This window comes from Suricata suricatta, chromosome 5 (genome assembly GCF_006229205.1).
Source record: "Suricata suricatta isolate VVHF042 chromosome 5, meerkat_22Aug2017_6uvM2_HiC, whole genome shotgun sequence".
Taxonomy (NCBI): domain Eukaryota; kingdom Metazoa; phylum Chordata; class Mammalia; order Carnivora; family Herpestidae; genus Suricata; species Suricata suricatta.
Window position 1 is genome coordinate 20,337,468 of NC_043704.1, and position 72,089 is coordinate 20,409,556.

The following is a 72,089-nucleotide window of genomic DNA, read 5'->3' on the forward strand; positions in this document are numbered from 1 at the left end:
AGTGCCATTAAGTATATTCACATGTTGTACAACCTTTACCACTCTACAGTTTTTGTGCATGTGTGGAAGTTTTAGGGTTAAAAAAATTTTTTTTAATGTTTATTCTTGAAAGAGAGAGAGAGAGAGACAGAGCATGAGTGGGAGAGCAGTATAGAGAGAGAGGGAGACACAAAATCTGAAATAGACTCCGAGCTCTGAGCTGTCAACACAGAGTCTGACGCAGGGCTCAAACTCCAGAATGGTGAGATTGTGACCTAGGCCGGGTGCTCAATTGACTGAGCCACCCAGATGTCCCTAGTTTTAGGGTTTCTAACCTCTAAAATCATATAATCTGTGACTAGAGATAAATTTACTTCTTCCTCTCCGATTTGGATGCGTTTTGTTTGTTTTTCTTGCCTACTTGCTCAGGCTAGAACTTCTAATGCTATATTGAATAAAACCCAGAAATAAAAGAACAAATATAATATGATTTCACTTATTTGAAGACATAGAATGGTCAAATTCATAGAAACGGTCAGTAGAAGAGTGTCTTCCAGGGACTCTGGGGAGGGAGCAATGAAGGTTTATTATTGTTTAATGGATATGGAGTACAGTTATGGATGGTGTAAAAGATTTGGACATGGTGTATGAGCTTTTGGCTAAGATTCTACCTTGAGAGGAAAACATTCAATATGTGATGTTCTTTTGTTATGATTATAAACCAGGAGTCTGGCAACCAAGGAGTAGAAGTAAGATTGGCTCATTTAACTATCATTCCCAGATATTCACTTGGGGAGCAGATTTGTCCTCACAATCTTAGGCTTTTCCAGAATATAACCCCATAAGGCTTCTTCCGGATGAAGCCATACTTCCCCTGGTCACTCCTGGGTCCTCATGTCAGTGGGCCAGCAGGCAAAGACAAGAATTACTAGAACTTGAGTCTGATTATCAGGAGGATGTAGAGCTGTTGCTACATACTGGGACCAGAGAGGAGCAGGTCTGGAATTTGGGAATTCACTGAGTTGTCTTTGGTGCTTCCCTGTTCAGTGACAGCTGTGAACAGGAAATTGAGTAACGTTGGCTCAAGTAAGTCAAGAGAAACAAAGGCTCAGATTTCTAAAGGATAAAGGTCTAGATTATCCAACCAGAAAAGCAACCAGGAGCTGCCCAAATGCTGCCCAAGGTTGAGGGACCTTGAAAACTGATGATGTGGATTGATGGTGGAGATCAGTCATGGCTTCAGGCTAACTGCAGTCGCCAGGACTGTTATAAAAATCCATTGCATTAGGTCTTTGCTGACACTGTGGCCGGTCTTAGCTTGAAGGGGACTCTGTAACATTTTGGACTCAAAAGAAGGCACTCCAGGAACTGTGTAATGCTCCAGGAAGACTCTACTGTACATCATATCATCTTTTAGTCCATCTTCTTCTGTGGCCTCCAGTTCTATGCAGGACTTGACTGGAGCTGCACAAATGCCACCTGACAGAGGTTCCCCCTGTGTCTTCACTACGTTCTTCTAACTTCCTCTAACTCTCGCGCCCTGATGGACATTTCAGAGAACCTGCTCAGAGTCCTTAGAAGGTCCTGGGAGACTGAGCATCAAGCACCAACTTGATAAAGTATTCTTTTATTGAATTTCTCTCATTCCTTGTTTTATTACCTTCATCCTTCCTTCCTGCTCCCTAGGAGAATCACTTCCCAAAGAAGGTACTGCACCCAAGACTTTGTCTCAGGATCTCCTTCCAGGAGAACACAGGCTAAGACATAGTTGAAATATCCTATGAGTTAATAGATGGGGAAAAACTCACTGGGGACAGAATAGCAGAGATAATGACCATCATGGTGGGCTTGATCAGTTAAGTGAAATAGGAAAATTAAAAGGTTCTTCTCAGGACATAGGTGAATTTCCTTTCAGTATTCCCTAACAAACTCCCATCACACACTTAGTTTCCTTCATTTGGAGAGTGTATCATTAGCTCAGTGATTGCTCAGTAGTGTCTTCTTGGAGCATTACACAGATTAAGTACAAAAATTATGCCACAAAATGTGGTGTATATTTTGAAGTTATTCATTGGCATCCCAAGAATGAGGGAATACACTTCTGCCTTCTAGAACTTTTTCCTGCTGGATGCCTGATAAGGAGAATGATAAACTCAAGGATTAACATCCAAAGGAGAAGTAGAGTACCATTTCATCAATAGTGAAATGTGGATTATTAAATCTCTCTCAATACAGGCTCATCAGCTCAACCAAAGCAAGATTCCTTTTCCCCCAAATCTAATACTGTTCAATTACATGCTCATAGAGAAAGAAAGGAGATAAAGAGGGAGGGAGGAGTGGGAGAGAGAGAGAGATCCTGGAGAAGAGTCAGGCTTTGCCTGGGTATGCTTACTCTGCAAATCTGGAAGACCAGCTGCGTGACTTTGGTTAACTTATACAGAGAGCTTTCAGCAGTACTCTTTAAGGACATGTTAATATTTAAAGTACCTAATGCAATGTGCCCATCAACATCTCCATTACTGAGGATTTGCTACTCCTCTCTTGTGAAGAGATAATAAGGGTGGGTGGAGGAGCAGAAGTGGGTGCGGAGGGAGATTGGAAGTCTGAGGACCACAATCACACCCTGCACCCCAGGGCACAGGTGGTGGGGGAGGAGAGGAGGAGGAGGTGTTTCCTTTGCTCCAAATGTTAGCATTAGCTGTGTTCCCCCTTGTGTTTGGGGGATTTCACCTCCATCCCACAAGGCTTGATCTCCTGCTCAAGCTCTTAGTACCTGGTGCGTTAAGCAATTTCCTGAGCCTGGAAGATGTATGTAAGGCAGTTAATCAAACATTCAATAAGGGATTCTTACCTGAGAGCAGAGAAATCTGTCGTTCATTTATATAAGGACTTTTCTGGACCATAAGAAAACAAGGTAAAGAAGATCCTCTGAGATTAACCTGAGAATGCAGAACACGTAACTCTTCACCTGAACCTGTTCCCGCATTAGTCACAGAAGTGCAGCTTACATGAACTGAAGATAAAAATGAATCTACTTTAGCTGCTGCTGCTGCTTCTTCTTCTTCTTCTTCTTTAAGGAAGGGGGGAGAGCTATATCTGTGGGCATTTTATCTGTACAATCCTTTGAACTGGAGATTATTTATAATTACTCAGAAAAAATAAAGTCTCAGTAAATTATATTATTTATAAATTTAAATATATAAATATTTATAAATATTATAAATTATTTATAATTACTCAGAAAAAGTAAAGTCTAAGTAAAATCTCAATTGTGTGTGACAACACATAGGTCCAAGGCAACTCAACCAAATAGGACTACCTCACGGCCAGATCAGCCCACGATCCTACTGAACTGTTTGCCTTGGCAGCTGGTCGGTGTCTGTGTCTAAACTAAAGCGAGAAGGTAATGGTGACTATCTGAAAAAGAGAATCTCCTGTAGTTAGGGACTGGAAATTAACTGATAAACTTACATCTGCAGAATGCCTTTGAGCAGAATATGATGTGGGAAGTTTATTTGAATTAGACTATGCAGGTTGACTCTGGAAGACTGAATTTGCCTTGAACATGTCTCTTTTTCCCCCTTTAAGGAAGGACTCTGCTAACCCTAGAGTCACATCTGATTATGGAGAAATATTGTTAATTTGGAAGGAATCTGGGATTTGGAACTAGAAAAATGCTATGGTCTGAATGTTTCTGTCACCTCCAAAATTCTTATGTTAAAATCCTTAAAGCCCAATGTGATGGAATTAGATGGGCCTCTGAGAGGTGTGTTAAGTCATGAGAATGGAATCCTCAGGGATGAGATTAATGCCCTTATCAAAGTGTCTCAGAAGAGCTAGTTTGTCTCTTCCCCCATGTGAGGACACAGTGAGAGGGTACCAACCATGAATCAGGAAGAGAACTGTCACCAGAAACCAACCATGCTGGTGCTTTGATCTTGGTCTCCAGACTTAAGAAATGAGAGAAACAAATTTCTGTTGTTAATACACCAGGCTGTGTATCATGTTATAACAGCTCAACTGGACTAAGACAAAAAAAAAAAAAAAGAAAGAAAATGATATACAGCCCCTGCCATGCAGCTGGCCAGCTGTGTGACTTTGGGTAACTGATACAACCCTGTTGTGCTTCCATTTCTTCATCTTTAAAATAAGGATTATAGGGGCTCCTGTGTGGCTCAGTTTCTTAAACGTCTGACCTTGGCTCAGATCATGATCTCATGGTTCATGGGTTTGAGCCCTGAGTTGGGGTCTGTGCTGACCACTGGGAGCCTGGAGCCTGCTTTGGGTTTTGTGTCTTCCTCTCTCTCTGTCCCTTTCCTACTTGTGCTCTATCTCTCTCTCTCAAAAATAAATAAACATTAAAAAAATTAAAAAAAATATATAAGGATTTTAGGGGTGTCAGAGTTGGTTGGGTCAGTTGGTTGAGTGTTTGACTCTTGATTTTGGTTCAGGTCATGATCTTCTGGTTCAAGGGATTGAGCCCCTTGTGTTGACAGTGTGTAACCTGCTTGGGTTTCTCTCTCTTTTCTTGGTCTCTCCCCTGCTCACCCTCTCTCTGTTTCTCTCAAACTAAAAATAAACATTAAAGAAATAAACTAAGGATTCTAACAATATCTATGTTATAGTATAGAATATCAAGTGATGTGTATGAAGTTCTTTAAAAATAGAAAAGTGCTGTGGACCTCCAAGTCCTAGACTTTCTTTTCTTCATGGGAAAACTTGGGGATCCCCACAACATGAGATGGATGTCACAGATTGGAAGATTTACCTTTTCTTATGCCTGTCCTTTTGTCTGCCTTATTCTCTGACCCAATTTGAGGGCATGATGCTATCCAATTGTGCATGGTTGTACACCTCAGTAACAACTCTGTGGACATTCAACTTAATGTATGCCGGGATACGAGTCTGGAAATCAGTGAGCTGTGCGAAGGGAGATGCCGGCTCTGCCTCACTCCCAGTGGAATCAAGATGAAACAGCTGTGCCCACAAATGAGGCCATTTGAAGAGTTAACATGGAAGACAGCCCGACGTGATTGTGAACTTCTGGGGAACTACTCACAGACCATGCTCTAGAAATTAATAAAAGTACTGAGGACGATGGGAAGGGTATACAAAATGAAAGCCAGATGAATGAATTAGTTTTCCCGTCTGGTTCAGCAGCATTGGTTCCAAAGACTGCTCGGCTCTGCTGGTCTATGGCTTAAGTGGTCTTTTGAATGATTTACACCAAGGCTATGTAAAAACTCAAAGCCAAAGAAGGATAAACATAAAGGATAATTACACTTGTATTCCTGGTGGGTAAAAATGCACTGGAAAAAAGAAATAAACTGGTAATTAAAAATAAAGAATTCCTTATGTTTGTCAATAACTTGAAAGCTAGCACACCATGTCTGTCAACATTTCCAACATTCATTGAATTTCAGAAGAGCTTCTCATCTACTGTAATGTTTGTTTGTTCATTCACTCATTCATCTAAAAAAAATTACCGTTTCTTCTATGTACCAGATACCAGACCTAGCTAAATACACTCCTCATTTAATTCTTAAAACAACCATTCTCGATAGGCATTATTATTATTATTCCAAGTTTTTAGTCAAAGAAATTGAGATGCTGAGCTGTTAGTAACATGTTGTTGTGATCAATTTAAACAGAAATGGAATTGAGATTAAAATCCGGGTTTTTTTCCCCTTTCGTATCCAATACACCTTTTACTATAATACCTGTCAGGTGCGCAATTGGTATGTTTAAGTGAGTTAGAAGCTTTTGAATTAAAAAATGTAAAGTGCTTCTTGGGGTGTCTGGGTGGCTCAGTTGGTTAGGCATCCGACTTCGGCTCAGGTCATGGTCTCATGGCTCATGGGTTCAAGCCCCACATTGGGCTCTGTGCTGACAGCTCAGAGCCTGGAGTCTGCTTCAGATTCTGGGTCCCTCCCCATCTTTCTCTGTCCCTCCCCAGCTTGTGCTCTTCTCTCTCTCTCTTAAGAATAAATAAATATTAAAAATTAAAAAAAACGTAAAGTGGTTTTAGCAATTTCTTAATGGCCTCTGAAAATTCGAGGCAACATAACGGGGCACTTAAAATTACCTGTAGTGCAGCCAGCATGGGGGAGGGAGGTAACAGTCTTCCTACTTGTGCCATTGAGCTATATTTTACTGCATGAATATATCATGGTTAATTCTTCCAGGTAGAAGATAATGTCTTTATCTTACTCATTTCAGTTACCACATAGGCCATGATTCCTTATCAGAAACCTACATGGGACCCACCTGGCAAGTGTGATAAATGCCGATTCGTGTGTTTTATCCCTGCCTTGTTGAATCAGACTTTCTGGGCTCAGGCCAAGAAAGCAGACTGGGTTATTCTGACATATGGTTAAATTTGAGAACCAGTCTCCTAGATGATTCTCTACCCAGAGCCCACCCACAGCGGTTGGTGGCCACACTGCTGACCTTCTCAGAGTCTGAATCAGCTTGTAACTTCCAGGGTCCAACTGGGGCCGCCGCTGAGCCAGGCCTTCCACATATACCACATCACATCAAAGCCCACGTTCCACGATGCCTCCTAGTTCACCTAAGTCTGACTCGGAGTTCAGAGTTGGCCTCCATAGACACTAGGAGTTCTGGCACATTTCCTATCACAACCTCTGTCTGGGCTGTGGGCTCTGCTTCCCTACTGCCTTCAGTATCCTGTGCTACGAACCCAGTGTGACACCTGGATTCTTTTCTGGTCAGCATAGGCCTTTAATTCTACAGAAGAAAAGTCTCACCACCAAGTCAATAAAATAATTTTTGTCTGGCTGATTTAAGTATTGAAATTAAAGATGCAAAAATGTTTATTTACTCGGTTAATGATAAATTAGCATCTTGCAGGAGTCATGATCAATCATGTTCTACCTGGAAGCAAGTTCCAATGACTCTGCTAACAGAATCTATCAACGGTGGAAATAAATGCACCAAAGGCTGCTGTATTGTAAGTTCCTTAATTTTATATTCTAGTTGCATATTGACATCCCCGAATAAAAATTGTTTGGATTCCACTCTGAAACATTTGGGGCGAGTCTCAAGGAGGTAATTTGCATTAGCTAAACATTGAATCATAAAATGATTTCCACTACTCTGGCAAGGCAAAACATCTTTTAGTCTATGAGATTTAAGCACTCATTTAACATGAATATTTAAATAGCACTCAGTCATTAACTAAAACATTTATTTTATGCCTCTCATACATGAGTAGGTTAACATTTAGTGCAAGCAATGGCATAGCTGAGGTTAAGTGTAACCTTCCGGAAGTCTTCGCTATCAATGATTTTCTAGCTCAGAAACTATTTTTGCTGCCAACTCAACTAACCATTAGCAGTCAGAAAAGGCCTTCACAATTCTCTGTGTTACTGTTGGCAGTTGTTTCCTTGGATTTTATTTTGTTTCTGATGGGAGCAATAGGAACAAGGGAGGCATGACCTGTAGAATCAAAGTGGTGAGGGTTGGCTCTAGACACATCTGTGGCCAATGGAATACCATTTTCAGCTCTGAACTTAGGTGGAAGTGTACTAATGACAATCATTATAGTCCATACTGAGTCTGAATCCTGACTCTTCCTTTTACAAGGAATCTGAGAGTTTAACTTTGGGCTCTCCTCTGGTTTGTACGTGGAGTGCCTTGGCTTGAACTATTCTTGCCACATTTTATACTTGGCTAATCCCAGGTGAAGTCCTTAGGCTTCATGAGTCAGCTTAGATACTAATTCTTCTTGGAAACCTACTCTCAATTCTCAGGCCAGACAAGTGACCCTTCTCTCTATACTTCATATCACTCATCATATTTACTTCAATTGCGTGTGTACATATCTGCACCTTTCTTTTATCTTTGGAGGCGGGTAACTTTGTCGCACAGTATATTAGGATATGTGGATAAATATCTGTGGGAAATTTGATCTATAAAATATGTCTCTCCTGCAATTGGTGGGTCTGAAGAGGTCCTTGGTGGCCCTGCCTTGCTTGGTCATTGGCTGGGAGTGTCATGAGTAAAGCAGGACTGTGGCCACCATCACCTTCATAAATGGGCACTGCCACCACTCCTGAGAAGACTGTGACCTGGTCTCAGATGCCGAGGCAGCATGTGAAGCAGCTCACAGCCGGAGATGGTAGTTAACACACTCCTCACAGTTGGGCAGTGAGTCCGTTCTTGATGGGGGGTCTGGGTGGTGCATCTCTGTGTTTGCCACGGTGACAATTAAGGATTTAGAGTGTAAAGTAATTTTTTTTAGGGATGCTGCATGTTTATAGAATTCTTTTAAAGAGTAAGAAAACTTATGAGCCATAAGAGTGGCCTTTGTGGCATTGAGACACAGGCAAATGTTTGAACTGGAAACCTTTGTATATCTTTCAAAAGCTCACCTCACCTACTTGTTGCCAAGGTTCTAAGAATGTGTTTGTGTGTGTGTGTGTGTGCACGTGCACACATGTACTTTTCCTTCCTTCCTCTACCTTCCTCAGTCATGCCTCTTGACATAATGGATTTTGGGAGTCTAATTGAGTCATGTGGTCTAAATCTGTCCTATCAGAGCATCTGAGTGGCTCAGTTGGTTAAGTGTTTGACTTTGGCTTAGGTCACAATCTTGTGGCTTGTGGGTTTGAGCCATTGCATTGGGCTCTGTGCTGACAGCTCAGAGCCTGGAGCCTGCTTCAAAACCTCTGTCTTTCTGCACTTCCCATTGCCTCTCTCCTTTTTCTCTCTCAAAAACAAATAAACATTAAAAAATTAAAAAAATAAGTCTTTCTTATTAAAGAAGAGGTCATGTAGCCAAGCAAGCTTGTGGTTACAGGGACCTTTGTCCCTTGCATTGAGAGCAACCAAATGCCATGAATGTAACAAAGGAGAGTAGTATATTTTAAGAGGCATAGTGCATTTCATAAAAATTATGAATATGAGTAGATGTCACTCTCAATCTTATTTTAGTGTTCAATCAGAGATTAAAAGTGTGTTCCTTTCCCAGAAAATATATAGCTGGAGCATCTTTCTAGAAAGTTACAAATCACATGGTAGGAAGTGGAGACTATTAATAGAGTCAGAACACAGAATTGAGGTTATCTCCAGGGATGGGTTCAGTGTAGACAGATCAACAAGCAGGGCATTTGGGGAGTGTTGGAATTTGTCTGGCTGCGTGGGGTCTACCCTACCTCCTCCTTACTAGTCAGTTACTATTCAGAAGTTGTAAATGTGTGCAGTGTTTTGTAAAACGTGTGCAATGTTTTGCTAAATTAATTTGAGAAAGGACTCTGCTACATGTTTTAAAACTCAACTAATTTTCAGAAGATAAGAATACAATAAAATGTATGTAACATGTGAGTTTAATGGAATCAAGGAATACACTTTTATTCAAGATTTGAAAATTGATTGAGAATTTTGTAGTATTCCATAATTGTGTAATTGAGGCAGACAGTGCTTGTTAAGAAGACATTGCCGACCAGACAACAGAGTGCTGACAGTTGAGTCTGCCCTCGGGGTCTGGGTTTAGCCTTGGAATGGAAGACAGCTGTTGAGGGGAGAAACGTGTCAGATCCCTTAGGAGGTTTGTACAGCATATAAAAACCAAGTGAGTTGTTTTCCAAGTGAGCAGTTCTCTAACCAGACTTCGTAAGTCCGCCCGTTGGGTAGAAGGTCTGGTAATGAAACACCGTGATTGCCGAGATTAGTTTGGAGCTCTTATTTTGAGAGTGGAGCAACCTCCATTCATGATACCACCTCTTAGGGCTCAACCTGGATCTTCCCTGGGGATGCGAAGGGGGAGGTTTCTGTTTTACTGGATTCACTCTGACTTGTAGACATTTAGTGGAAGGGTTTCCATGTGTCTCAGACAATCTCTGAGCTCTTTCAAGAGGGAGAAACTAACGGTAGAAATAACCATAATAAGAAAATCTTTTTTACGTTTCACATTTTGTCAGATTAGTCATTTTGTGCTCATGAAAAACACCTACTAACAGAACTTAGAATAGATTTATCTTTTATTTGTCTGTATAGTTCACAAAATACTTTTTTCCCTTTGGTTTATAATACTCCCAGAAGGATTCCTAAAAATAACATAAGATGAAATGCAAGGATACTTGAGACAAAGAAGCTTGTTAAAAGATGATTTTCATTTATTTGAGAGACATGAACTGCATCTCAATTTTCAGTTTTTAAAAATAAAGTCGCTACATGTTTCAAATTACTAAAATAAATGCAAAATCTGAAGTGTCCTTAAACTCCCATTCCTAATTTATTCTTTTCCTCTTCCTTAAAGGACAACTTTATTATAAATCTAATGTATGTCCTTGCAGTCTGTTTTTAATTGTTTTACACAAATGAAGTATTCATGAGCAGTATAAAATATTATTTTGGTATTATCTAAATTTTTTCACAAATTATAGCATATTTTAATATATTCTAAAATATACTTTTTCCACATGTATTTTTGGGCTACATCTGTGTTGATGTAGCTCTTTTATTTTTTTTAAATTGCCCTGAAGAAGTCTATTGTATGGCATGCCACATTTTATTTATCCATTTCCTCACTAATGGGACATTTTAAAAAAGTATGTCACTTAATGACACTCATCAATCTAACATTTATTTAAGAGGAATTTCTGAACTAATACTATGTACAGGGTGTTCCAATAAAATGTTTGTTACTGAAGACTGGCCTGGGCTATATATAGAAATTACCAATTTCTAGAGGGTTTAAATACAGTAAAAAACATAACTTGAAATGCTTCCTGAATATATTTCTATTTTATAGTTTCAAACTATTCTTTTTTAAATTTTTATTTACTTTTTTAATTAAAAAATTTTATACTTATTTATTTTTGAGAGAGAGAGGGAGAATGAGATGAGAAAGGGAGGGCCAGTGGGTCTGAAACAGGATCCATGCTGGTAGCAGAGCCCTATGTGGGGGCTCTAACTTATGAACTGTGAGATCAAAACCTGAGCTGAAAGTTGGGTGCTTAACAAACTGAGCCCCCCGAGTGTCACCAATTCTTTTTTTTTAAGTTTATTTATTTACTTTTGAGAGACAGAGACAGAGAGAGGGAGAGAGACAAAGACAGAAACAGAGAGAGAGAGAGTACATGAGCAGGGGTGGGACAGAGAGGGAGAGAAGGACTCTTAAGCAGGCTATGCATTGCCAATGCAGAGCCCTACTCAGGGCTCAAACTCATAAACCTTGAGATCATGACTTGAGGCCAAGATCAAGAGTTGGAAGCTTAACCCACTGAGCCACCCAGATGGCCCTGTTTCAAATGATTCTTAAAGATAATGTCAAGTTTTATGTGCACATGTTGTTGTACTCGAGAATGGTGTTGGGGTTTAGGGAATGGTAATTCTAGTAAGTGACTTACACTTCCTTTTTCCTGTGATTCTAGCCTACTGGCACAATAGATGCCAGAATGACGTCAGACATTGTATTTTTCTTTTTAACTTCAAAATATAAGGTGGTTTGGTCTTCACAACCAAAATGAAGCTTAATACTCCTCTTCCATTGGTTCTTTACATCTATATCCTCCCCCCACCACCATAATTAAAATACTAGCAACAATGAAATTTATTTTCTTACTTTAGTTTTGAATTTTCACTTCTGGAGGCTTTTAGAGTTTGGGTTTGAGGAGCCATAGCTATGAAAATGTCTCTACAGAAGATCAGAATTGCGTTTAACAAACTACAGGACAAAGCCAGTTATGACTATTTTAAGTTGAGATACTGCAGGTGTAAGTATTTTGGAACGCACTAGACATTTTATACAATGATATAATTTATCATCATGACCTTCTGATCTATATATCATAGCTATATATGACATGTATATGTCAACTCTATGAATATTTAAAGTTAATTAGAATGCCTAGTGCCTTAACAAAGCAAAATATAATAGATAGAAATATCTCCCTCAAATCTGTAATTTTATAAAATTTGCTGTAATTATGAGTAGAGAGGCATTGAGTAATTATTTTAGTTTTAGAACTGTTCCCATTAGGAACTTATATGAAATATAATGTTAATATTCTTTCAGAATATAATGCATTTGCAAAGTATGGAAGCACTCTCTATTATCCTTATGCACAGGAGATCTAGGAAATGACATTATGTAGATTATTTTACCTCAACAGAAATAATACAACCATAGACAGACACCGATGATGAGAAGGGCTCAAGAGGAACTTCAGTTCATTAGCATGAAACAGTGCTGCATATCTTAAACTTCTTGTGTCTATCCTAATTTGTGTGCCTCTAATAATCCCACTTAAATTTCTGAGGAAAAGGTTTTGAATTTCGAACTGCGATATTTCTCATTTTACCTAAGGTAATAACCAGAGACTACATGATAAAAATTAGAAGCAATACAATCTTTAGATAGATGTTAGGTGGCAGGCTTTAAGCTTTTTGTTTGTTCTTCTAAACATTAGTCTAGCAATCATATTATCATATCACAAGAATATAACATGATCTAGTTGACTGGGCGATCCTTTGTGGATGCAATTATACTTCCCTGGTCGGTGTTGAAGAGCTAGAGACACATTTTTCATGTGTACCAAACTCTTAAAAGCTTCCTCTGGTCACACATGAAAACAGATTTGGTTTCTTCACAAATATTTTAACTGATCTTTCATGGAAAGTCCCTTATGCTTGCTCCTGTTTTTTTGTTTTTTGTTGTTTTTAGCTTTTAATTTTGAAATAATTACAAATTAACAGGAAGTTGCAAAGATAGTACATAGAGGTCTAAGGTACTCTTTATCTCATTTCCCCAAAGGATACGTCTTATGTAACTACAGTAGGATATCAAACCTAGGAATTTGACATTGTTACAGTGTGTGTCTATGGTGCGATGCCATTTTATTACATACGTAAATTTGTGTAAAAAACATTGTAATGAAGACACAGACTATTCCATCACTACAAAGATCCCCTATATGCTATCTCTTTATAATAGTCATTACCCTTGACACCATCTCTAACCCCTGAGAATCACTAATTTGTTTTCCATCTCTATAATTTCATCATTTCAAGAATGTTATATAAATGGAATTATAAACGATGTGACATTTTTATCTGATAGTTTCATGGAAAGTCCCCAGTTCCTGCTCCTTTGTTTTTAATTTCCCCCTGGTTGTCTTCTACATTTCACCCATGTATAGTTATTTTTAGCTTTGACATTTTATCATATTAGTCAAGAATCAAGTGCAAAAATGTGAAGTGACTTAATCACTTTGCTAATTGCTATGAACATCTGGTGGGTTTTTTTTTTTGGACAAAATATCTATTATAAATGTATAGTTACTGCTGAATTTCATTTATATGGAAGGGTGGAATATGTCTTGTTTTCAAGAACATGCCTTGCTTATGACCATGTCTTCAGTGTCTAGTATAGTCTTTGACATATAGCAGGTCTTTAATAAGTTTTGTGGGAAGGATACTTGAATAAGGACCTTCTTTTTATTTCTAGGAGGAGGAAGGTTGAAAGCTTATAATGTTCTGTATCTGTGTGAATTTGTGACAATTTGTGCTAACTGCCCTTCAAGAGGAGAATCAGATGATGAAAACGCTACTGATGACTATCACCTGCTTACTTTGTGATTGCTTCCTCTCTGTTCCGCAGGTGCATTGCAGGTGTCTCTCAGTTCAGGTAGACTCTCCCATTTGTAACTGAGGGGTTCTAACCTGATGGAGAATGGGCTGCTTCCCCTAGGGCTTGTCTCCAAGTTAGAATTTAGGATATCCTCCTGAGTACATCAGCCTGAGACATTGTCCACTTCTCTGAGTCATGGAGTGTCTGCCTCGCCCATGACCTCAGGAGTCCTGGTGCTCACCTTTTCTCTTCTTATTGGTCATTAGGTTAGTTCACGTTGGTTTCCAAATACAAAGTACAACCCCAATTGCCTTAGCTTAATAAGCTTTATAGGAATATTTATATTATGAGTATACTATGCACGGTAGAAATAAAGAACTTTCACATAGGTGTTGCTTGGTTTTCTGCTCTATGATCCCCTTTAATCAGATCCTCTGGGCATCTTCCAGGTCCCACTCATTGTAAATGTAGCCAGAACAAAAATGAGAAAAAGCCTTCAAAACAGAGAAATATTTATTAAGAAAACAAACGGTTGTGACACGAATCTCTGCAAGTCCCACCCAGTTAGCATGAGTGATTATCCCTACCTATTACATCAGTAAGTTTGTCAATCTCAAAATATATGTCAATGGGGGTATATTGTAGGAACATGGATTATTAGATTGAGGAATTTTTAACTCACTGTTAGGTCATGGTATGTCATTGAATGCTTTGCATTGGTGAATGATATGAGTGGAGTAGTGTCCTAGGGAAAGCTGATCAACTGGGGGTAACATCTGGGAGGGGAGACTATAGGTGGTCTGACAAGCCATAATAAAGCTTGAAATAGCTAGTAGATAAAAATGCAAATTGTTCACAACACAAGTGAAATCTTTTTTTAAAAGTGTTTTTTATTTATTTTTGAGACACAGAGATAGACAGTGCGAGCAGGGGAGGGTCAGAGAGAGAGGGAGACACAGAATCTGAAGCAGGCTCCAGACTCTGAGCTAGCTGTCAGTACAGAGCCCAACCTGGAGCTCGAACCCATGAACCGTGAGATCATGACCTGAGCCAAAGCCGGATGCTTAAGTGAAATTTTCTATTTGTAGAATACCTTTACTTTATAAAATTCTTATTGTATTCATACATTAAATATTCTTTTTTTTTAAAGTTTATTTATTTTGAGAGTGCAAGTGAGAGAGAGAGAGAGAGAGAGAGAGAGGAAATCCCAAGCAGGCTTGACTCAGCACAGAGCCTGATGCGGAGGTTGATCTTACAATCATGAGTTTATGACCTGAGCTGAAATTAAGAATCCAATACTTAATTGACTGACCCACCCAGGCACCCCAAAACATTAGATATTCTTAATGTCTGAGTGATCCAGGGTAGGTTTTATTTATTTATTTTTTTGTGTATTTATTTTTTTAAAGATTCCTTTTTTAAAGTAATTTTTTAATGTTTATTTATTTTTGAGAGAGAGAGCATGAGTGGGAGAGGGACAGAGAGAGAGAGAGAGAGAGAGAGAGAGAGAGAGAGAGAGAGAGAGAGAGAATCTGAAGCAGGCTCCGGACTCTGAGCTATCAGCCCAGAGCGTGACATGGGGCTTGAACTCACAGACTGTGAGATCATGACCAGAGTTGAAGTCAGACTCTTAACTGACTGAGCCACCCACGTGCCCCAGGTAAAGTTGAAAAAACAAGGGAGGAGAGGCCATGTGCCTTGCTCAAGGCCATACATCTAGGACAAATGTAAAGTTGGGGTTAGGGTCCAGGTGGGAACTGATCACCATTGATTAGTTTTATTTGTCTTATTAAAGCTTGGCCAGTGCACTAGTGTGTGAAGGGCATCCTGTGTTGGTCAGTGCAGAAGTGGGATTGGTTACCTTATAAGGGGCTGATCACACAGAATTAGATTATTCCTGAAGAGCTGAATAGAAGATTTTTAGTCAGAGATGCTTTGACTCAAAAAGTGTAGAGAACATTTCTTATATTCAGGTAAAATAATGTCAGATAATATTTCGGAAGTTGTCGCAAGCTTGCTGCTATGCCTAATTATGCACTGAACCAGGTAAACAAACAGGTCCTTAATTCTATGAAAATTGGCAAATGGCTCTGTGGACACAAGAATGAGGTATATTTTGAAAACCCAGCTGTCTTCTGCACAGATTTGTCCATTGAAAATCTACTCAGAGCATGTAATGCATAAAAACCTCATTTCAATTTGTGCCCTATCTCTGTTAATAACAGTATCTACTAGGACCCTCTTATAAAAGGCTACAATGTTAATATAACCAAATGATTCCAATTGACCCACAGGAGACATTTTTCTGTCTGTTACGTGAGTGCTGGCACCATAATAGACGTGTTAATTTAATGAGCAAATTATACTAATTGAAATAAAGACCTAGGGGTGTAGAAGTGGCAGAATGACATTTGCTAGTCATCACCAAAATATTAAATTCCTGACACAGAAGATCACCTTACTTATTATAGAATTAAAAGCAATCTATTCATGCAAATAGGAAAAAAACAGCAATATATGAAAGACCAATGGCAAACAAACAGAATTGGTAACAAAGTAATTTTATAATAATGCAGAAATGAAAAACTTAAAAAAATCAAACATGACTAAAACAAAAATACTAAGAAGTTAAGTAAAAGTGGATAAAAAAGTTAATTTAATTTAATTTTTTGTTTACTAAATTTTTAAATGTTTCTTTAGTTTTGAGAAAGAGAGAGAGAGAGAGAGAGAGAGAGAGAGAGAGAGAAAGAAAGACCCATGGAGGGACAGAGAGAGAGGGAGACACAGAATCTGAAGCAGGCTCCAGGCTCTGAGCTGTCAGCACAGAGCCTGATGTGGGGCTTGAACCCACGAAAGTGAGATAATGACCTGAGCCGAAATCAAATGCCTCATCTTCTCAGCCACCCAAGTGCCCCAAAAATTAATTTTAGAGAGAATAATAATCCAAATCTAAAAGCCTAATACATTTGTTAAATATGATAAATAATATTAAAATAAAAATCCATATGTTAGAGTCAGCAGTTTGGTGGGAATAGGGGACTTCGGCCATCATCTGGTTCTACCCTGTCTTGACAAATATTTATTTAAAAAGTCTTTTTTGAGGAACTACTCCTTGCCAGGGACTCTGCTGAGAAGTAGGACTACAATAGTAAGAAAAGAGGCCTGCTCTCAGGGAGTTTAGGTTTTAGCAAACATTAGTAAAGCCACCATACAATAGCAACTATAGGGGCGCCTGGTTGGCTCAGTTGGTAGGCATCCAACTCTTGATTTCAGCTCAGGTCATAATCTCACGGTTCATGAGATCAAGCCCCACAACAGGCTCTGTGCTGACAGTGCAGAGACTGCTTGGGATTCTCTATCTGTCTCTCTCTTCCTGTTCACACACATCTGTTTTCTCTCAAAATAAACTTAGAAATAGAAATCATTTAAAATAATAATAGATACAAAATATTTAATAAAATATAAACATAAAATTTTAAAACATGAAAAAGAAGGCATATGATAAAGGGAGCTGATCTGGTTTAAGTCAGAGAAGACTCTCAGCAACAATATTTAGACAGAAATTTGAAGGCTGAGGAGGGTCAGCTAGATAAGTTCGGAGGAGAATATTGAGAGAATTTCAGGAAAGAGAACCAGATCTATGGCAAAAAAGAGCTTACTGTTCTTTAGAGACCTGAGACAAATCCACTGTATTGGAACCTGGAGAATGAGAAGGCATGATGAGGACATGAACTTGAGCAATAAGAGGGGACTGGACAGTGTGAAAGCTCTTGGAAGACACTGTCTGGGCAGCAATGGCTACACATCAAAGGGTCTCATCATGGGTGTGGTCTTGTCAGACTTGTTTTGAAAAAAATTATGCTATCAGATAGAGAATGGGTAAGAAATGGAGCAAGAATGGATGTTTTCAGACAGGTTAGAAGACTCTTGTAGGACTAGGAAGGTGATGGCCCCTTAAACCAGGGAGATATTGGAGGAGATACAAAGAAGTGGACAGATCTGGAAAATCAATAGAACATATCTTATCTTATGGGATGCAGAAAAGGGACATATAAATTTGATATTTAGGGTGCTGTCTTGTACAAAGTTGGATGGACAATGGTAAGGACTACTGAGATAAGGAACACTGGAAGAGGAGATTTCAGAGGAGCTGGGAGCTTGGGAAGAGGATGGGAAGTTTCAGTTCAGTTTTGAAGTGTTGAATTTTAAGTGCTTTTGCCAAGGCCACCATATTGGATAATCCCAGAAGGTGCCATTCACCTACAATTCAATATACACGTTTCTTTGTAGTACTGCTATTTCAAGCATTCAAATGGAAATGGTGAGTAGATAAATATGGGTCTGGGTTTTCAAGGAAGGATGCAGCTAAAAATATTTCATTGAATCCAAGATGCCACTATTTAAAAAAATGCACCGTTATTGTATATGCCACTAAGAAAAATACAGCCACTAATATGGCATGCCATCAACTGCAAGACCCAGCTTTATTTGAAAGATGTTAAAACATGGAAAAGTAAGTGTCTCATAATTGATGAAATATAGCATCGTAGAAATAAATTTGGGTGACATAAGCCTATGGTGAGTGATTTTATTTGTACTCATGGATGAAATGCCTAGGGAGAAAGTGTGGAGGCAGAAGAAGAGTTGGCCTAGTACGCAATGTGAAGGAAATATATTAACGGACAGGGCAGAAGAAGATGATTCAAGAAAGTCAAAAGAGAAAGGTCACTGGGGAGACACAGAAACCCAGGGAGGAAAAAATTATATTTAAAACGGAGATACATAAATTGTGCTTAATGCTACCAAAAACACCCATGGAACTTATTAAAATGGAAACATTGGTGATTTTGGAGGGTGCTATTTTGTTGATGAGAGGGGACAGAAGTTACACTGGAGGGGGTGGAGAATGGCAGGGAGGTGAGAAAAAGAAATCCGTGTGTGAAGACAAATTTTTTAAAAAGTTTGGCTGTGAAGGGCAGGGGAGAGACAGGGGAGTTGTTGGGGGAAGCGAGCCTGAGTGAAACTTTCTTTGTAATGTGAGAGAGATGTGGGCATACTTGAAAGTTAATGGGAGGGGCACCTGGGTGGCTGAGTCAACTGAGTGTCCCACCCTATTTCAGCTCAAGTCATGATCCAAAGATCATGGGATTGAGCCTAACATCAGGCTCTGTGCCTAGCATGGGGCCTGCTTGGGATTCTCTCTTTTCCTCTGCCCGTCTCCCCAGCTTGTGTGCTCTCTTTCTCTCTCTCCTTAAAAAAAAAAGTCAATGGAGAAGCTGAGTATCCATGAGCAGGTAGATACAGCTAACTGTATGAAGTGGTGACCAGAAAGAAAAGACAGGATCCAAAGGTGGATAGATTGGTCTTTGATACCCTCTTATATTTCACATAGGCACAAACAGAGAAAGCAGATGAGACTCACCAGTACCAGGTTTCATTAAATGGGATAGAATGGGAATATGGAATAAGAAAGACTGTTGTTAATATTATGGCTCATGGAATCTAAGGTGAAGAGGGACTTGAGGAAAGGGGAGGTCTGTGATGTTAGAGGTGTTGATGTGCCTTCTTACTCCATTACCACTTCCCTTGTATGTTCAGCCTGCCTTAAACAAACGGATCCTTCTCATTGTCTCTGAAACTTACACACATCTATCTCATCCTAAAATGACCCCATAAATACAGTGTAACACAGTGAGTCTAGGATGATACATCATTGGGGTAAAAAAGGAGAGCCTTGATTTATGGATTTCTTGGAGGAACTATGGGTTGATGGTATAACCATGGTTGTAGGTAAGTTAAATGGAAGAAAGAGAAAGTATTTAAAAGAAGGAAGTCTTCAACGACAATGATGTTAAAACATTTGGCTGAAACAAAGCCCTTGATATGAGTGTTGATGCCACAGGACCTAACTTGGCAGGAATGGGATGGCTGTGAGTGGGAATTTGGTGGCAGAATCAACAGGGAGAGGGACAGTGGACATAGCTAAATGGCAGGAGCTGCAAAAGGGCAAGTTTTGTTTTTCTTTTCAGTTTCAGAGTTTGCAACTTAGAAGATACGGCGTGTGTGGAATCAATAATACAGGGAGGGAGAGATGGGAGGAAAGACACAAATATATAGGGGGGAGGGAATCTAAACCTAATAAATTTGATGCAGAAAGGGACATTATCGTTTCTCTTCTTGCCTCATTTAACAACAGAGCTTCTACTGTAGCGAACGATGGAACCAGTTCCTGGAAAGATTTGTTTTGTCACGTGAAACAGGAGTCAGGTGAGGAATGCTTGACCACTACCTGCACACAAGGCACCCTTATGGGGTGGGGCTGAAGGGCTCAAAGCTCTCATTGAGTGGCTAGTTCCCTAGGTGAGTCCCAAGGGTCACGTCCCCCTCCTATGCTGGAGGCTGAGGGCAGTCCTGTTAGTGAACCCGCTGGGTCCTGTTAACCTTCCAGTTACATCATGGGGAAGAAGGAGAGATGAGTGGCTGAAGCAAATTTTTGACTCTTAACGTGGTCTTCACAATCTTATATAACAGGCTCACTGAAAGCCCTTGATAACTGCCTTTCTTCTTTGATATAGATTTGATACTTTGTACAGTGTAAGGAAAAGCAATGGTAGAGACCTAAATGGGTGTACACAACCTTGAACTCCCCTGGAGAGGTAGAGGGTCACCAATATGGATTTGCCAGTCAGTCATATTCATGGTTATTTTCTTGAGAAATCAAATTTTCACAAGAGCTACTATTATTTATTCTTTAGGATAATACACAAAATTATCTGATGATGACTTACTTTGGATAAATTATTTAATGACTAATGAGATTTAGTCAATTCTGCCTTTAGCAGCATAGTACTGGAGATATGCAGAGCTCCCTTTTTGCCCCTCCCTGCAGTATAATGAGGTTGAAAGGCCAAATTTAATGTAAAAATCATAGATCCCTCCTTGAGATAGTATTGGTGGCCTATTTCATTTTTATTCCCATTAGGATGAAAAAACAAGTTAGTGCTTATACTGTCACAGCACAAATTCAAGGGCAACAATCATTTTATAATATAAGTAGGCAAGTTTACGTATTATTGTTTTAGGTTTCATCCTATTTCAAATAAGTTTATTTTTGTTTTATTTTTAACATCAGTCTTTTGAATTCATGTATACATATATGCAAGAATGGTGGGGAAGAGGGGTCCCACTGTGCAGTTGATGTGCCCCCACACCTCTACTTTTGTACTACTTGGTCGAACAGAATTGCAGTGGTGTGGTTGCTTTAGGAAGCGCATGCTAATGCTTTTTGCCCACAGACCCGATACACCCAGCCTTGCTTTACCAGTGAAAGTGTGGGATCTGCAGTGAAGATAACTAGCCTGCAATTTACTAGCTTTTTGATACTGACATGATGACTTAATTTTTTGGACCCTTGCTTTTCTTCTCCATAAAATGGAAAAAATTCTACCACTATTGTTCATTGTTTGGAAGTATCCTGGGAGATATGTACTTTAGACATTTGCATAGCATCTGATACATTTTTAGATGCTCAAATGATGCTCTTTCTTTTTCCCATCTTGGAATAAATACATTGAAAAAACCACAACAGATTATTTTTCACTTTTACAATATACTGGGAAGAGGAAGTACTTATAAGTTTCTTCAATATTATAATAGGGAGAGAAATTGCTTAGCATTAATCCAATCATCCTATTCACTTTGTTCTTGAAATTTGATGTGATTTATTTCAGCAGGAATTTTTTTTTTTCTTTAGCACCCTTCCTTATGATTTAACAATAGTGGATCTTCAGTGCTGGTAACATTTATTCAGGGAAAAAAGCCAAGTATTTCTTTAGTAACATCAAAAAGGAAACATTTGGGGAATAGTTTTATTTTTAAAAAATATATTACTTTTTTTTTTTTTGCAAGAAAAAAGGGCATTCATCTGTGCAAGTGTGTCTGTCTAAGTCCCATAACATTTAAACAGACCTCAGGGATGAATATGTTAGTAAAAGTTCTTTTGAAAATGGCATGCATATTTAGTTATTTTAGAAAGAATTTTTTTCCCCTTTTTGGCTGTTTTCCCTCCAATAAAAAAAAACTAAAGTAAAATAGTTAGAATTTTATTAAGATATCATAGGAAGAGTTTCATCAATAAGCAATTTGGAGTTACAGTTTTCAAAACACCTAGTTGATCCAATGCTTAGATTTTAACTCTCTACATAACATAATCTTGCATTGTGATGTTTATCAGGGTAAGAAAAAGATGAAAAGTTTTCATTGTGTTTTAAGGCTCCTTTAACAACACGTTTTTATTCCATTTTCTTCTCTCGGCTCACACACTCCTTTAAAATAAAATTGCCCTGTGTGTTGTTGGCAAGTTTGTTGTTGTAATTGTAATCGTTGTTGTTGCTCTCAAGAATGTATTCTTGAGTAAGCATTTAGAGTTCCTTTGACAAGGTTAACTATTTTTTAATGAGCACACTAAATTCAGAGTGAGTAGCTGGTACTTTTGTGAATGTATATGAAAACAGACTTACTTAGAATTTCTGTTTTGTCTTTAGTTTATGTGGTACTTTGAAATTGATCTGTTTCTTCTCTCCATCATATTGTCTAATCTCAATCTATACTAAAATTTTTGAGTTCTTCTGAAGCATTTTGGAGATTATTGTCTGGCTTGAATTTAAGAGAGCAGTAAGGAAATCTCCAAATATACCAGCACATGGAGGAGTGCTAAGGACAGTTAACATTAAGTATTACTGACCGTATTATCTTCTTTTTTAAAGATTTTTTTTGTTTATTTTTGAGAGAGAGACAGAGAGACAGAGAGAGAGAGACAGAACATGAGCTGAGGAGGGATAGAAAGAGGGAGACAGAATCTAAAGCAGGCTCCAGGCTTGAGCTGTATGCACAGAGCTTAAGGTGGGACTTGAACCCATGAGCCTTGAGATCATGACCTGAGCGGAAGTCTGAAGCTCACCCAACTGAGCTGGCCAGATGCTCCTGATTTTCTCATATAATCCTTTCAATACTGCTGTGAGGATCAGGATTGTTATCATCACTGTATTGATAAACAGTGTATGTTTATCAAGCAAGTATATTACCAGAGAAGCTATAAACTCTTCTATAGTTCTAGCTTTGGATACTGCAAAGCTAATGATCTTACCTATAACCTTAAGCAACTCCAGACAGAATGTGAAATCTTGTCTCTGGCCAGAACATTATCTAAAATGTCTCCAAAGGCCTAAGGAGTGGGGGAATGGAGCTAACTTTCAAGGAAATATCGGTTAGGGTAAAATTATTGATCCCTTCTTTTCCTTTCTTGGAGATCTCTTCTTCTTGGGTTTATATAAACATGTCTCAGACCATGGTCTTGTTCACTGTAGGTGTGCCCAGATATTGCCATCTCTAAGTAGCTCAGCAAAGCCAATTATATTTAAAATTTTTGCAACTTAACTGGAGGTCTATGGGCCAAAAGTATGGAATATTGTATTGTTAGGAAGGCAGAATCTCCATTCCCACCCTAAACCCATGCAATCAGAAACTGCATTTAAAAAGATCCCTGGGTAAGTGGAATACACTGGTCTCTGCCAATATCTCAATGTGAAGGTGAATACACAAAGCTTGATGCAAAATAACCGGTTGTGGTACAATTTAAATTTTATTTACTTTTATCTACTATCTGTAAGAAAGGGTGGGGGGAGCCTGAGTGGCTCAGTTGGTTGATCATCAGACTGGATCTTGGCTCAGGTTATGATCTCATGGTTTGTGGGTTTCAGCTCTATGATGGACTCTGTGCTGACAGCGTGGGGTCTGCTTGGGATTCTCCCTCCCTCTCTCTCTGTCCCCCCCCTCCCCCGCTTATGCATGCACTCTCTCTTTCAAAATAAACAATGAAGCTTAAAGAAAATAAAATATGTAAAGGATTAAGGTTATGAATGTTTACTTCAAGGAGTGACTCTGGTGCCCCCAAATGGTCCCACAGGTGATAGCCAGGACCTGAGACTTTGGGACCTGAGAGGTCAACAGCTTCCGGGGTTCCTCAGAATTGCTTCCACTTGTTCATGTGCTTCCAGTGTATTGCAATAAAGTGTAATTACTCTGTGCCTTTTTAAGTGGACATATCTAGTTTTAACTTAACGAGTCCTCCCCCATGGACATGATTTAAAAGATTCTCCCAAACAAGCTATAGACCAAAGGTCATGCTAAAATGGCGGTAAAGTGAATAATAAAGTGTTCACGTTTGTTAGTTTTACTTAGTCCAAGGAGAAACTCTTTGTAAGCTCAATGATGACATTAAGAAAGCAATATCAAACCAAACCAAACCTCCCACAATATTCTAATTAGATCGTATAATAAATCGATAAAATTAGGAATCATTGTGAAATTGAAATATGTAATTATATCCATTACCATCAACAATGGACTATCCTTAAGTACATATTTGAATATTGTAACTTTATGAAATACCTTTTTCAGTTTTGATGGACATTAAAACTACTGTAAAAATAAACTTAGAATACCTTTAAATAGTTGAATCTTCAAGGGTTAAAGCAAACAATCACTTTGCTCTCATTAAAATAATATGAACTTGATGTAAATTAAAGTCTTATATAATAAATTGTTAAACATTTTAAACAATTTTTAGAAAAAACTCTTTTCTATGTTCTTAAATAACATAATTTATTGAAAATCAATATTTTGTTTTTACGTCATCTAAATTTCTAGGTTTTACATTTCATAATTACACAATATATTAATTTAACAATAAAAGCATATACATTTAAAATTTTATACATATAAAAAAAACTCTTCAAACTTTCTCCATTTTATCCCATTTAAAGTGTGTCTATCACAGAACTCCTAGGAGGAATTAGGAGGAAACCTGGTCAGTGTCTCTCTAAGGAGAAACTGGAATGTGAGGGGGTTATCTCTTAACTCCCATTTTTAATTAAGGGACTCACATTCAGGTCTTAAGACATTCATTTTCTCTTCCTTCCTTTCCATTAAGTCTCTGATTTATTCTAATTCTCACTGATGCCCTATTTGGCTGATGATGACTCAAAATTAGCATCCTGAAATCTGGTCACCAGCTTGTGTTCTCAAACTAATTGCTTATTTTGATAAGAGAGCAAAATGACTGTAACTATCTTTATACCTTTGTTACTTTGGATTACAATTAACCCAGCTTCCTTTCGATGTGTTAAAACATTTTCTTAATGGTTACATTTGTGGAATGGCAATGTAACATGAGACGTTAGGTGTGTGGTGAACACTGTACATACTTTCATATTTCTGTTATTTGTTAGGCATCGAACAAATCCCTTCTCCTCATCTTCTCAGCGCTTGGCAAGACCATGTTTCCCAGCCTTCTATGCAGTCAGCGTGGTCCTTTGCTTGAGTTGTGAATAGATTGAGAGCCAAAAGACTGTCTCCAGGCTCAGGTCTTTTTCCAAGAGGATGTGTCTCCTCCATGCCTTCTTCTTTCTGCCCCTGGGCATCACAGAGCAGCTCATAGATACGGACCATGATGGCAGGGTCTTGGATGGAAGGAGGCTGGAGCTCTGGGTCCCTGTGTGGAGGAAAGCTTCCTGCCAACCAGAAATACCTGTCTGGACTGTCATGGGAGCGAGAGATAGGGACCTTCTATGGGTTTATTTCTTGCAACGGTTTATACTATATTAACAATGTGTTTTAGTACAGTATGTTTAATAGGATATGCTCAATGCAATTTGTTTCAGTTTGCATTACTTTAAGTGCTTTTTTTCCCTCACAGTATTGTGTGTCTCTGTTGACCTTGCTTAGAGTTTTATTTTATTTTTTTCTGTTTCTGGGTTGTGATTTCTGGTTCACACACTGTGGGCAAACTGATATTTAAATCTTATTTCCCATCACATTTGATAGGAAAGCCTCTTGTAGCTTCTCTGTCTGCTTGCTATGGTTTTCTGCTAGGCTTGCTTAATGTACTGATTTGCACAGTGGGATAAGCTAGAAAACATATTTTAAATCTGAAAGCTTATATTCTGCTGAACAGAGCAAACATTGTGGAAAAGCACTAAAATGTGCAAAATCTGTCAATTCTCCACACCCCTGGATTGTAAAGGCTCTTGTTAAAAACTCAAAAATGGCAGAATGCAGATTGCGTTTAAGAAACGTCTTTCTATATACCACCCGTAATACATTTGAGGCTTCTGCCCGAAGAAATTATATGCTGAACATTAGCCATTTTAGGAAAAGTCATACACACTTGGCCACATTCATAACTATTTTATACTCTGCTTCACAAATCTTTTGTTATTATGGAGCTTGGAAAGTGACCATAACAGTTTGGACAGTACACATGAGTAGATTCTGGGCCACCTACTGTACTGCCACGTTCCTCGGATCTTGGGGATATATTTCAGACCCTTCTTCTAAGGTTCAGAGACTTTTCCCTACGTGAATTATAAAATTATTAGGCTGGGAGATTCCTCAAGAGACTACCTGATGCTAATTCCTGCACTTATATTCATCACAGTATGTGAAGCATTTTTCAAACTTCCATACTTAAAATCATCCTTACATAAATTACTTGAGGATGTATGTAGGTAACAGATGAACAGAAAAATAGTGAGACTGTGAGAGAAGAAAAAATAAATAGCTCTAAATCAAATATTTTCAATACTAGGAAGTCAGGGATAGAAATCACTTACCTGGACTAGAAACAAATATGATTCTAAACATTTCTTAACATTTGGTTCCATTTGATTCTTAAAACAAAGCCTGCGTACTCGACTAATTTGAAGGTTAGAGATATTTTGTTGCTTACTTCAAGAGAAAAAAAATTCAGATTTTCCTTATTCTACTCCAGGGTCATTTCCTCCTTGTGACCCATAACTCGTATCTTCCTCACAATATGGTCTTCTTTTCCAGTTGTCCCTAATGCAGGGGGAACTGGAGCACAGCAGGGACAATTTCTGTCAGGGGTACTTCTCTACCTGAGAATGTTAAAGATTTCGCAAAACCAACGGTCTTGGGAACAATTACTGAGTCAGTGGGACGTCTCCAATTCCAGAAATGCAGAGTCTGGTCAAGTTGTTTTCTTTGCATTTAACGGCCCTGTGTGGGTGTGCCCCTCAATAATCCTGCTTTAGAGAAAGCAATCTAAGAAGTCCGTCCTAAAATTATTCTCTTGATGCTGATGAATGTGGTTCCCGATACAGTGAAAACCAGAAGAAGCATCATATTTAACATTCAGTAGACACATACCTTCATTTTGATGAGTAAACTGTTTGAAAAACAGGGAAAGCTACAAAAAGCGTTTAACTCCTCCCTCCAATATATAAACTAGTTATATGAAATATTTGACTTCTTCCTCTTGTTTTTTTAAGCATACTTTAATTATATTTATTCCTACTAAATTGTATTGTTTAAAAGTAAATTTGTGATTTTAAAAAGTGGCTTATTTTCCAGGATTTGTCATCCATGAAGCGAATGTTTTGATATGTGTATTGCTAAGGGTCTTGGGAAGTTGTAAAGTCTCCGTGACATTTCTAGGTTAGATAGCTGGGAAATTTTAATATATTGGAAAACTTGAAGCCTAAGCAAATTTTAAATCTTTGTCTATGCTAGTCAACTGGTAAATGTACATTGCTCTACCCACTGGGCTACCAAATGGAAGGAAGCAATGTTGATTGGATCCCACATAATCAAGAGTTTCTTAGAACCTTTAGAAAGGCAACCAAAGAAGTTTGTATCAATTAGTATGCTTCCAAGAACAACAATAATTAAAAAAAAGACCTCATTTCAAAGTGGCTCAAGGTTGAGGATATTCATTGGCTCCTGTAACTGAAGTTCAGAACTCTCACAGTCCAGTGGCTCTGTCTCCTTTCCTTGCCTTGTTCTTGGCTTTGTTTACCCACCAGCGCCATTACCAAAAAGCATTTTGTACTTTGGGGATAAGACATGACTGCGTTCCACCATTCAAGAAGAGTCTGTCAGGCTACTCTCAACTTGACCATTTAGGAACATTAACTGTGCCTGGGGGATGGAGTCAGGTGTTTAGCTAAAACTAAAAAGGATCCATTTCTGGTGCCTGGCTGGCTCAACTGGAAGAGCATTTGGCTCTTGATCTTGGGCTAGTGATTTCCAGCCCGCGTTGAATGTAGAGCTTATTTAAATAAATACATTTAAAAACGATCCATTCCTGGTGTTGAGCTGGAGGTGGAGGGAGTTAGCTTCTTCCCAATCACAGGTCCTGTGTGAGAATGACTCTGTGTCCCCATGACAGATTTATTGAGAATGACTAAACCAATAATGTGGAATGAAATGTATTCAGGGGCACCTGGGTGGCTCAGTTGGTTAAACGACCAACACAGTTTTGGGTCAGGTCATGATCTCATGTTTGTGAGATCTAGCTCCGAGTTCGGCTTTGCCCTACCAGTGCGGACCTGGCCCGGGATTTGGTCTCTCCCCTGCTCATGCACCTACTCTTTCTCTCAAAATAAATAAATAAACTTAAAAAACAATAAAATAAATATATTCAGTGTATTAGGCTGCATACTCAATCATAGTGTAAAGTAAAGATATACAAATAACTGCAGCAATGACTGTAATGCCAGTGTGGGGTAAATCTACCACTCATTGGTTCCCAAAATATTTATTTCTGAAGATTTTACCTATGAATTTTGAGAGAAGCAGTTTTCTTTTATCTCCAATGAGCAAAGTTTCCCTGTACCCTAATATAGTGCTTAGTCTTTCTTACTGCTTTTACAATGATTTAGATATTCTTTTTAATTATTATTATCATCGAACTAAATAAAAATATACTAGAACTTATTTTTTAAACTAATTAATCACAGACTGAAAGATCTTTTCATATGTTAAAGTACTCTTTCCTTTCTACCTTTCTTTCTCCTTTTCTTCCTTCCCTCTTTTTTTCCTCTGATTTTTCTTTTTTCTTTCTCTTTTACCTATCTCATCACACTCTTCTTTTTATCTTGATCATACATATTTAGAGAATTATATCTTATTATTGTTCCATGACTACATTAATAATTATTCCAGCAAAAATTCTAATAATTACAGATTATATTGCTCATCAAAAATTCTTTTATTTTAATTTATTTCAGAGGTTGCTGTAACATCTCATTAAAAAATAATACTCATTAAGGACATTTCCTAAGTTCCTGGATATGCAAATATCTTAGTTACCTCCAAACATGAGGGATAGGTTGGCTGGAAATTGGTTTCTTAAGTTCAAATCAATAGTCATCTTAACTTTACAGACACTGAACCGTTTCTTCTGAAATACAGAATTGTGGAGGAGAGCTATGACATTGAGATGGTCCTCGTTTTTCTTATTTTTGTATGTTGCCTGGTTTTCTGTGTGGATGGCTTTGATTTTTTTCCTTTTTCTTTATTCTTGTTATTATCAAGATCTGTTTTAGCGTTTATTTCTTACTTATTTTGCCTGATGTCCGGATAGCCTCTTTTGTTTTAAAGTCTCAGCTCTCTTTAGCTCAGTGAACTCACCTTCATTTTCATTTTCTTTGCTACCTCTCCTGCCATCTTCTACAGAGAATTTTTCTCCACCAAATCACTGCTTTTAGAATTCTTACTATGAACACAGGGGAACTCCTGGATCAATCTTATACCTTCTTTTTATCTTTCCACTCACCGTATTGATCCCTTTGCTATTTTCTTCCATGTTCTGTAAATACTTGTAAATACTTTCTGTAGCAGCCAATCTGATGCGTGGTGCCTCCACTGATTAATATTTGGAACCATTATTTCCCCTGCAAGCAACTTCCCCTTATTTCAGGCTGTTCTGTTTTGTAGATGCACTGCTCTTTCAAATTTCATGGACATGGGGTGTCTGGAGGTTAAATGTCCCTATAAGCTCAGGTCATGATCTCATGGTTTGGGAGTTCAAGCCCCGCATCGGGCCCTGTGCTGACAGTGTGGAGCCTGCTTGGCATTTCCCCTCTTTCTGTGCTCTTCCCTCTGCTCCCCTCCCTCCTCTCTCTCTCTCAAAATAAATAAATAAACTTAAAAATATTTTTATGTACAATACAAATAACAGTTTCAAAGTTTTCTTCTGTTTCTATCAATAAGGCTATTTCACAGGTCGAAATTAGCTTTGATACTTCAGATAGGCCTACATACTTATATACAAATTTAAACATGTTTGGTGTTAAACATGTGTTAAAACGTTTTATTTTTAAAATATATTTTATTTTTCTGTCTTTTCATCCTTACAGAAGATATAGTTTATCCACTCGTGAGAAGTGAAACAGTCCTTGCTGAGAGTATGTGGAATCTGATTTCAAACTTTTGAATTCAGAGACAGAGAAAGTATATTTTTATGTTTAGTTGAATTTTCTTTTAGGATTAGGACTGAGGTTGTCTGTGAGGGGAAAGAATGCTACCGTCTTGCAAAAGAGGCATTTGCAAGGTAGAGAGTTTCATTTCTACGGGGTTTTCTTTCTTTCTTCCTTTTTAAAAATTTTACTTAAATCCAAGTGAGTTAACATATTGTGTAATAATGGTTTCAGGAGTAAAATTTAGTGATTCATCATTTATGTGCAACACCCAGTGCTCATTCCCATGAGTGTGCTCCTTAATGCCCATCACACATGCAGCACATACCCCCGCCCACACCCCTGTGCAGGGTTTTCAGTGGTTGCCTGTCGTTGTCCAAAATGACCTCCAGCATCAGTAAGCCCTTCTCGCCACCACGTTGTGACACTTCTATGCTCCATTTCTCTACAGCAAATACAAGTCTGGAAGGACTGCTGTAGCCGATTGTGTTGAGTGATGACATTTTTTATATTTTCCAAAGTGTCTTTTGATGTTGTGATTTGCTACTCCATTCCCAACCCATCACTCTAAATTAGGGTGCTAGTTGGGTTCCCATCTTTCTCCCCAGGCTGGTTGCATCTGTGTATCTGTTACCGTCCAGGATGGCAAGTGTCTTCAGATGGTCTTGACAAAAGTCCGGGCAGTAGAGATTCTTGAAGCTTCTGGCCTGTGTACACCACCTTTCCTTCTTATTTAAATGTCCTATGATTATATCTATTTGTTCCCATTTTTTCCTTTTATTTCTCTGGTCATTCCACTGGGGTTCTGAGAGGTGAAAGAATTATGAAATAGGGGAGTTAATTTTGTTATCTCTGTCTTTGTACTAAACTTCTTTGGTAATGTTTGGGTCTGCGTCTTTCTGTTTCTGTCCCACAATATTCATTTCTCAGTCCTATCCCAGATGGGTCATTTTCTGAGACCACAACTAGATTTGGTTCTCAGTTTTTTTTTTTGTCTGTGACTGTTTGAAGCCATCATTAAAATGGATTCTTCCTTCTTTAATTATATGAGACCTATCAACTGTATGTCTAGGACTCTCTGTCTTACTATTTCCCTAAATGCTGCTATTGTACACAACTGTGCAGAACAGTCTATAGGATTTCTTCATATCATTCTTTTTGAATTCCCCAAAGTCACTTCTGTCTTTGGCGATAGCTGGATTGTAAAACTCTTCTTGCTTCCAGAAAAAAAAGGAAAAACCATCTTCCAGATGATTATTGTCTGGAACACTCTGACTCCTCCGTTTTCTTTTCTTCTGCTCATTACACAAAGCTCCACTTCAAAGAAGTTTCTATTGGTGGTAAGATTAGCCCAGCAGGCAGAATGGTAGTGTTGCTATTTAGTTGTTTTAAGCTCATTACAGAAGAGGAGGATGAAGTTATTAGGAAAAAAGCCCCAACAACTTTTTTTAAGTAAAATAATTCAATAATATTGTTGAGAAAACAAATTTTCTCCACAAGAGCAAGAGGTTCTCCAAGAAAAGTTTCCAAAAAAGGAGGGTTTTAATCTATTCTCACATGTGAGCTTAATACTTTTACGTATCTTGTGACTAGCGTTAACTAAAATCTACTTGCGGGGATCACATATGTCATATTTTTAAATAGTTCTGAGATAAGTTTTTCCTTTTAGTACCATGAGACAGTCGGTGGTGATGAGAGATAGTAATGTGAATATTTACAATCCATTTAGTTTCATTACAAGTCAAATTATCATGTAAACTAGAATTGCATTATTGCATTTTCTCCATTCAAGGAACAAAAACAAGCCAAAGTTACAATTTTGTCTCTTATATATTTACTTTTTTCTTCATATAGAGGCATTCATGTAATCAGTGCCTGCAACAAAAATGGAGATGGAGCAACTTTTCAATCTGCTCCTCCTTCAGTGCCATGAAATAATCTACAGCAAAGAATTAGCACATATTCTGGAACAGATGATAGTGATGAAGATGGTGATACTGGTCATGAGGTCATACTACAGCCCCTTCTTCTCCCAGGTGTCCAGCCTCCTATTAGAGAAGCACCTCAGTGTTGTAATAGTATTTTAGGAAACAGGTGATCTTATCTTTGTACTGCATGTGTTTATGAAGATGCACTGCAGAAATATCTTCTACCTCAATGTCTTTCCTTCCTCCAAGTTCTACTTTGTTCTACTTGTTTTTAACCTATGTGCCTCATGAGTAAAATAGTTTTAGTCTAGACACCTAAGTACATGCAGGGATAGTTTGCAAATCACCAGAGACTTTCCCTAGGATGGTGGCTGTGGATATTGGTAGTGGCAGCTCCATAATTTGGATGGTTTTCAAAAAAAAAAAATCTGGTAGCTGGGAGACAGTTCCTTGTTTATCTCTATTTTCTCTACAATTTATGTTCCTGGAAAGTATCAATATATTTTTGCCTTTGCATCCTTTTCTTTTGTTGCGAAATACTTGTTTGAGATTTTATTCTTTGTAAATGGTGATCTCCCAACTGTGTTAACTTCTTTACTTTTTTGGGTCTTTGCAGTATTCTACCGCTCCTGCCAGTCCTAACTGTGGATGTTTCTAAACCCAGAACTTTCACTTTCTCTTTGTTTCTCTCCCCTCATTTCTTGCTAATGGAGCCAATCTATTTTCATAGACTGAGTGCTCACCATAATACTTTCTGTGCTTCTTTCATTCTTTCTTTTTTATTTTTTTAATGTTTATTTTTGAGAGAGAGAGAGAGAGAGAAAGAGAGAGAGAGAGAGAGAGAGAGAGAGAGAGAGAGAGAGGGAGAGGGAGAGGGAGAGGGGGAGAGGGAGAGGGAGAGGGAGAGGGAGAGGGAGAGAGAAAGAGAGATAGAGAATCCAAAGTAGGCTCCAGGTTCTGAAACGAGACTCGAAGTCACGAACAATGAGATTATGACCTGAGCTGAAGTTGGATGCTTAATTGATTGAGTCACCCAGGCACCCCTCTGTGCTTCTTTCCTGTTGTCTGTACTCACCCATGATTATAACAATGATAATAATCATTGCAAGGTTTGGCCACTACCTATAAAACTAGTATCATAGTATCCTCTTCCAAATCAATAATCTCTTCCCAATTCTTTATTGTATCAATGAATAATATATTGAAATCTTATTTTTTTCAGAGAAGATATGTTTTCCAAAGTCAAAAGCCTATACTTAGGCTTATGGGTGGCTCATTCAGTTGAGCGTCTGACTTTTTAAAAAATGTTTGTTTGTTTATTTATTTATTTAAAAAATTTTTAAGTGTTTTATTTATTTTTGATACAGAGAGAGACAGAGCATGAGATGGGGAGGGGCAGAGAGAGAGGGAGACATAGAATCAGAAGCAGGCTTCAGGCTCTGAGCTGTCAGCACAGAGCCCGTGGGTCTCGAACCCACTAACGTGAGATCATGACCTGAGCCAAAGTCAGACACTTAACCGACTGAGCCACCCAGGTGCCCCAATGCTTATTTTTGAGAGAGAGAGGAAGATAGAGAGATAGAAAGAGCAAGCAGGGGAGGGGCAGAGAGAGAGGGAGGCACAGAATCTAAAGAAGGTTTCAGGCTCTGAGCTTTTAGCACAGAAACCGACGCGGGGCTGAAACTCATGAATCGTGTGCGATCATGACCTGAGCCGAAGTCAGACTCTCAACTGCCTGAGCCACCCAGGCACCCCGAACGTCCAACCGGCTTTTGATTTCAGCTCAGGTCATGATCTAGCGGTTCATGGGATCAAGCCCTGTGTTGGGTTCTGTGCTGACAAGGCAGAACCCACTTGGGCCTTTCTCTCACCCTCTCTCTCTGCCCCTTCCCATCTTGTGCACTCTCAAAATAAATAAGTAAACTTAAAAAAAAAACTTGTGGGGCGCCTGGGTGGCTCAGTCGGTTAAGCCTCTGGCTTTAGCTCAGGTCAGATCTCACGTTTGTGGGTTCAAGCCTCACGTCAGGCTCTGTGCTGACAGCTAGCTCAGAGCCTGGAGGCCTGCTTTCGGTTCTGTGTCTCCTTCTCTCTTTGACCCTCGCCCTTTCATGCTCTGTCTCTCTCTGTATCAAAAATAAATAAAACATTAAAAAAAACTTGTTCTTACATTATTTTCACTTCTTCCAGATCCTTGGTATTCAAAGTGTGGTTCACGAACCAAAGCATTGATGACACCTGGAAGCTCGTTAGAAATGCAGGATCTTGGGCCCCACTCCAGACTTTCTGAATCAGAATCTGCATTTTAACATGATCCCTAGATGAAGGTAGTATATCTGAAACTTTAATGTGAATACACATCACCTCGTGTCTTGTTTTAACAATTTCAACATGATTTTAGCACACACTCAAGTTAGGCTAATGCCATTTAATCTTATCACATTTTGAGTAGCAAGACTGACTATGAGACAGTCCTGCCCAATAAAACTGCCTAAGCTGATGGCGGTATCCTATGTCTGTTGTCCAATAAAGGAGCTACTGGCCACATGTGGCTAATGGACACTTTAATCAATTTTAATTTAAGTTTACATGGCTACACGTGGCTACATTAGACAGGAAATCCTGGACACTTATTGGGAATTTAGTAAATATTAGGTAAGTGAAATAAAAAAAAAAAGCCAAAACCCTAATCTCATGAAAATAAAAATTCGTTTCAGACTCTCTGGTATTTATATGAAAACAAGGAAAGTGGACTGGAATATGTGTAGAGTTCCTAATAGCCACACTTGTCGCCTGACGACAAATTGTCTTCCATTATAATCAATAGAGTGTGCTTCCTTCAAGTCACTTGTCCTATTTGTCAAAGTGGATTATTCATTTGCACCAAGAAGCTGACATGATTTTTCAAAGTGCTGATTGGCACAGACTTGGGTATTATAAGAAATAGCACAATGCCCCTATGGGAGGGTTTTCAGATTTTCTGTTTCCGCACTTAATTTCCATAGCTTTTTGGGGTTTTTCCTATTTAAGTGTACCTATTTCTCTATTTCCTATTTAAACTTCTTTCAGCTACAACAGAAAAGTCTAATATCTTATAAAGGAACTGGTAAAGCTTGTTTTTCTGATAATTTTTTTTTAAGTTGGGAATGATGCACAGAATAAGAAATTTTGAACATCTCATTTTAGAGCATTATAGTGTTTTGGTTTTCATGTGATTCAATTATTTTAAATATGACTATTCATATGATTTTCAAAAAATATGTAATTAAAAAAATAAAATATTGGTTTGTGAAAATGCTAATTAAATTTATTTTAAAAGTGCACCCATATTTGTAATGACTATCATATGTGCTTTCATGTAAATAATGTGATTTTTGTTTTTGCCAATGGCAATATTTTTTTTAAAATATAGTTTATTGTCAAGTGGGTTTCCATATAACACCCTGTGCTTGTCCCAACAAGTGCCAATGGCAATAGTTTCCATTATATAAAACATATTTGCTCAACAGGTACTAATCTGATTGGAAACCTTATGGGAATCAAAGAGGCAATAGTGAAAGGCGAGACTGGTGGACACTAATGTGAAGGGAAGAAACGGGTCTAAGGGAAGTCAGGAGCTGTGCCTGAAGGCACCCCGTGCCGGCTGAGGCTGGACCCAGGTTGGGGCCATTTTTATTCTCGTGGACTGCCCAGCCCCTGGTGTCAATCCCTGGAATAGAGAGGTGAACATTTTCTTATTTCTCTTTTCCAACACTCCATCTCTGACTCAGAGCAGGGCCTAGAATTGTTGTTTAAAACCATTGCCAATGTCCCATCTTTTTTTTTTTTTCTTCTTCTTTTGATTAGTAGCTCCTTAGTTTACAATCTCAGGGACAGCACAGTTTCCATAAGCTTCTTTGGTCTTATCAAAAGGCACAGGGGAAGATATGAGTAGATTAAAGCAGAGCTGTTAAGTCCACACGCGGAAGAGGTCTGTGAGTATTAAAGATACCCTGGAGCAGGATGGGAGCTTACTTTAGAAGCGTCATCGCTTTTGTACTTTGAGGATTTGTTGCGAGTAGTTTTTTCTTTTTTAAACTTACCATTTAGTAAGTGGGTCATTAAGGATTGTCATTTGCTGAAAAAATTAACCCTAAGTGCGGTCAGGGCCTTGAAAGGAAATGAAGTTGATTTTTCAAAGTTAAAGCATGCAGGTACTTTAGAAAGTGTTTAGAAAAGAATGAAAAGGGTTTACATTGAATACATTTTAGAAATGACATGATGTAAGCTTATCTGCTGCAAGCAATGCGTGTCTACTACTGCCCTTGCCCAGAAAGAATACTCTTGTCAAATTCCTTTTGTAGAAATGACGCCTCCCTCCCATTAGTGCTGCAACTGATTTACCCTTCCAGGTAAGACGAATTTTATGATAGGTCAGACCTGATATTACTATCATGGCTCATCTGTTCTTTTTGTTTTTAATTGTCTTCTTTATACTTAGTATAAATTCGAGGTTAAATGAGAGTATGGCAAAGGCGATGCTTCATGCTTTTTGTTTACTTTTGTTTTATCTTTTCTGCAGAATCCGAGTGTGACTGTAAATAATGATTGTGTTGTTATGCTGATCAATATTAAATTAGTATCTTATAGATAGAGATTATTAACACTTTTCATGACAAGATCATGTTTGTTTAATAAACTATCATGTTGTTTTTGTTTGGAATTATTTCCAGTACTTAGTAGACATTGTACTTATTTACTATGTTAAATGAATGAATACATCAAGAATGAGCAGATTGTAAGACTGAGAGTGAAGAATAGCCAGTTATTAGCTTAAAGAAGGAAGTTGTATAAGAGGTTAATTTTAACAGATTTTGGTAGAGACAAGAAGTATTTTTTATTCTCCATAACTTCCAATCAACATTCATTAGAGTGAAATAAAGGCAAGTGATTTATTGGAAAGTTTGTATCTAAATATCCTTGAGCCTCTGGATGGACAATATAATTTAAATCTTATCTCGTTTTCCAACCCTGTTTACCAGCTACACCTCTTCCTCCGGAATATCTCTTCTGATGCTTAGCATTTGACATAAGCTTCCAATGACCTTGCTCGCTGGCTTCAGTGAATTCATTGCCATAGGAAACTTTTATTTTACCAACAGAAATATTCCTCCCTTAAAGTAAGTAGGAAGAATGATCAGGCTTGAATTTGGAGGCTTTGTAAAAAATTCTACACAGTTCAATCCTCCTACATCATTTTATTTCTTTAATTAAATTTATTTATTTATTTATTTATTTATTTATTTATTTGAGAGAGGGAGGGTGCAAATAAGTGACAGGCAGAGAGAGAGAGAAGCGGGGTTCACCCAAATGCTTACACCCAGATGCTTAACCAACTGAGCCACCCAGGTACCTCTCTACTACATCATTTTAAACATTACACTTTGTACCATATTTATTTCAGACTAAATAATACAGTTTGGTAAGGATTATTAAAGTTTCCCTACTTATGGCCAATTCCAAGGAAAACTGGTAAGCTTCTATTTCATCAGCTGGAGATTTTGCTGTAATCATCAGCAAAATAATTAAAATTTAGTGATCCAGACTTATATGAAATGAAGAGAGCGACTTAAAATAAGTATCTCAGTACTGATTATTTCTCCCATCAAGATCACCAGATTCCTGCTCAAACCTTTGCTGCCATTTGCCTGTGGAAACATAAAATTTATAATCTGAGAGGCAATTCTATGAGAAGGAATTGGTCGAGCCTTTGAGAAAAGTATACATGTGTAATCTATGTTGATATAAAACTTAAATTTTGATTACTTGTCTTCCCATTTCCATCTTACGCTGAAGGAACCAGAAATTACAAGTAGTCTTGGGGGAAATGTCATAGTTTTATCAAATGAGCAATATATACTTAGATCTGATGTTTTGTTTTGCAAATTTCAATATATCTTTTTTTTAGGCTAAGAAACAAGAATTTAACACTCTATTGCAAGCAATGCTTTAGGTGCAATAAATTCAACCATTGTCTTTTTTTTGTGAGTGCCTTCCAGTTTTGCAATTAGCTGATGCCTCTTTTCAGTTTACTTTATCAAGAGGGTACTTAAGAGATCAAACCTAATCTTACACTGTTATGTTCCCTGGATCATCTCACATTTTTAACAGGGGATTACACCTTTTCTTAACTTATTCAAAGTCCTCTGTTTATTATCCCTCATGTATTCGTGGTAAATCAGTCTGCATTTTCACATGGGGAGGATGAAGCAGAGAGTCAAGCATTCTATATGAACATATTCAAATTATGCTGCCTTATTGTCACCAATCCATCTTCACTCTTGGACACTGGCCAAAAGAGGGGCTGATTCAGTGCAACTCTGATACTCTCAATGCAACATTTAAATGTCTTAAGGAGCCAGACATTTTGTCTAAACAGGACAGTCATAGTGGGGGTTAGCATATACAAAGTGCTTACCATGTAGACTGTTTCATTTTACATACATTAAGTGCTTTAGACTCCAAATCCCTACTCTGTTCTACACATCAACCAGGGTGCTGGCCAGAAAGAGATGGCACATTCATTCTGGGTAACTTGAGGAAACTTTATAAAAGTTCACATCTCTAGGCAGGGTTTAAGGGAAACAATGGGACAAAACTGTACAGTACAGAAGTCTGGGGCCCACAAAGGTGGAGAGCCACCTCACCCCAAGGCCTGTAGGTGCAAGGGGGGAGAGTGGTTTATGGGAGTCTGGAAGGGTAGGTGGATGGCGAGGGACAACTGATGAGAGCTGTGACATTTATAGAAGAGTACAGCTAACCAGTTGGGATTTAATGGGAGAGTAGTTGAGAGAATACACACCCCTACTCTCTCTCTCCTCTACCCTTCCACCCTCTTTCCCCCAGTGCCCTGTATTGGCCCAACCCAACTGAAAAGGATCTTTTTATTGGAGTAGAAGGTGACCTCCTAGGCACATGACAGAATGGAGAAAAGTGGAGTGGGAATTTGAAGCGGCCAGCAGAAGACATCCTGCATAGTCTGTAAGCACAGTTCATATCCAGCCCAGTCTCTACTGCCTGTGCCTAGCTCTTGGATCACTTCACCTACTATTTGTTTCACTGCTGACTTTGCTCTGGCCTTCATGTTCTTTCTAAAATTTAAGGTCCCCCAAGCCTTAGAGCCTTTGCACCTGCTGATCCACATGCTTGGAATGCTCTTTTCTAGAATCTGGACTTGGCTTCCTCAACATTTATATCAGGTCACAACTGTCACCTCCTTGTGGATTCCAACTCTGACCATGCCATCTACAATGAGCCCGGCATGAGTCACTCTCTTATATATCATTCCTTTCATTTTACTGATAACACATATCATATCATGAAGATGCTCTTGTTTCTGTTTTTGTTTGCATTTATAGGGCAAAGAATTGTGTATTTTTTTCATCATTGTGTTTCCCAGTGGTTGAAAACAAATGAAAACCTCAGGGATAAGTGTGTCTAAGGCTATACGACTAGTGGTATAGTAGGACTAAAGTGAAAACACAGATATCCTTTTTTAAAGTTTATTTATTTTGAGAGAGAGAACAAGTGAGTGAGAGGAAATGACAGGAAGAGAGGGAGAAAGGGAGAAAGGGAGAGAGAGAGAGAATCCCAAGCAGGCTATGGGGGGCTTGAACTCATGAGCCATAAGATTATGACCTGATCTGAAGTCGGATGCTTAACTGACTGAGCCACCCAGGCACCCACACAGATGTCCTTAATGCTAATGTAGGAGATTGGTCCAAACCACTATGTTACCCTGCTTTGTAAGAGTTTGACTGGATATACTATGTCTTTGTCCATGGCCTGACAACCTTTGCAAAGCTTGAAAGGATGACTGCCTTGTAAACTAGGAAATATGTTAGTAATGGAAGATTCTGAGTCAATGTTCGTAGCAGAGTAGACAGGAGAATTTAGAATTCTTCATTCCAGGTTAAAGTAAATGTGCAAAATGGTAGTTTTAGAATATGCTTTTAGACTCTGAACATTTTCCAATCTACCGTATTTCATATGGAAAACAACTCCTGCTCTGCACTGCTTTTCGTGATAGTTGGGCAGAAACAGAAAGAGCTCGTTTGCTGAAATGCTAGCTCTTTTGATTAGAAAATATAAAAAATGTGCAAATTCAGCTTTTGTGGAAAAGAAAAGGTACGATTCATATCTTTGCCTCATTTTATATTTCAATTAAGCTCACTTTGCCCCCCTTTTTCTTGCCTTTTGAATCAGATCTAGAGGGAATGTGGAGTGAGGTCACCTCTGGTCAGAATGGATATTTTTGCATTTTTGTAGTCTTTTCTGCTATTTTTCCCTGGATTTTGTTACATGACATGAAAACAAAAGCTGATAAAAATGTTGGCATGACGGGAGGGAGTGGGAGACAGTAGGAATGGAAAGAGAGGAATGGAGCAAAAAAAAAATGCTTTAAGTATTCACAGTGGTAGTTTCCATAATTTCCTTCTATGTATAATTCCTCAGGGAGCCCCTTTCCTCCTGCACAGTACACACTTCTCATTCACATCCACAGCTCCTCGTTTTATGAAAAGTTATGTGCAGAAGGGGAGATAAACACTACCTTAATGATCAGAATTTCTCACCTTGACATTTGTTCTCACAATTTAGAAATTTGTTTTTGGTTGGCAGTGGGAGCTAAAGCACTTACCTCTATAATTATTCCATTTTATTCATTTTCGCTTCCTAAGCTTCCAACTCTAAAGTCTGTCTCAGTTAAGCTCCCAGCAATAGATGTTTATATACTCAATGGTAGGGTATAGAGTTTTCCAAAATTCTGTTCTAACCACTCATCATGGTGAGGAGTCTAGGTATATGCTTCAAGAATACCACTCTTCACCCAGTAGCTCACTGGTTTGGTAATGAACATGATTCTCTTCCAAGAATTTAGCAGCCCTTGATCTTTTTCTTAGCATCATTAAACATAGGATCCTTGACATAACATATTTATTGCTTTCAAACCTCACAGTGATGTTGAAAAGAATATTGGACCAAAATATAGGAGAGCTTGAAATAAACCCTTTGGGTTTTTAGATGCAAATAAATAAGCTTTGTCTGTGAAAGGAACACACAGAGAAGATCCTGTTTGCTCTACAAGAGCATCACTAATTAGAATAACTATAATTTTCAAAAGGTCGTATGACATTTTTTCTCTTCCGATAGTAAATATAACTGCTTATGGTCCTGTTTTATTGAAATAAAATCTGGCATGGAGCAAATTATTGCCAGTCTTGTCTTTGGGAACAGGCTAATGCTAACTGTCTTAAATTGATATGACCATAAGAGGTCCATTTATTTGGTTGCTATATTTTTAAATTCCAAAATAGAGAATTAAATAGAAATCATGAATTTGGAAGTTTAAGAAAAGCTGCATTATTTGAATGTCATCTCAAGGAAGGAGAATCAAATGAGACTTGGGAAAATGAGTTACCATGAACAACTTTACCAATTTAAGGTGTTATTATTATTATACCAACTGAGTCACTTATTGCTGAACTGTGGGACCAGAGTCATTCTACTGAGTTTTCAAGGATGATGTCTTTGGATGTGAAACATTGTTTGCTTTTGGCCTAACTGATAAATGCATTTGTTTTTTGAGGCTGTTTGCCACATACCCTTTATTATTACTACACTTGAAATGGTCCATGTGCTTAATGGAATAGAACCTTCTATGCTTCTCCTGTGATTCACAGAGGGTGGTGGAGGGAGACAGAGTTCACTTGACCTAGAGCTCATGGCTGTCTTCACAAGTACTATTCCCAAGCCTGAACTGAATGCTGTAGTTTAAAGGTGAAACTTCATGGTCTAAATCAAGTACCGCCCCATCATCCTCTTGGTAGATTTTAGAGCTTAGCTCCACTAAATTTTAGAGTTTAGTTTCACAGGCCTTTGAAGCTGTGAAGTCAAAGGCTGCTGACCCACTCGAGGTGTTGAGAGCCCTCTGACTGCTGATGAGATTGAGCTATAAGTCCAGAGCCTGGCATATGACACCCAGTCAATATAGTCTTAGTTGAATTGACTTTGGAAATGCATACTAACTTTTTAGAGCAAGTTGTCATAGATTTATGTGGGAAAACAATGAATTATAGGTGAAAATTGGAGAAAGTATGACAACAGAGTGGTGGGAACAGACAAATTCAACAAATGTCATGTCAGCCCACTTCTGAATTTTTAAAGTATGAGGATAAGTCTGAGAGGATAGGTTATATGTTCTTGAAGCCTGTCAGAGTTTGAGGGAGACTACAGGAGATGAATGGCTGGGACAGATAACAGGTGACATGAAGACAGTCTCTGTGTCGGTTTATTTCACCCTCCCTTGGTACTGGGATCCTCAGTGAACAAAATAGTCAAAAAGTTCCCTAGTCCAGGGGCGCTGGGGTAGCTCAGTCAGTTAAGTCTCCAACTGAGACTCAGGTAATGATCTGAGGGTTCATGGGTTCAAGCCCTGCGCTGTGCTCTGTGCTGACAGCTCAGAGCCTGGAGCCTGCTTCAGATTCTGTGTCTCCCTCTGTCTGCCCCTCCCCCACTCACACTTTGTCTCTCTCTGTCTCAAAAAAAACAACCCACAACAATTAAAAAAATTAAAAACAAAGCTTCCCGATCTGTAATCCCATCAGGCAGGGCACTGCCTGTCACCACAATATCAGGAAACTTGTTTATTATTATTATTATTTTAATTTAAAAATTTCATTTATTTTAGAAAGACAGAGACAGCAAAGATGGCGGATGGGCAGAAAGAAGAGAGAGAATTCCAAGCAATCTCCACACTGTCAGTGCAGATCCTGATGCAGGGCTGGTACTCATGAATCCGTGAGATCACGACTTGAACTGAAACCAAGAGTTTGATGTCTATCTGACTGAGTCACCCAGGTGTCTTGAAACAGGTTTTTCAAACCCCTTGAGCCTAACTCTTCCCCCTTGCATGCAGTGCGCCTCCCTTCAATTCCTCAAGCAACAGGAGAGGATCAGCAGCTCGCTGGGAACTCCTTTCCATCCACGTTTGGTTTGTATGTTTTTGTTTGCCACTCTTTTCAACTTATGTTTTTTAAATCTTTAAATGTTTATTTATTTTTGAGAGGGAGACACACACAGTGGGAGAGGGGGAAGGGCAGAGAGAGAGGGAGACCCAGAATTGGAAGCAGGCTCCAGGCTCTGAGCTGTCAGTACAGAGCCCGGCGCCGGGCTCAAACCCACAAACCATGAGATCATGACCTGAGCGAACGTCTGGCACTTAACTGACTGAGCCACCCAGGCAAGCTCCTTCAACTTATTTTTCTATCTTTTTGTCCCCTTACTCTTTTTTATACTCAGTAGTCATTTGGCCAGAAGGTGCTTATTAACCCAGGACCACTTTTTAAGGGTTCTTCTTTCTCTGGCTGTAATTCATGGAAAGCACTGTGTTCTACTCTTGATTCAAAACTCCTTCTACCTCATGCTTTGGTTGACATTAAATGAGAGGGTCTCCTTGTTGTGAACATCTGATTGGATCCACTGTCTCAAGAGTCCATGGCTATGTTTTGGCCTCAGAGTGGAAACTGTAACTGATACTTTTAAATTGGAATAATCTTGGGTTGTGTTTTCTTACAGTTTTTCCCCTTCTGTTTTCTGTTTTGTCTCCATTTTCTCATGCCTGCTTTTCCCAGTCAACTCCATGACACATTGATTTCCTCTTCAAAACTATTAAACCATTTCCTAACCAGTCATACAAAAATTCGTACCTTTGACTAGTATTATAATATTGTAATGGTTAATAATGATTATAATGACTAATATTTATTGAACATTTATTCTAGGTCAAACAGATAGTTAACACACTGGCCACAAATCTCATAGTTAATAATTGATAGAAAGTTTTCCAGGATTTGTCTGAATTCAGAGCCTATATTCACTTTTTAAAAAATTTACTTATTTAGTAATTTTCACTTATGTAATGCAGCATTACCAACTGTAGTCGCCGTGTTGTCCAGGAGATCCTCAGACCTTATTCCTCTTGTAAGTGAATGTTTGTATTCTTTTATCAACTCCCTGTTCCATTACTCCAATTCTCCCTATTTTTCTCATCCCTCTAGCTTTTGGCATCCACTTTTCTACTCTCATAGCCTATATTTTTAACAATGGCATTATATTGTCAGTCCCACCAATGAAGTATTTATTACCATATCTTGGTTACTTTGTCCCAAGCTTAAGGGAAAAAGTAAGTGAAAAGCATGAATTTCTTATTTCTCTTTTTATTTTATTACGTTTTTGTGAGCTGAATAAAAAAAAAAAACTGTTCTGGCAGAAATGAGCTCGAATCATGGGGGATGATAATCCTCATACATGGCTTCAGCCTCACCAAGGTGGAGTAGGAAAGAGACTGGACAGGGACCAAGCATCAAGGAAACCCTTGGACAGCCTGCCGAGAAGAATGAGTCAGATTCTCTGTTGGGGCCCATAATTTGGCTCTTTTCTCTGAAATCTTCAGACAAGTACCCAGGCCAGCATGTAATCTGCTGCCTGCTCAGAACCTCTCATTTTTTCCAGGGGAAAATGTGACTTGAATTGATTCTGTCTTGAATTCACATTTGCACCACTGTTGAATAAAATGATGACTGAGGTATGGATTTCATGTAGTGAGTCCTGCTTGGAAAAGTCACCCCATTTGAGTATTTGGTTCACCTAAAGCTCTTAAAATTCCCAGAAGTAATTTCCCCCCCAGTTATCATGTTATATGGTGAGAAACATAAACTATCTAGTGACCAGGATATCATGAGATTATAGTTATAGGAAAGTTTAATACTTTAGAGACTTTGTTATGTGATTTAGTCATATTTCTACCAGTTGTCTTTCAACTCTACATTAATTATAGCCAATTATATTTTGGGGGGGAAGGTACAGCAGTTGTGATTTTTTCAGTTCTTTGATTTCTGTGTTGAGAGTCCTCAGCTTTGATGCATTCTTGAAATAACTCTAATAAAGCAATGTGTTTTATTCCCTGTTTAATAAGATAAAACCAGCAGGATGTCCTATTTTCAGAACTGTTTGATAAAGTATCCCTCTCCCTGAGCTGAGAGAAAAGGCAATGGATTTTTCTTTTTTTCATGTTATGAGCTCTAGGATGCAAAGTCCCTAAGTATAATGCACTGTTCTTTATATGACTTTCTCACAACATCCTGTTTTCTCTCTTCTAGTTCTTTTGAATAATTCTCACAGTTCTCGGTGAGCTGCTAATCAGTTTAGCCTGTGAAATCTGGGGTGGAACAAAGTACATTACTGCAGGAAGATGAGCTTTTTCTGAGTAATATAGCATGGCTATTTGACACTTTTCATTGAATAAGAACTGAGATTTAATAAAATTCTTAGCAAACTACAGTTTTTCTTTGTTTTCTTACATTAATATATTAATACTAGTTAACAAAAGTTAATATATACTACACTACGAAGTTAAATGCACATGTTTTTCCATTTATGAGACTGCAGTTTATTTTTTAGGTCTTTAATTAATATATATGATTCACTATTAGAAATAGCTTAGTCTTGACTTTGCAAATGCCCATTACAGTATCTGGGCAATACCTTGTAGGATTTTATAATAGCAAATTATGAGTAAATGACAGCCAGAAGTACGCTATCTTCACTTAGGTGGTTTCTGTAACTATGTACACCATTTGGAAGCTATGTGTATTCATCTACACCTCATTACTGGCTTTCATTAGATTGATTGTGGCTGAGCTGGTATGGGTTTAGAAGGTAGTACATGACAAATAGTAAATAGTTTTGAAGTTATTTATAGAAAAAAAGATCTTACATAGACTTCAAACTCTGCTGATATAAATGAAGCTGAACCTCCATTTTCTTTTCTTTGTTAATAAAATTTTTTAATGTTTATTTATTATTGAGACAGAGAGAAACAGAGCATGAGTGGGGGATAGGCAGAGAGAGAGGGAGACACAGAATCTGAAGCAGGCTCCAAGCTTTGAGCTGTCAGTACAGAGCCCGACGTGGGCCTCGAACCCATAAACTGTGAGATCATGACCAGAGCCGAAGTTGAACACTTAACTGACAGAGCTACTAAGGCACCCCTGAACCTCCATTTTTAACACCATTTTTTCCCTGATGGCTAATAAGTGACATGTTTGGTGTTGGAATATAAAAAAGTATTTTTACTGTAATTTTAAGAAAAATTTTCTTACATTTCTACATGTCAGAGAAAGCTCTTATGCTCGACTTTCCTTAATGACACCTGATTTCCAGACTTAATTCCCTTCTTTTTTGACTTTATTTTGGGAGTTCACAAATTTTTATTGTTTTTGTAACAATTTTATTAAAGATTTTATTAAAGATATGAGATTTTACTAAAGATATGAGAGTATTCATAAATACTTAGAGATACTGGATATATGTTCTTTTTGGCATATGTGACAATGGCTGGAAATTTAAGCATCAATTTATTGAACATATTATAAAACCCTTGTCCCTTGTCTTTTTTTGTAAGGGCGAGGGCTTTGTGAACTTACAAGCTCTCTTGCCATCCCTCAAATCTCCTCGGATTGAAGTTCCCAAACTTTGGTTTGCATAGGATGATCTGGGGTCCTGGCACCTATTCCTAGAGATTCCGGTCTGGAAGAAGCAGGGCAGGTCCCATGAGTCTGTATTTTTAACAGGTCCCCCAAATCATTCTGATACCAGTAGTCCACTTTTGTACTTTGAGGAAATGAATCTGTTTCATGGCCGTTAACAAGGAATGTGGAAACCTATGGCTTTGCAAGGAGCCTCGGGGAGTTCACAAACTATAATAGGGTGATGCTGTATATCGTCAGTAGGAATTCTTTGATATGAACACTTATGCTTTATAAAATGAATGATTATCTGACTTTGAAATTTTGTTAAGCAGGTTAATTTGAAATGAGAAATGGTACTTACAGAGTTTTTTTTTTTTTTTTTTTTTAGAATCTTGCTTTGAAAGCAATTTTGAGAAGACTTAATGACAAAAAAAAATGGGAGCATGTTCAATTATTCTTTTCTATCCCTGAAGTTAAAGTTGATATTTTTCTTTGGAAAGTTTATTAAAACAAAATACCATTGGGAAAGAAATGAATTCTCAGAATTTATCTCCTGTAAGATGACTTCCCTGGTTAGTATCAATGGCAATCTTACTCTAGGTTTTGTCAGTCTGGGAAAACTTAGTGAAAGCAATCAAAGATTCTTGGAGAAGTTATTTAAAAACTGATCTGTGCTTGACTGAAAGGTCAACCCAAAGGAAAAAAAAAACACACTACTTGAAACGTCAGTTTCATCAAGAGACAGGTGGTCTCAATTTGGGTCATTCTTTTAGGATCTCTTGCTGGATATAGATAATTTTCTTTTAAATTTAGTAGATAGAAAAGCAAACCGCTTAAATGCTATTTTAAAGGTGGCAGTATCAAGAGGACAAAAAAAAATTGTAAATTCCTCTGCCCGCTCTTACTACCCAAATCAATATTCTTTGTCAACTCGGGAAGGAAATAAAAAACGTTTGGGTGCAATGGAGAATTTCAAAAAAGTGACAAACTGAAAAGCCTACTTTGGCTTGTGTATTTCCAGGCCACGTCTCCTGAACTGTAGGGGGTTCAGCTTTGGTGTAAAGATCTGAACTTTTCAGATCTGATCTCAGTAGCTTTGCCCGATAAACCTCCAGTGACCTCAATGGTTTTAAAAGGCTCCTTGTGATCATCACAAGTTGGATTCATCTGCACTTTCAAAGTAAAATTTCATTTATTTACTGAAATGCAAAGCGAATTGCCCCGTTTTTGATAATTATATATTGACAGCTATAACATATTAATGTTAATATCTTGTTACCTCCATGAGAACTGTGCTATCATTATCTCTGTTTTTGGAGGAGAATATGAAGGATCATGAGGTAGGAAATAATACGCCAATGGCCATGTAACTAAGATGCATCTGAATTTTGAGCTCACTTTCTTAAATGCTCTGTAATATGTGCAGTAATGCTGAGTTATGGGAATTATCTACATTTAATTCATTATAGTGGAAACTTCTAAATTTTGAATATGTGTGAAATGCTTTTGAAATATTTGAAATATTTGAATAGAGATAAGTACTCTATTGGTATCCTTAGATATAAGATATTATAAATTAATATGGCTATCATTAAAACGTGATTCTGATATATCATTCCTCATGTTAAAAATGTAAATTAGCCACAGATATTCTAGTCATTGAGCTCAATAACCTTCCTCATATTTTCTATGTCCTTGCTGATATATTGGCTAGTTTCTATTTGCTAAAAAAAGACATTTTTAAATCTTCAACTCTAATTGTAGTTTGTCTGTTTTTCCCTTTTATTCTGCTGAGTTTTGCTTTTGTGCCTTGGCAATCTGATATTAAAAACATACATACTTTTATTAACTGTGTTTTGGTGAGTTGACCCTTTTATTGTTAAGAAAGAGCTTCTTTATCACTGGTAATAACTTTAGACTTGAGTTTTCCATTGTATGGTATTAAGACAGTATTGCATCTTCTTATCATTACTGTGTATGGAACAACTTCTTTCATCCATATATATATTTGCAACCTAGCTGCATTTGTATATTTAAAGGTCATTTTTTAAATAGACTGAATATAATTGAGTCTCACTTTTTTCCCTACTCTGAAAACTTGTACCTTTTCATTGAATTGTCCTCTATTAATGTTTAATCTAATTCTTGATATCATTGGGTTTGCGTCTATCATTTTATTATTTGATTTTTTTATTCATCTCCTTTGTTTTTCATTCTCTCTTATTTCTTTCTTGTCCCCTTCTTAAGATTATTTAAAAAGGCCAGAAATCTGTTTTACTTTTCCTATTGGCATTTTAGATATAAGTCCTATGTCATTTTCCTAAGGATTGAATTAGGGATTATAATGTATATCCTTAACTTTTTAATGGTTCACTTAAGTTAATGCAACTTTATGGATGTAAACCACATAGGTAATGAAATCGCATAGGTGCACATCCTCTTGGCTTCTATGCTACTGTTGTTACCTATATGGGACCTCCAGATATTGTGAACACCAAAAGATGATGTTATAATGTAAGGTTTAAACTCTATGTGTTAAAAACAAATTAAGAGAAATAATACAAAACAAACTTGTAAAACATTAATCCAGCTATTTACCATTTATCATGCTGTTCATTTCTTGATCAGCATTTGAATTTTCATCTGGTATCATTTCCTTTCAGGCTGGAAAATTTCCTTCATCCCTTCTCAGGTTACAGATCTGCTGGTGACAATCTTTCCCTTTTATTTCATAGATCATGTTCATTTTGTCTTTAGGTTTGAAGTATATTCTTACTGGATGCAGCATTCTTGTGACAAATGATTGTTTTTCAGCACTTCGAAGGTTTCATTCTGCTGGCTTCGGGACTCCGTATTTCCTTAACCGTTGAATCACTGTTATCCTTTAAATATGTGTTACTTTTCACTTTGGTTTCAATATTACTTTTACCCAACTGATTAATTATGATGTGCCTCAGCAGATCTTTTTTATGTTTAATTTACTTGGTGTTCATTTGGTACCATGAATGTCTAAATGTACATATTTTTTTAAATTGGAAAAATTTGTTGCTATTATCTCTATATAATTTTTTTCTGTCTATTCTTTCTGTTTTTGTTTCTCTGGTATTCCTCCTAGACATGTGTTTGACTGTTTGATGTTATCAAACAGGCCACTCAGCATGTGTTTATTATTATTATCATTATTATTATTTTTAGAGAGAGAGAGAGAGAGAGACAGTAGAGTGAGAGGCAGATGGAGAGAGAAAGATTCTCAAGCAGGCTCCATGCTCAGCGTGAAGCCCAACACGGGGCTTGATCCTAAGACCCTGGGATCATGACTTGAGTCGAAATCAGTCAGATACTCAACCATCTGAGCCACCCAGGGGCCTCACCATGTGTTCATTAATTTTTTAAAATGTTTTAAAATCTATTTTTGATAAAGGAAGAGAGAGAGACAGAGAGACAGAGAGAGGAGGGGGGAGGAGAAAAAGAGGGAAATAGAAACAAGAAGAGAGGAGCAGAGAAAGAGGGAGACACAGAATCCGAAGCAGGCTCCCGGCTCTGAGCTGTTAGCACAGAAGCCAAGAACTGGGAGCTCATGACTTGAGCAGAGCCACGCAGGTGCCCCTCAAAGTGTCTCTTGATAAATCTTTGAGGCTGTTTGTTTTGTTTTGCATTCAAGAGATATTTAATGCTGTGGCATTTTTGGAATATGTCTTAAATGATTTCCTAATATAACTTTTACTGGACTTGGAAATGGAACAACATTGTACATTTACTGCCATACATATGTTAGTTCACTGTTTTCAAGTGACACAAAGCAAAATATATCCACTCACCATGTAGATTTTGTACCAATTTCTTTGCCATAAATTCTTTTAATCTACATATGTCTATGCTGTTATGTGTCATTTGATGACTCAATTTTCCCAATGAACTACTGTGAATCCTTCCTTTCTATACCATGATATGACATCATTTGACCTTAACTTGAACTTACATAATCAAAAATATGAACACAAGGTCAGATATTGAAATAAAGTGATAGAGTTATTTTTTTAAAGATATTCATCCGGAACATCTAGAAGATGATTATTTAAAAGAAAATACAATTAAAAAATATTATAAACTGAAAGCCCTCTGAGATTACAGTTGTAGTTCCTACCTGTCCATTGTGTCAAGTTTGAGAAATTCTGATATGGTATTGCTTTATAATTAATTAAACTCCATTTGACTCATATGGGAAGGGCGGAATGAGAGAAGAAAATGCATTTTAAGGCTAAGAAGTGAAAAAAAATGGAAAAGTAGGAGAGAGAAATAAAGGAAAAAGGAAGAAAAGATAGTCTTTTAAAAATTAGAAAAGGGAAGAAACACAAAAGTGAAGAGAGAAGAGAGAAAGAAGAGATTTACTTGCTGTAAGAAAAGATGAGAACAAAGAAGTCGGATAGAGAAGGGGGAAGGACCAAAGTGGAGCAGGTATAGTTTGGCGGTTTCTGGTGGTGGAAGGAGGAGGGGAAAGTATAGTTAAGCATTTAACACTTGGTCCTAGTTTCTGTTTTCAGAGAGAGAAGAAATGGCAGGTGACTAAGAATTATTTCCCCCAGAATTCCCTTTATAACTTTCCCCACTTTGTGCTTATCCTTTTTTCTCCTTTCTTCCCTTCTGCCATCCTAGAGAATTCTGGCCTCTCCTCTGACTTCTCCCTCAGGGTCCCATTATTTCTTTTCTTTTCTTTTTTTTAAGTTTATTTATTTTGAGGGAAAGCTCACATGAGTGGGAGGAGGGACAGAGAGAGGGAAAGAGAGAATCCCAAGCACAGAGCCTGACATGGGGCTAGATCTCACAAGCCATGAGATCATGACTTGAGTTGAAACCAAGAGCCAGTCACTTAAACGACCGAGCCACCCAGGCACTCAGCATTCCCATTATTTCCTAAGCAAAGTGGAGGTGAAGTGTAGATGAACCATGGGAACATGGTGCCAGTGGGATCCCAACCACACTGTACTGTAGATTTATTTTCTCACCTGAATAGTGTGACAGGGAGGTGACTCCACAGTGACTGTACAGCAAGCAGTCTAATGTAATAACATAGTTTTGGGGAAGCATTTGTCTAGAAAATCTACCTCTCCAAATGCCTTTCTCCCCAAAGTGAGTGATTTGTGTCAGTCAGTTGAGCAGAGAAGCAGTGGGATATTTTAGAGACAAGCCCAAGTTGCTTAATACATGTGGAAAGGCTTAAAAAATATAAATATATATGAGAAATGAATACATATATATATATCTTAGGCACATGCTTGAGATGATATGAAGTAAACTACTGTTTTACTCATGCAAATAACAATCTAAGAAATTAATGCAGCTTCTCAAACTAACAGTTGATAGAAAATTTCACATTGTTCTAGAGCAAAGATTTTTGTTCCCAAGACGGTTTTATACTACTGAAAATTATTAAACACTCCAAAGAACTTCTTATTCTTTTTTTTATCATCTGGATTATACTTCCCAAGTTAGAGATTAAGATAAAGAAATTAAAATATTAATTTATTAATAATAAAAATAAACACATTCCATGTGAAAATTAATAAAATATTTTTGTGAAAAATAGCAATTTTCCAAAGCAAAATTTTGCAAGGAGAGTGAGTGCCTTCTTGATACTGATGTCACTATGCTCATCTGGAAGGATCTTGGACCATGATCTGCCTACACAGGGAAGAGCTCTAAATTAGATTTCTAAAAGCCAGTTATAAGAAGCTATTTGCCTTCTAAACTCTTTAAGTATCTTCATTGACCCAACTACTTGGAGTTTGTAAAAAAGGCATTTTGAGTATATGATTGGCCCAGAAAGCTGATTTTGATTTAAATTGCTTTAATAATAGCAATCTTGCACAATAGACAGCATGTAATACTGTTCTTCCACTTAAGTCAAAGGAAATTTCACAACTAATATTGATATTTTCTGAGACCAGCTTTAAATTCATGACATTTTGGCAAGTGGAACAATATGAGATTCACTCTTCTAGAAACACATAAGAGGATGGATGTCACCAAGCCACCAATATTCCCTCAAGTCAGAACCCTCTTTAGACTCTGTGTGACTGTGGTTGTCATTTTCATCTTTCATTTGAAAGGTTCCACCTTCATTGAACCAAGTTACAAGTTTCAAAGTAAAAAAAAAAAGACCTCATAAAATATTTGCAGATAATGTGCAGCAATAGCAGCCTGAGTTCTGATAAATAAATCATAGTTTTCTTTAAAAATGAATTATTCTCATAGGAAATAACATCAAGAAAAAGAATGTTTCCACATCTAGTGGGTCCAGGAAAACCTAATATGCCAAGAGGCTACAATCACCATAGGAAGAATTCACAACGATTATAATGGATGAAATATAAGTTTTTCCAAATAGTCTGAGATAGGAACACTGCTTTTTCCAAAGCAATGATGTTCTGAATTGTTTGTTACTAGGAAATAAGAATTAAAACTAAAGCAGTAGATACAATACCATTAAAAATATTTTTTTATTGTTTTATTTATTTTTGAGACAGAGAGAGACAGAGCATGAGAGAGCAGGGGCAGAGAGAGAGGGAGACACAGAATTGGAAACAGGTTCCAGGCTCTGAGCTGTCAGCACAAGAGCCCGACATGGGGCTCGAACCCATGAATGTGAGATCATGACCTGGGACGAAGTCAGAGGCTTAACTGACTCAGCCACCCAGGCGCCCCAAAACAAACCATTTTGATGTTAAGAGTGGCACTATCTGCAACTCACTGGTTTCTAGGTTTTCTAAATGACCCTTAATTATCCTTTTTTTCCTATCTTCTATGATATCTTCCTTATATCCCCATGCTCTGTCTCTCCATATCCCTACACAACACCAGAGTAGGATATATACTCACTAAATCTTATCACTTTCCCAGATGTCTACTCCAGTAGCAAAATCCAGTCCAGCACTGGACACCCTCAGTCCAGAGTAAGTTAGATGGATTTAAGGGGACAGGGGAAGAAGGACACCCAATGAAACTTAAATTTCCTCTGAAATACAGATAACGTTTAGTATAAGTATGTCCCATACAAAAAATACTCATAACTTATCAGAAATGCTAATTTAACTATATTTTACATTCATTTTAAAAGTTTATTTTTGAGAGACAGAACAAGAGCAGGGGAGGGGCAGAGAGAGAGAGAAAGAGACCAAATACAAAGGGATATGGAAAGAATAGCACACTGGAGGACACTGGAGGATGATGATTGCCTCCTGACATTAAATTTGATATTTGCTGAAAATCAAACTTTAGTTTTGTGCAGAAAACCACTCGAAACTTCACTTGACATTATTATTAAAAATAGGATGACCAATTGCTAGTACTAGATTTTATTTGAAATACAGGAATTACCTCTATTTTAACAACTTTGGCTGAAGAACTTGAGACTATTGTGGTTCTGTCAGGGCTTAGCAAAAAAATACTTTGTGCATCACCTCATAATTTAGCATTTCTATGATAAAGCATACTTATTTTATATGAATTCTATCTTTCTGATTGAAATGGGATAGAAAGAGACTGTGAGTTACTTTGGGGTAGTATTTTAATAGGTTTTATTATTTAGTAATAGTAAGGCTAACAGATCAGTAGATGATTGCCATTAAAATGAGTTTGCTGGGGCACTTGGGTGGCTCAACTCAACTCTTGGTTGAGTTGGTTAAACGTCAACTCTTGGTTTTGGCTCAGGTCATGATCTCATGGTCTGTGAATTTGAGCCCCACATCAGGCTCTGTGGTGACACAGTGGAGCCTGCTTGGGATTCTCTCTCTCTCTGTCTCTCTCTCTCTCTCTGCCCTCTCCTGTGCTCTCTTTCTCTCAAAATAAATAAATAAACTTTAAAAAATTAAAAAACAGTTTAACATCCTCAGATCACAAGAGAAGGAAGCATGGCATGCATTGGGGGACACATAGGAACCACCAAGCTTGGTCAGGAGACAGATGGGGATGATTTCCAAGGGGAAGAGGGAAGAATGGATGAGGCAGGGCAAGCAGGCTTGGGACTGAGTAGTTTAAATAATTTCAGTGGACTCTGGGGTATAGGCACTGCCCCTAGCTATCTGGTACCTGTCCGTGGGGTGATTAGGGGAGGTGGGTAGTGGCCCAGAGCGGGATAGTTCCAAAAAAAGGTGGTTGGGGCTGTGGGCTCTGGATTGATTGGTTCGCATTTGAGAAGTGCATTCCTGGGTGAGTTGTTTACTATCTCTAGGGATTCACTAACTCTGGGAGGGGCAAGCCCCATAGGTCAGCAAGGCCCTGGATGCTAACGCCATTAGGGTAGAGATAATAAAAGGTATCCCCAATAGTGACAACATATGTCATATGTCATATGGTTCTGTTAGATTTTTAAATGTTTTTTTTTAAGAGAGAATTTATGGGGCGCCTGGGTGGCTCAGTCAGTTAAGCATCGGCTTCAGCTTAGGTCATGATCTCAAGGTTTGTGGGTTCAAGCCCTGCGTCGGGTTCTGTGCTGACAGCTAGCTCAGAGCCTGGAGCCTGCTTCAGATTCTGTGTCTCCCTCTCTCTCTGACCCTCTCCTGCTCATGTTGTCTCTCTCTCTCGCTATCAAAAAAAAAAAAAAACATTTAAAATATTTTTAAAAAGAGAGAATTTATCTTTAGAGATAAATGTTTCAGTTTTTAAAGATGTGTGTGATTTGCTTTGAAATAATCCAGAGTTGGAGTGGGGAGTAGATGTTGAAAATGTATTTATACTCCATTTTTCTCTAAAAATAATGGCAGATGATTCTCTGCCTTTAAACGGTTGTAAATGTTTTAGTCAGTTACATTAGCTTTCTGAGTCTCATTTCCTCACCTCTCAGATAGGAATAGCAATATTTCTATACTAGAGAAGACTAAAATGTAGACAAAATTTATATTATTAATAATGCGTGGCCCTGGGCCACATATTATTTCTTAATATCTCTGGTTATGAAGCAATACGAACATAAACATTCATGTCGACAAGCGTTCAACTCAGAAGCAGTACTGTGGTTTTGGTCATTGACAAGTTCACGATACATTTTTACTGTAAAAAAATTTTTAATGTTTATTTATTTTTGACAGACAGAGCACAAGCTGCACAGGGGCAGAGGGAGAGAGGCACAGAATCCAAAGCAGGCTCGAACCCAGGAACCATGAGATCATGACCTGAGCCAAAGTCGGATGCTTAACTGACTGAGCCACCAGGGCACGCCTGTATTTTCACTTTTATCAAAGTCCACTTTTCTAAGTGGTGATGACCTTACAGTTCTTAATTCAGAAGTGCAACTGGTCTAGTTAGGCTCTCAGTCAGTAATTTCAGACTCTCTGCCTTCTATGTTCATACTTGTAAGTATACATTTTTGATTCATTACTTATTTTTCTATGAGAGGCCACAGATAACGAATGTGAGAGTCCCTCTAACACGGAGTCTTAACATAGGAAAGATTCTCTATCCCCTGAAAAGGAAATACCATGAATAGAAAAATACCTCTCTAGAAAGGAAACCAAGATGCTTTGTGAATGTAAAACACTTTTGGAGAATCAGCAGGGGGCACTGAGATTCCACAGCAAAAACATATTCCTGCAGCGTTCATAAATTATTTTCTTTTTGCCTTAACTCTGAACTGATAACACCATAAACTCTACGCTGTTTTATCTTCACCACAGCTGATAGTGTATCTTTTCTTTTAACCCCCAAAGTGTAGGTGCACTTAACAAATTTCTTTAACTGCCAATTAAAAAAAAAAGCTTCCAATGAACTCATCTACATTCTTGTTTGCTCCTCATTCGGCATTCAAATGCAAAGCTATTTTCTTCCATTTGACAAACATAGAGTAATTAGGATTTTTCACAGACAAATGATTACCTAATAAATGACCTTGTGCGGGCAGACCTAGTAAAATGGAGCAGAAAGATGTTTACCACAAATGGTGGCCGAGACGGAAGGTACAGGGACAAGACAGGTTCTGCATACCCGACAGTTTCTTCAGCTCCAAGAATAATGAAGGCACTTACTGGACTAGCAGATCTGCATTACAAATAATTATAAGCCTGACAGGACACAAACTATAAACACAAATTATGATTGGCTATTGTAACAGTTCATTAATTCCGTGGAAGTCCAAGGGTAAGGTAATAACACTTTTACTCAAGTGGGACATCGGCAAGTAAGGGGAAAAAAATCAAAATATATAAACTAGGGAAGGATGAAAAGAATACTGATCCATTTTCATATGTTCTCTCTGATTCTAGTACATTTAAAGGATGAGAAAAAGTATGAACTCTAAGTGGAATATCTTTGAAGTGTATTTTTGTGTAGATGTAATTTTTTTATAAAACAAATTGCTGTGGATCTTTGACTGAAATGCTGGGCACGTGGCTACATAATTCTTTGCCTCTGCCTTACTTGTAAACCTTTATAAACTACTTAAAACCACAGCCTTTGCTTTGGGTCATACTGGCTATGGCTTTAGGTAACTTGTAGATACATTGTGAATGACCTCAGGTCACAGAATTTTAGAGCTAAGAGGAATTTTGTCAATTATCTCAGCCAAGCCTTTGATTTTATAAGTGAGGACTCTGTAGGTATAGACAGATCACTGAGAAAGCTTCAGAAACTGGAGTTACCCCCATGGCAACTGAACTGGCAGTAACGTTCCAAGTCTCCAGACACCGATGCAGTCTCTGCCATGATGCGTTTCTGTTACACAGTTTATGTGTATAACTTATACCACGTATTGTATATTTTATTATATAACAGTTGTATAACATGTATGTGTATATACACATATATGTGAATATCATAGACATGCATATTATATACGCACACAATATATGTGTACATATATGTATATTGTACACTACACATACATATTATGTTATATATGTACACATATATACATACTATTTCATTTTTAACAATTTTGATAACAGCATGATTTCTAAGGAAAAGAGGCAAGGATTAACTTTGTGTACATTTGGTCATGTCCCTGGACCTTATAAGTGGAGGATGCTTTTGATTAATTCACAAGAGGAGGGGCACCTGGGTGGCTCCGTCGGTTAAGCATCTGACTTTAACTCAGGTCCTGATCTCATGGTCTGTGGGTTCAAGCGCTGCATTGGGCTCTGTGCTGACAGCCCAGAGCCTGGAGCCTGCTTTGGAATCTGTGTCTCCCTCTCTTTCTGCTCCCACTCACTCATGCTCTGTCTCTGTCTCTCAAAAAATAGATAGACGTTTAAAAAAATTTTTAGATTAATTCACAAGAGTGAGTATCTGGGACTATTAGGAGTGGTTCAAAGAAATGAGCATACCACTTAGTGTTTTTTCGGTTGGAACAACTGGGGTCCTGTTGCAGACACGTGGTGGGAAGAATAGAGAAGACATTGAGCAGGAGAGAGCTGCTTTTCAGTAAGACTGGCATTGCTCCTGGTCTGCACAGCTGAGAAGAGCAGAGTGAAAGATGTACATCTCAGGTCTGCACTTAAAGCACAGCACTTCTCTACCAGCAGCATAATTTGGAGTTGCTGCCTTGTTTGCACTTGGCTGGTGCAGTCCATCCCTTTCCCCTTCTCTTCAGTATAATTAAATCAATTTTATTAGGCAGGGTCTGCGATGACTCAGGGTGGCTGTGTTAGCTGCCAGGGCAAATGGTTTGTGCGTTACATTTCATGCTGGTTCTCTTTCTATTAACAACAATGGAATTTTCAGGCTTCATTACAAGATTAAACTTCTGATAGAATTAAAGATTGTTGATCCTTTCTAGGCACTTTTTCTCCTGGGGACCACCACCCTGAACACTAGCGCTCAAAACCTCAATTACTCCAGGGGTGCATTTTCCTCTGCTCATAGGGAGAAAACATCAGAGAGCATCTCTGAACTTGGCAGAGGAGGTAGACAATGCACAAATGAATTCTTGGAGATAAATGAAAGAATCTTACAGAATAGAGTATATAACCACTCAAAATACCCAAGAGCAACACAATATTAACAGTGACTCTAGGGACATAGAGAGTCGAGATTTCTTATGAAATGGTAAAAGATGCCTTTTAACTTTGTAAAACAATGATTTATTTTTCCTTTTGGGTATTGAAGACGCAAGCCGACTTTCTTTTCAGTGGCCTAGGGATTGGTTTTCTTCTCCCTGGTTGCAAAAATTCTTTCAGAAATGCTAAAGCATTATTTGTCCTTTTTATTCTTGCCACACGTGTTGGGCTGTCGACACCTTTTTGTCATGGCTTATCAAGGGACACAGGAGTCCATGGCTAACAGATATATGCCCTAATGAGAGCCAGAATGCCAACTATTTATTTATTAGACAGGTTTGATTGAACTACTCTATTTGTTTTAACATATTCTTTTCAGTGGATCAAAGGTGGTAGTTCAATCGGAGAAAATGCTTCAAATGTTCCTGCATGAAAACATGTTTGAAGAAGGTATGTTATTTAGTGCAACTTGTTAAGTGTAAGTTTGGAAATCTCCATGAAGAATATTAATTCAAACATCTCATTTTTAATGAATTATTTTTTCTCAGAAAGCTTAAATGTGGGCCTCTGAATCTGTGTTAGATTGAGGAGCTCTTGGCTGAAACTCCGTGGGCTCTTTCCTGTCCCTTTCATCTTATTTCTGACAAAATGTGAACTAATACATTAGAAGAAGGGAAGGGGAGCCTGGGGGGCTCAGTTGGTTGAGTGTCTGACTCTTGATTTCGGCTGAGGTCATGATCTCATGGCTTGTGAGTTTGAGCCTCACATTGGGCTCTGTGCTGACAGAGCAGAGCCTTTTTGGGATTCTTTCTCTTCCTCTCTCTGCTCCCCCATCTCTCAAAATAAATAAAATTAACATTTTTTTAAAAAATTAAAAGAAAAAAGGAAGATTGATTAATACCTGGTATATATATTCATTTTACATATAACCCCATGTGAGAGGTTGGAGTGACCAAGCAATTTGGTCAAAATCACAAGGTTGTAAGTTGGAAAAGTGAAACTTGACTTCAGGTCTCTCTGATGTTAAAATCCATGCTATATTTCCCTCTTTACATTTCACTTCCTTTTATGTTCAATTCAGTGTACCAATAAATCCTTTTTAAAAAAAGATCTTACAAAATAAAAACTGTCCCCATTTAAAAAATCCATGTGTTATTTTTCTAAAAGCTCCCCAAGACCCAGTGTCATGTCCCAAACAATCAACAGTATGATATGGACTCACTTCAAAGCCAGTAGCATGGAGAGGATTTATTATTTATTTATTTATTAATGGCATTGAAGACACACATGTAATCAACTGACAGTGTGACAACCTTCCTCCTGCCTTTTGCCTTTGTTCCTTGATTGGTTTTGAGCCTGGCCTTCTTTTGTTGTAAGCTGGTCAACAAAATCCATTATGTTTTAAAGGAACATGGACTTTGAAAAGATGTTGTGAACATATTAGAAATCATGCTAGAGAGATGTGACTGGGTAATTGCTTCTGACTCTTCACTTCTTGATTAAGACTCCTTGCAGTATGACACTGTAGCTTCTTGCATTAAGAGGTAATGCCTAGGTCCCATCTTCATCGATCTAGGACAGCCTTTTGCCCTGCTTTTGTTAAAAGAACATGGCAGAATTGAACTAGGCCAGTTCTCAGCTTAAGGTTTAGAAGGTCGTGTAAGCTCAGCTTGTTCCCTGCCCAGCTCCTAGGAGGGGAAGCCCAGACCAGCCTGTTGGATTATGAGAGACAAGGGACCCCCTCACTCCTCATGCTCCAACCCGCAGCCAGCCACATGCGCTAGTCATATGAGTGAGCCTATCTCAGAAGACCGGGTCCACAGCTGACCTGCGCACACATAGATAAACCCCAGTGAGAACGAACAAGCATGGCCCACGTCAGCAAAATTACCCAGGCCACCTGTAGTTTCATGAGCAGTATGTGGTTATCATTTTCGGCCACTTAATTCTGACATTGTTTGTTACGCAGCTATAGCTAATAGCTGTAGATTCATAAGCAATAATAAGTGGTTATGTTTTAAGCCGCTTCTTTCTGAGATCAGTTTTGAGATAGCCGTAGCTAACCAATAAGGAAGACTAAGAAGCAGATGACTGAGCATTGTGTCGGGGGCAGGAGGGAGTGGGCCGTCCTCCGGGAAACATAATGGGAAAGCAGGGAGAAGAGAGAGAGAGTTTAGGCCTGGAAACTAAGGATAAGGTGAACTGCAAAAGTAGCTCAATTTGTGTGCATTGCTAATTCCGAAGATGAAGCTAGTTAATAATATGCATGCATACTTAAAATGTTAAACAAAATAATGTCTAATATTCAGTTCAAAAAATGTCAACAAGTATCAGCATTAGACCTAAATGTTTGACATTCCCTGAAATGGCAAAACAAACTCACTCCTTTCATGTTATTGGAATTTAAGTGGTCTGGCCTTAAGGTTTTTGCTATTTCCTGCAGTCAGTTGTTTGAAATGGCTGAATAAAGTAAAGCATTTTGTTTTAGTGTATAAGCTTTATGTTACTATTCTCTTTGTAGTTGAAATGAGCAGTGGAAAATAGCCTTTCTGGGAAGCTGGTCTTTTAAAATATGCACCATTGTTCCAAACAGCCGGCTAATTTTCGAGTTCATCAGATGTGTATTTATACGGTGAATGTATCTGTCACATAAACATTTTGTCAATCACCGCCTTCCTTCTGTTCTGACACAGGATGCTTGAGCACCATCTAAATGTGATGAATGTTGTGCTGGTTCCAAGTGAGAATTAATTATGGCGATGACAAGTGTGCTTCCAAAGCCACCCATCCTCTGTGACAATACTCCATTAACAGAAGCAATTGTTGGACTTTCACATAAGGAAAAAAATAAGTCCACAATTAATTTAGCAACCTCTTTAGTTTGGACCCTAAATTCGTTTATCCTTTGAATGAAATTTTTGCCTGAATCAACTCAGTCATGAGTCTCAGGTCTGAAACTGACCAAACTGAGGGAAATGATTATGAGTTCAATGAGGAAAACATTTATTCTGCTTCCCTGTATCTTTTGAGACTGATTTAAAAAATGTATATAATGAAATATAATTCAAAAGCAATTTGAAGATTCTTCCTGCAGATTTGATCCAGATAAATTTGAACAGAAATGATGATTAACTAATATATTTGATATCTTTGCAGTATGAAGTACAATATCTAATATATCTAGATCTTTATATTTTCTCTGGGCTTATTTTCTTAACAACTTATGTGCTCCTGGGAGATTATTGTAAAGAGGATAATGTTAGTTTGTGAACATGACTGGGTATAAATATAACAAATTGAACAAGTAGCCTGAAGATGATAAATGTATAAACCTAGCGATTTAAAAATACATTTAGAATGACTATAGAATGTTAAATCATATCCCCAGAGGTCTCAATATAAAATGGCTATTCAAGCATTGCATGCACACCCTTGAGAAGAACAGCGGAGAATCTACATCAGAATCGTTTTATAGAGACACTGAATTGGTTTAAATAAAAAATGATGATGATAATAATAGTAATAGTAACAAATGGCATGTAAAAAAGCCTCTGTGGTTCAAATATTTGGCCTACATTTATCTTGAAACATTTTCAATTTTTATTCTGAATGTACATAACAGATTATAGATAAGGCATCATAAATTGGCAATATTTTACCTAAAAGAAATGGCCATTTTGTGTAGTTCAATCTAATGGAAGTATGGGCAAGCAAATATAAGGATGAACAGAATCCTCCACTTTTCCCAGACAGAAAGTAATGAGATGCCTGACCACGCTAGGTCTACTAGGTTAAAAGAAAGAGAAGCAAATCAAATGGAAGGAGAATAACAAGGTGGACCCAGTGGAAGTGTGGGATGGGGTGAGTGTAGCTTTCTGACCCTTTGGAAGAAAGAGTGGCTACAGAATGAGGTTGGTGGGATTCAGATACAAATTACCAAATATACTCAAGAATAAATCAATGATCTACAAATAAGACAAAGTGATGGGTAATATGGAGGCAGAGAAACCCAGCAGAATGCCCTGAGTATTCTAAAGAACATTTACAGATAATTTACAAATCTGTCTCATTGCCCTATCTAACATGCTCATCACTAAGACTTTTTGTTGTTGTTTTGTTTTGTGAATTTTTAATTTAATATAATTTTAAGGGAAGAAAAATAGATTTTATTATTAATTCTTCGAATGAGATGAAGCATCTGAAAAGTTGTTAATTAAACCATTTGGAAATTAGTTACTATTTTCTTTTAAATTACTAAGTGGTATATTCACATATCTCCATTATTTAAAAATTTTTTTAATGTTTATTTTTGAGGGGGAGAGAGAGAGAGACAGAGAGTGAGCAGAGGAGGGGCTGGAGGTGAGGGGAGAAACAGAATCTGAAGCTGACTCCAGGCTCTGAGCTGTCAGCACAGAGCTGGACATGTGCCTCAAACTCAAGAACTGTGAGATCGTGACCCAAGCCAAAGTCAGATGTTTAACCAACTGAGTCAGCCAGGCGCCCCAATCTCTGATACTTTTTAGTGAAAGGGTAATGAAGGAAAGTAAAAGGATGGCAAAAAGGTATTCTCCAAACTTGACATTATGTCTGTTGTCCCTGAGTGAAATTAGGGAAAATCAAATTACATGAGGGAAGCAATTATATGGAGACCCTGAGAAAAGTCCCTGTGTGGGTGTGGAGATCTCCTGAAACCACCATTTCCTGGGAAATATATGGAAGAGAAACTATTGCTTATTTTTCCCAAACAGAGTGGATCAAGTTCTCTGTGTTCTTTCTAAAAACAGGGGATGGGAACATATACTGTCTGCTGGCTTTTGTTAAGATTATCTCTATTTAGAAATCGTGGCTACTTGTTTTCTATTTTTATAGAGAATAGAATGAAACCTGACCTCCCTGGACTTAGAGTCCCAAGGTAGGTGAGTCATCCTGACCCATAACTTCTGTGTGGAATAGAGCAAGAAGACTATCAAGATCAGATTTTCCTTTGCTGGGAATTATAGATAAAAACCCTCTGCTCCTCATTCACCACTGTCCTCAGTATGAGCAAAGCTATCTCTGCCCCTTAGACCAGATATCATCTCTGACTGTATCTATCCTCAGATGATATCCAGGAATTGGCCCAGCACCCTATTTGGTAAATTATGAAAAGGTTGAATTGAATACTTGCTTTTTTGTACCCTGAAATTTTGTCTCATTCTGAAAATAATAAGTATGATCTGGTCTGGACAGGTAAGATAGCCAAGTTTGACAGATCTGTAGTACATGAATTAACTTTAGGATTCCTGTCAAACACTGCAAAGAATGTGCACAATTTTTTTGTGAATATACTATTTGTTTTTCTAAGAAAAGATCTGTAATAGTATATCTTTAAGGGTATTTAAAATATAAATACATAAGTTCAAAAATAAAGAATGAATGATTTAATGAAAATGGTAGGCCGTTTACAGCAGGAGCCCAACATCATTGCCAAAAAGAGATTTAGAGGCACAGCAAGAACACACCTGACTGGAAATTATCTGTAAAACCAAGCCAAACCAAACCAAAGATCCCTAAAATAGAATCCATTGTGTATTCCCTATGTGAAGGAAAATTGGAAAACTGGCCTTGAAAACTGAAAGACAATCATAACTTTTTGGTGTATCTTTCTAACATTTTAGTTAGAGAGAAGACTTTGACTCCACAACACAAGAATCTGTCCATATGGTTGTCATTCCTTGAGGACACCGACGTGGAGATCATCCAATGCATTCTCCCTTCTTGTGTCCATACTTGCCAAACAATCTTCTGATAACAATTTGTCTTTCAGTGTAGACATATATGCCCACAGGTAGGTAGTATACTACTTAGTGGATATGAGTATATGCTTTCCTTGACAACTGAACTTCTCATTGTAAAATAATATATTACATCTGCCTTATATATCCTTTCATGAGTCTGGTTATTATCAATGTGTTCTATCTCAGCCCACTCTACCTGAAACACAAGTTAGATGGTCAAAATCTAATAATTTGTGTTGGTGAAATTTACCTAAAGTTCTTTTCTACTTTCTGAAGAGGGATGCAGTCATGGAACCACAAGAAAGTCTTGTGACTAGTTTCTTTAAAGTTTAAAATAGGTATACAATTCACAATTGCTAGTCAGCTCGTCAGATTTTGAAGGGGCCTCAAAAATTGAAGATGGTTTAGTAGACTAACTCATTGAATTAAAATTTGGAAATCATTCCTTTTTGTTAAGTTTATTTATTTATTTATTTTGAGAGAGAGAGAGAGAGAGAGAGAGAGAGCGAGCACATGAACATGTGAACAAACGAGGGGCAGAAAGAGGAGAGAGAATCCCAAGCAGCATCTGCACTGTGAGTACAGAGCCCAATGAAGGACTCCATCTCAGGACCTGTGAAATCACGACCTGAGCCGAAATTGAGAGTCAGACTCTTAACTGACTGAGCAGGTCCATTATCATAAGCTCGATGTGGCCGGTGTCAATAATGGAAACCATTCTTGATGTATACAGAATTTTCTTATAATTCAACAGAAACTAGTTAAGGTGAGTTGTAAGTTATGTAAGGTTCTAAAAAACCCTGAATATATAGAAAATACTAGTTCAGTTGAATTCTCTGATCTTCCAAGAAGTGCCCTTTATCTTAAAAAAGTTTTCTATGTTATTGGATGTTAAGGACTAACGTGGTTCTCTATAGGAGTCTATGAGAAGTATCAAGGAAAGATTAGGCCCAGGGTAAGTAAACTTGCTATGAGAGCAGGCAGCTAAGCACTGTGGGACACGTCCTGCACCAGGAACACTCAAGGCCACACCACACAGGACTTAGCATCTGATACCTGTTGGTGGTGGTCAAAATACCATTTAAAAAATGCTTTCTTACATTGTCAGAACAGGTACAATAAATAATGTAAAGAGGTTCAAATGAGAAATAAGGAGAATAGTCATTCATGATTAATAAAATGAATACAATTTTTATTCTACTTGAGTGCATTGTTTTACACCCCCCCACCTGATTCTTCAAATATGTCAGCAATCTTATATTACCATGCAGAAGAAAGTTCTAAGATCAATGCCAATTTGATACTACTACATTTGAAAATGAATCATAAAAGTGTTGTAATTTTTTATTTTTATTTATTTATTTTTTAATTTTTATTTTTTAAAAATGTTTTTATTTATTTTTGAGAGAGAGAGAGAGGCAGCATGAGCAGGGGAGGGTCAGAGAGAGGGAGACACAGAATCTGAAGACAGGCTCCAGGCTCTGAGCTAGCTGTCAGCACAGAGCCCGACGCAGGGCTCGAACCCACGAACTGTGAGATCATGACCTGTGCTGAAGTCGGATGCTTAACTGACTGAGCCACCCAGGCGCCCCTGTAATTTTTTAAATATGGCAAATTTGAGTAGCTTTCCATTACCATTAAACTGTGCCTCAGTCTCATAATGCATGTCTCATATGTATCTGAGGATTGGCTCCTTCGCTCCTTGGAGTGATTATTTTGTCTATGTGAATTTCATCTAAGATTAAAAAAAAATCATTCTTTAGCATCTTGGCTTAGAAACAGACTTGGGAAAGTTTCTGTATGTAAATAATCTGTCAGTTTCTCATAGGCATCATGGGAGAGACACTTTTTGCATTGTATACATCTAAGGAGGGTTGTATGGCTACACTGAAGGGGGAAAGTTTGTTTTTCATGCTCATGACTGGAAATTTCCTGACTGTCTGCTTCATTCTGAAATTGTGTTCCACTTCATGCTTTAGAGCCAATGACACCAAGGGCATTGCAGGTGGCTGGGGAACGATAATTTCCTGAAATGGACTTAGGAGAAGTGAATATACATCTTGGGGAAAATGCAGCCAGGGAATTAGTGTAAAGTGAAAAACCATGGATGATTTATATGCCATTAGAAAAATCAGATGAAGCCAAATTAAGAGGAGTGCTGTTGTCCAACTTATCCCACATTCACAAGGACTCAGTCAGACATTTCAGTTTAAAGTAGAGGGTATTGTTTTGAGAGGGGGGCTCTGAATAGACTCCAGAAAATCCTTGTTTGAAAAAATGAGGGGCACCTGGGCAGCTAGTTTGGTTAAGCCTCTGACTTTGGCTCAGGTCATGATCTCACATTCATGGGATTGAGCCCTGCATTTGGCTTTGTGCTGACAGCTAGCTCAGAGCCTGGAGCTTGCTTCCAGTTCTGTCTCCCTCTCTCTCTCTGCCCCTCCCTGCTCATGCTTTGGCTCTCTCTGTCTCAAAAATAAATAAAACATTTAAAAATTAAATAAAAATTGAAAAAAGAGCAAAAAATGGGAATAAGAAAGATGAGATTGGTTAATCATTCACTTATTTTGGGAGCTATTGCATGAATATTGACTTGATAGCTGAGTCTTTGTATTATACACTAGTCCAGAACATTCATCAGTTACTGCACAAATGCATATTGAGTTGTTCTTATGGGATGTGGTTGTATAACTTGGGTTGCAAACTTCTGGAAGGCAGAGTCTAAGGATATCCTCACAATGCAATGTCTAGCACATCAGCACATGTAGTTTTATGTTATAAGATGATGATAATTGTGATGATTTTGATGACAAAGTATTTAGAAGTCCTCTTAAAATACAATGTTGAAAAATGGCACAGGAAGGAAAGTGAAAAATAAAAAACGCACATTTAGTTTTACCTTATTATGTAAGAAAGAGAGTGGTTACCATTGAGACAAGGCCACGAAGTTTAAAAATACTTTGCATCATCTTTAAAGTTTGTTGGTGTAATTTCAAATGTTGCATAGTAATCCTTTATATGGCGGTACCATAATTTCCTTAGTCATTTCCTTAGTGATCATCGTACCACATATATCTTGTTACATAAACCTTTACCAGTTTATGCTTTACCTCAGCATAGATTCTCAGAAGTAAAATTTTGACTCAAAGGGCATGGTTAACTTTATGGCTCTTTGGGTATACCGTCAAACTGATTTCTAGAAATTTGTACCACTTGATACTCAAACCCACAGTGTATGGTGAAGACCAACAAAGACTTAAATGACTAAGAAGGAAAAGAAAAGTTACACCCAGTATATACCTGCTGCTCCCGGCACAGTGCTTTCACACATACTGCATTATTTAAATATCACAGCTACTGTGTGGAAAGTTTTGTGGTTGAAGTCAAGACTTGAAAAAGAGCTAGAATGATGCATAGCCTAGGAAAAGGAGAAAAAAATGAGGAAGTGCCTTCCAGATGGCAGAAGCTCGTGGAACGTGAAGTTATGAACAAATACAGTTCTGTGGTCTTTGAGGTAACCCTGAAATAGTATCCTAACTCCCTCTGTGTGTTCTGAATCAATTGGAAAATAAGATAGTGATAAGGCAGAGCGGTACAAAAGTTCTCCTTCTGTGGTCAAGGGTTTTCTAAAACGAAAATCCCCAAATTAATTAGCAAAAAGAAGCCTTCACATTCACCCCCCACTCCACTTCACTACTGCTCCACTGGGGCAGAACCCTTTACAATTCAAGGCATGGGATAAAAAAAGAAACATGTGTTTCCTACAGGTCGACTCATTCACAAGGGACGAGATAGGAACAAGGCTGTGGGTGCCTTGTTTCTTCTTCCAATCTCAGCAGTTGGCAACTTATTCCTCACTGGGGAAAAGGGATGAGTGAGAGGTTGAGGGAAAGGAAAGATTTCAATAGCTAGAAGAGTTCTCTCCACACAGAAGACAAAGTCAGCAGGGAATGAACCGTTTCGCTCTGACTATAGGGCAAGTTGAGCATTAGTACAGACTGGTCTGGTTAAAGTTTATGCTTGGAATTACTAGAAGGCCAAATGTGGACTACCTGAAATATTATGCTGAGGTATCAGCTTTTGCCTTTGGAGATCTCTGGTGATTTCTGAGCAGTGGAAACACAGCATAAACTTTCTGTCTCTTTCATATTATAATTGTCTCTTTTGACTCCTCAGTTTCATGAATTCAACACCCATGGAGAAGACGCAGTGTCATAGGTAATGATGCTGGTTTATTTTGGACCGGATCCTTTCTCTTGGTGGCATTGTCTTTCACTGTGTTCTTCCTCTGTGGGTCAAAATCAACAAAACAAAAATTGGCAATGAAATAATCCCATTATGGAAATCATTAAAAAATATGGTTTATAAGTATGAATAGTTAGTGGTCACAGGCAAGGCAATAACATTACTAATTTAATCTTTAGTGTGAGGTGGCAGGGTGCCTCTTGTGCCAAATCATTACTATTTTGCCCATCACCAAACTTCTTCTCTGAGAAGAGATAATTCCATGGACAATCCACTGTGCCTGTCATGTACACCTCATAGGTCAGAGGCAGAGACGCTGCCTCCAGGGTGGGAGAATGACGGAGTTTACAGAAATGAAAAGGAAAGTGATGCCTACCCTGAGTTCATGGTTAAAGTATATGTGACCCTCAGCAGCAGACCATGCCTTCACATACGGATCTGATACAGAGTCAGATGAAGGTTCCACTGGATGCCTGTAAGAACTGTAAACCATCAAAACTTTGTGGCCACAGAGGATTATCTGTGCTTTAGGACCCCACTGCAAAGCAACATTCCTCCAGGCTCTGGACCCTTCTGTAAAGAATCAGGACAATGCCTTCCTCAGAGACCCCAGAACAGTCCAAATCAGGCAACAGGATATTCCCCCCCCATATGTTTAAAAATATTATTGCTGAGTATATTTGAGCATAGTATTTTCCCAAAAGATTAAACAAACAAACAAAAAAACACTTTTAAAAAAAATTTTGTAGAGAGAATGAGCAGGGAAGAGGGGCAGAGAGAATCTCAAGCAGGCTCCATGCTTGGCATAGGGTTTGGTGGTGGCTCAATATAGGGCTAGACCCTGGGCTCAATCCCATGACCCTCAGATCGTGGCTTGAGCCAAAAGCAAGAATCAGATACTCAACCAGTTGAGCCACCCAAGTGCCTCTGTTGTGGTTCTTAATCCTTAATCCTTAATACCAGGAAAGCCAACGCACCATTGCATGGAGTTGTTCTTCAGGGTACCTGTTACCCTGGGGGGCAGCTGCAGATGCTGTGTGGACCTGGGCTGGGTGATGTCACCTTTAGTAAGGCCCACTAGAAGGAGGACAAGGCTCATGCATAACACTGCTTTGCTGTGGTCAAATGATGCTCCCCTGGTCTTCCTCACTTGAGCGTTCTTCAGTCCGTGATACGTTTGTCCCCATTTGGCATGCTCCTAGGGTCATTTACATTCTCCCTGTGGTCCTAGCTCTCATTTTGCTGCTTTCCCAGAACGTTTCAAAGCCCACTCTTGGGCTTCAGCCTATGTTCCCAGAGATCCTTGGGCCAATGACTACTCTCTATCACAGAACAGAAGATGGTTTGTGGTTTGCAAATAAAATGCTCATAATTTGCTAGAGAATGTAGCATGTTCTTCCTCTTCCACTTTTTCTTCCTGCATCTGATAAAAGAATCAACAAAACCATATTCTTTTTAATCTCAGTTCATTGTTAGAGATCATTTTGCAGAGTACCTAGAAATGTGGCAGCAGTTGGGTGCATTGTTTTAATATGACAAGGAGAAGATCTTACCTAAAATATAACTTTGCATTAACAAGAGCTCTTAAAATATTTTTTCCCCTGTATTTGTGAGATGTGTACATAGTTACAGAAACTATGGCTTCATGATAAAGAAGCTCAATATATACCCTTCACCTGGCTTAGGACAGCCAAAAACCCAAAATGTTTTTCTTTGGGTTTCACATAACGTCAGGGAGACAATACCAACACCTGATCTTCACACCCCATCACACAAGAGAATTTGAAGGCCATTGAGCACGGAATTTTCCCATTGTACTGCAATTACAGGAACACCTGTGCTACCTCGCTGTGCACTGAGTCCCATGAAATGCAATGTTCCAGAGCTGTCAAAATGTCTCATTTCTTGCCTTTAATTCAGGGCCATAATTGTAGTCGATCTGGTTATTATGTTCTACTATGCTTCATTTATAAGCATACAGCAGAAGGCTAATAATTTTAGATTAAATCCAGAGGGCTCTTGTAAACATTCACCTAGGTCCGTGTATCTTTCTTTAAATAAGACTTACAGTCTACTTGCAAAATAAAAATGGGGTTTTCTGTAATGTAAAAATAATCCTTAAATCAGGAGGATGCTTGAGCAGTTCATCAGGATTCAAACGTACACATTTTTTGATATATTCAGCTCTAAGGTCTGAGTCATGTAGTTTAAGCTCTGTCCTAATACAAGTAGCATTGTAAGTTGACTTCATTCAGTGGCTGATGTGGTGTAGTTGCAACTTCTGAACCAATTTCCAGTGACTGTTAAAAACAATCTCAAATCAGATCAAATAATCTGGAAAAGATACTGTCTGATGGGTGAAATTATTTATATGACACATTTAAGAAGGTGTAGAGATTTTAGATTATGTATTTAACAAATTAATCTTACTGAAATGAATACAACTCTTAAGAATCTAACACTCTGTTGGAAACTCCCTTAGAAACAGCATGTGTCATTTCCAGTTCATAGATGTCAAGAAGATGGAATCAACTGGTAAATATGGCAATAAAGGGGGACTCCAGAAAGATTGATGTTCTATGATGTAGGTATGTGGTAGGTACCAGATTGACATTTGTTGTTAACTTCTTCTAATATACGTATGTTTGCCCTCCACAGACTCTTCTTTTAATAGAAAATTCTACTGGGCTAGAGCCCTTTGGGGTTGGGGTTGTGCTTGCCTCCCATTCTCAGCACTCAGCAGATCCTATCATGCCCAGTAGGCCCCAAACTGTGGTGACATTTGATGTATTGAAATAAGGCTCATATTTGGTAATAGAATATTTTTAGTGAATCATTACATCTCCAAATTCTCTGACACTTGACTTTTAACATTTCATGGGTTTCCAGCTAAATAATTAGATTTGCATATGGCGAACGTTGGGGCTGTGGTACAGAAATTGCCCTTTGCACCATGTTGGCATGTTGCCCACGCTTGCCTCTGACTGTAAGGCCACAGTGTGCTGTCCTCGCTTTTGTGTGTCAGTCAGTGTCACTTAACTCATTGAAATGCAGATGCTGGGTCTTTCTCACTTTTTATATTTCCTGTCTGGCACTCTTTGCTTTGCAAATAGTGGGCTTTTGAGCTTCATTAATTAACGTTTAACATTTTGGTAATGGGAGGTATAGTTACTGGAAGAAAACTTTTATTCTGTTCACTATTGTACCTCTCAGAGAACTTTTATGAGAAGATTTTAGATTAATCATAGGACTTTTTGAAGATTAATTATAGCAATGCGTGTTTTAGATTTAAATATATTTCAAGCTTTTTTTTGTATATGGTTTGTCAATGTTGTAGAAATGCTTGAAGAATCTTATGAATGTTAGTCTATGAATTTAATAAATCACTTTGCAAAATCACCATTGTATTAAAACAAGAGTTATATTCTATTGCTTAGCCTTATTACATCTTGTGTCATTTTATTTCTTTTTTTATTTTTAAAATTAAAAAAATTGTTTATTGTCAAATTGGTTTCCATACAACACCCAATGCTCTTCCCCATAAGAGCCCTCCACCATCACCACCACCTCTTTTCCCCCCTCCCCTCCTTCAACCCTCAGTTCATTTTCAGTATTCAATAGTCTCTCAGGTTTTTTATTTCTATTCTTAGGTTAACACACAGTCATCAGTGCCCTTTAAACAATGGGCTTTTCCTATTGCTCTACCACTAGGGAGAGCTGATGCTTCATTAGAAATTGAAC